This window comes from Rhinopithecus roxellana, chromosome 7 (assembly GCF_007565055.1).
Source record: "Rhinopithecus roxellana isolate Shanxi Qingling chromosome 7, ASM756505v1, whole genome shotgun sequence".
Taxonomy (NCBI): domain Eukaryota; kingdom Metazoa; phylum Chordata; class Mammalia; order Primates; family Cercopithecidae; genus Rhinopithecus; species Rhinopithecus roxellana.
The window spans coordinates 66,949,751-67,010,698 of NC_044555.1; the positions used below are offsets into that span (position 1 = coordinate 66,949,751).

A 60,948-nucleotide genomic window follows, 5' to 3' on the forward strand; every position below is an offset into this window, starting at 1 on the left:
CAGTGACATCTGATATGCCTCACTACCTGTGCTCGACAGACTCCCACCCGCCCTGTTTATCAAAGAGCCTTTCTTCCTCCACAGGCCACTCTATCAGATTGCCAATGGAGGCTGCAGTTTTATATAATTATAGCCTTCACTGAGTATTTTCTGTGTGCCAGGCACTGCACTAAGCATTTTGCACAGATAATCTCCTTATGCCTAATTAAAACCCTGTGAGGTAGGTACTATGTTCATCTCATTTCACAGATGAGGGAACAGAAGCTTCTAGAGTTTCTATCACTGGACAGTAGTTACCACAGTTTTCCAATTCGTGCCCAACAGCTAGACTGAATGACTCACCTGGCCCCACACAAAGTCATCATCCCCGAACAGGCCAGCTGTCAATCTGCCTCCCTGTATCCATAACATTCCATTCCTTGGACACTAGAGCTTCCATCTTTATTCCCCCTGTGCCCCATCATAATGCCAGCTGCCTGTTAATATCTAGCAAGACTTCTCCTTGCCCTAGTAGGACACAGCCCACTTCAGCTTTTTTTTTTTTCTTTCTTTTGAGATGGAGTCTCACTTTGTCACCCAGGCCGGAGTGCAGTGGCGCGATCTCAGCTCACTGCAACCTCCACCTCCTGGGTTCAAGCGATTCTCCTGCTTCAGCCTCCTGAGTAGGTGGGACAAGTGCATGCCACCACACCTGGCTAAGTTTTGTATTTTTAGTAGAGGTTTCACTACGTTGGCCAGGCTGGTCTCAAACTCCTGACCTCAGGTGTTCCACCCGTCTTGGCCTCCCAAAGTGCTGGGATTACAGGCGTGAGGCCACCATGCATGGCCTTTAACAGCCCACTTCAGCTTTAAGGGAGGCCTATGGGATACTCTACAATACAGCCGACAGACGTTAGGCCCCAAGGAACAGAGTCAGAGAAAAGAGCCCAAGGTTCTTTTCCCTTTGCCCCCAACTGCTTCAGCTCTCCCAGTTGAAAAACAAGTCTACTTCTCGGCCCATGCAAGGTCACAGGCTTAATCAGTGCATGAAATTACATTGTCATTGATCTCTGTCCCAACAACATCTACCATCCTTGCTCATCTCCAGCCAGCCCCATTTCCTGATGTCTGAGTTTCCTACTGCTGCTGTAACAAATTGCCACACATGGTTGGGCGCAGTGGCTCATGCCTATAATCCCATCACTTTGGGAGGCCGAGGCGGGTGAATCAGGAGGTCAGGAGTTCGAGACCAGCTTGGCCAACATGGTGAAACCCCTGTCTCTACTAAAAATACAAAAAATTAGCTGAGCGTGGTGGTGGGTGCCTGTAATCCCAGCTACTCAGGAGGCTGAGGCAGGAGAATCACTTGAACCCAGGAAGCGGAGGTTGCAGTGAGCCGAGATCGTGCAACTGCACTCCAGCCCAGGAAACAGTGTGAGACTCTACCTCAAAAACAAACAAACAAACAAATTACCGCACTTTTAGTGACTTAAAACAACAGGTTTGGTGCAGTGGCTCATGCCTGTGATCCCCACATTTTGGGAGGCTGAGGCAGGAAGATCATTTGAGGCCAGGAGTTCGAGACCAGCCTGGGTAACAGAGACCCTGTCACTACAAAAAAAAAAAAAAAAAAAAAAAAAGAAAAAAAAAAAAAAAAGAAAAGAGAAAGAAAAGAAAAGAAAAAAAAAGACAAGAAAGAAAAACCAAAAAAGATATCCATTTATTATCTTACAGTTTGGGAGGTTAGAAGTCCTAACAACAAGGTGTAGGCTGTGTTCCTCTTTCTGGAGGCTGTAGGGGAGAATCCATTTTCTTGCCTTTTCCAGTTAGAGACTACCTGCATTCTGCATTCTTTGGTTGATGGCCCCTCCCTCCATCTTCAAAGCCAGCAGCATAGTGCCTTCAAATCTCTTTCTATTTCTCTCTTGGACCTCTGTTTCCACTATGACATCACCTCTGACTCTGGCCCTCTTGCCTCCCTCTCAGAAAGACTGTAATTATGCTGGGCCTAGCAGGTAATCCAGGATGATCTCCTCATTGCAAGTTCCTTAACTTAATCACATCTGCAAAGTCCCTTTTGTCATGTAAGGTAATATAGTCACAGGTTCTGGGGATTACCATACCTCCCTACCACTGTAGCCCGACCACCAGAAATAGGAAGCAAGAGAACATGGGGAAGAAGGTACTCAGTTATGGCAGACGCCCTGGCTAGCTCTATCTAATGTGGGAAGATGAGATGGACCAGAAAAATCTTGAGGAAACCTGCCTTCCTTCTCAGGAAAAGGCAAAGATCTTCTCTTTGACAAATTCAGAGCAGCTCTGATTCTGCCTTGCCCTGTCCAGCTGCCTAGGTGGGAGCAGACAGAGTGGTGGGGGTTGCTTTTAAACCAAGGGTGGGAGTTGCTCTTAAACCACACTAAGGCCAGGCATGGTGGCTCATGCCTGTAATCCCAGCACTTCGGGAGGCCGAGGCGGGCAGATCACCTGAGGTTGGGAGTTCGAGACCAGCCTGACCAACATGGAGAAACCCTGTCTCTACTAAAAAATACAAAATTAGCTGGCATGGTGGCGCATGCCTGTAATCCCAGCTACTCAGGAGGCTGAGGCAGGAGAATCGCTTGAATCCGGGAGGTGGAGGTTGTGGTGAGCCAAGATTGCACCATTGCGCTTCAGCCTGGGCAACGAGAGCGAAACTCCTTCTCAAAAAACCAACCAAACAAACAAAAAAACACTCTTGACTGAGCGTGGTGGCTCATGCCGGTAATCCCAGCACTTTGGTAGGCCAAGGCAGGTGGATCACTTGGGGTCAGGAGTTCGAGACCAGCCTGGTCAACATGGTAAAACTCCGTCTCTACTGAAAACACACACACACACACACACACACACACACACACACACACACACAATTAGCTGAGTGTGGTGGCTCTCGCCTGTAATCCCAGCTACTCGGGAGGCTGAGGCAGGAGGATTGCTTGAACCCAGAAGGCGGAGATTGCAGTGAGCCGAGATCATGCCACTGAACTCCAGCCTGGGTGGCAGAGTGAGACCCCATCTCAAAAAAAAAAAAAAGAAAAAAAAAAAAAAAAAAAAAAGAAAGGAAGAAAGAAAGAAAGAAAGAAAAGAAAAGAAAGAAAAAACCACTCTTATTGGTGGCCAATAAGGAAAGTCACCACTGCCACACACATGCCCACTGCAGTCCCTTCCAGCTTCTGCCCCTTGGACTTGCCTTGCTTTTCTTTCTTTCTCTCTTTCTTTCTGTCTTTCTCTTTCTTTCTTTCCCTTTCTTTCTTTCTTTCTTTCTTTCTTTCTTTCTTTCTTTCTTTCTTTCTTTCTTTCTTTCTTTCTTTCTTTCTTTCTTTCTTTCTTTCTTTCTTTTCTTTCTTCTTTCTTTTTATTTCTTTCTTTCTTTCTTTCTTTCTTCTTTCTTTTCTTATTGACTTCCTTCCTTCCTTCCTTCCTACCTTCCTTCCTCTTCTTTCTTTTCTTTTTTCTTTCTTTCTCTTCTTTCCTTCTTTCTTTCTTTCTATTTTTTTTTTCAGACGGAGTCTTGTTCTATCGCCCAGGCTGGAGTGCAATGGCGTGATCTTGGCTCACTGCAACCTCCGCCTCCCAGGTTCAAGCAATTCTCCTGTCTCAGCCTCCTGAGTAGCTGGGACTACAGGTGCCTGCCACCATGCCCAGTTAATTTTTGTATTTTTAGTAGAGAAAATACCATATTCACCATATTGGTTAGGCTGGTCTTGAACTCCTGACCTCAGGTGATCTACCCGCTTCAGCCTCCCAAAGTGCTGGGATTACAGGTGTGAGCCACTGCACCCGGCCTATTTTATTTTTATTTTTTTCCATTTTTAAAAATTTTACTTTAAGTTCCAGGATACATGTGTAGAACGTGCAGGTTTGTTACATAGGTATACATATGCCATGGAGGTTTGCTGCCCCATCAACCCGTCATCTAGGTTTTAAGGCCCGCATGCATTAGGTATTTGTCCTAATGCCCTCCTCCCCTTGTCCCCCGCCCCCTTTTCTTTATTATTATTATTTTTTAATTTTTTGAAGCAAGAGTCTGGCTCTCTGTCACCCAGACTGGAGTGCAGTGGTGTGATCTCAGCTCACTGCAACCTCTGCCCCCTGGGTTCAGGCGACTCTCCTGTCTCAGCCTCCCAAGTAGCTGGGATTACAGGCGCCTGCCACCACATCAGGCTAATTTTTGTATTTTAGTAGAAACGGGGTTTCGCCGTGTTGGCCAGGCTGATCTCGAACTCCTAACCTCAGGTGATCCGCTTGCCTTGGCCTCCCAAAGTGCTGGGATTACAGGCGTGAGCCACCGCGTCTTGCTGCCTTTTAAGTTTTTATTTAAATGTCTTTTAAGTCACTTTTAACCTATTCCTCTCCAGTTCCCATCTCCTCTACAATTGAGTTGTCAAAGCGTCTGAGCCATTTTGTCCTGTAGGGTTTCCCGTAGTCTGGCTGTAACCGATTCATAGCCATGTGCGGTTCAGCCATGTTCCTCTGCCCTCCATTGCGGGAGGTTTTGGCTATGAAAAGGAGGGGCAGGCGCGGTGGCTCACGCCTGTAATCCCAGCACTTTGGGAGGCCGAGGCGGGCGGATCACTTGAGGTCAGGAGCTCGAGATCAGGCTGGCCAACATGGCAAAACCCTGTCTCTACTAAAAATACAATAAAAATTAGCCAGGCATGGTGGCATGCGCCTGTAGTCCCCAGCTACTCAGGAAGCTGAGGAGGGAGGATCTCTTGAATCGGGGAGGCAGAGGTTGCAGTGAGCTGAGATCATGCCACTGCACCCCAGCCTGGGCGACAGTGAGACTCTGTCTCAACAATAACAAAAAACAAAAAGAAAAGGAGGGCTGGCAAACTTGACTTGATCACCTTAACAGTTCATCCATGGCTTTTCCCCAGAAACCTTGTGGATGGGGCTGGTGCATATTTACCTCTCCATGGTTGTGGTGGCATCTGCTTCTTCAGCTTGGTCAATAGGCTCCCTGCATGCCCCACTTCTTTCCTAGAACTCCCTCCTGGTGGCCCTGCCCCATACTTGGCATGTCCAGTGATAACCTCAGGGCCCGGGGGGCCTTGCCCCGAGTCATGGTCTCCTAACCTCATTCCCACCTCTGGCTGGCTTCAGTAAGGTTGTAGAGGAAGAAACCAGACTCTCTCCGCAAAAGATGCTGAAGACCCCGTCTGGGGATGGGGCCTGGCTTCCCACGAAAGAACTATCTATGCCAGCAGTAGTACTGCCTCTGGCAAGTTGCTTCGAAAGTGAGCCTGGATCTCGGGAAGTGCGCGGTGACTGTCCAGAAGGTTCTTTATTGTAGTCTTTTCCTCCCCTGGCCTGGGTGGGCCTACAACATGGGCTTCCCCAGGCGGCAAAGGGAGCTCCAAATCCACTATTGCCCTTGGCCTAAGGCTGAAGGGCCCTGCCCTGGGCCCCATGCTTTGGAGGCTGCCACACACCACAAAAGCATGCGGAATGCGTGTAGTAGAGATTGCCTGGGCACTTCTGCTATTTTGGGATCCAGTGGTCAGTTTTCCCTATAACCCTGAGCTATGCCCTTCTCGGGATAGCCACTTCTATAACTAACATTGCCCAGACCCCAGGGAAATACTGCACAGCAGTTGCCTTATGTTCTTGAAACAAAAGGCAGCTATTTATGGATGCTGTGAAGGTTTGTGGGCTGTGCCTCTGCAGATCTTGGAGATGACCCATAATTCAGAGTGTGGGGGAGGATTTCAGCTGCAGAAGGCTTAGGTGAAAGGAAAGACAAATTAAGTTGTCAAACTCTTCCTTTCAGATAGCATGAATGTGAGAGATTCACACGTAACCAAATGCCATTTCCCACTGATGCTGTGTGTCCATATTTTTGCTTCTATTTGTGTTCCAATTCTGTGGTTCTGGAGGTACCACATAGTAGCTAAGCAACACTGTAAGACATTAAACATTTCTTTTTTTTTTTTTTTTTGAGAAGGAGTCTCGCTCTGTCACCCAGGCTGGAGTGCAGTGGCCAGATCTCAGCTCACTGCAAACTCCGCCTCCCGGGTTTACGCCATTCTCCTGCCTCAGCCTCCCGCGTAGCTGGGACTACAGGCGCCCGCCACCTCGCCCGGCTAGTTTTTTGTATTTTTTTAGTAGAGACGGGGTTTCACCGTGTTAGCCAGGATGGTCTCGATCTCCTGACCTCGTGATCCGCCCGCCTCGGCCTCCCAAAGTTCTGGGATTACAGGCTTGAGCCACCGCGCCCGGCCAAACATTTCATATTTCTTAGATGTATATATGTGCATGTTATACACACACACACGCTGCTAATATACAGGGAGCATGATATCAGTTCTTTACAATGGAATCTGAATGGACATTGAACACTGATAAATGCAAAAATTTCTATATTTATAAAAACATGTAACAAGATTTAATTACATTTTCAAATAGCTAAATAAAATTTCAGCTTGATTTAGGTCATTTTGACTTTAAATTCTGAGATATACATTTTCAGTAGTCAGATATTAAATGGGGCCTTGCAAATGTGGGGACTGGGTCAGACCTTGACCTTGTGCTCCAAGCTGTAAGACAGCCCTGGATAATTTCTCCCTCCTTCCTTCCTTCCTTCCTTCCTTCCTTCCTTCCTTCCTTCCTTCCTTCCTTCTTTCCTTCCTTCCTTCCTTCCTTCCTTCTTTCCTTCCTTCCTTCCTCCTTCCTCCTTCCTCCTTCCTTCCTTCCTTTCCTCCTTCCTCCTTCCTTCCTTCCTTCCTTCCTTTCCTCCTTCCTTCCTTCCTTCCTCCTTTCCTTCCTTCCTTCCTCCTTCCTCCTTCCTTCCTTCCTTCCTTCCTTCCTCTTTCCTTCCCTTCCTCCTTCCTTCCTTCTTCCTTCCTTTCCTCCTTCCCCTTCCTTCCTTTCCTCCTTCCTCCTTCCTTCTTCCTTCCTTCCTCCTTCCTCCTTCCTTCCTTCCTTCTTTCTTTCCTCCTTCCTCCTTCCTTCCTTCCTTTCCTCCTTCCTCCTTCCTTCCTTCCTCCTTCCTTCCTTCCTTTCCTCCTTCCTCCTTCCTCCTTCCTTCCTTTCCTCCTTCTTCCTTCCTCCTTCCTTCCTTCCCTCCTTCCTCCTTCCTCCTTCCTTCCTTCCTTCCTTTCCTCCTTCCTCCTTCCTTCCTTCCTTCCTTTCTTTCCTCCTTCCTCCTTCCTTCCTTCCTTTCCTCCTTCCTTTCCTTCCTTCCTTCCTTTCCTCCTTCCTCCTTCCTCCTTCCTTCCTTTCCTCCTTCCTCCTTCCTCCTTCCTTCCTTCGTGTCCTTCGTGTTTCACTCTTGTTGCCCAGGCTGGAGTGCAGTGGGGCACCCTAGGCTCACTGCAACCTCTGCCTCCCAGGTCCAAGTGATTCTCCTGCCTTGGCCTCCTGAGTAGCTGGGATTGATTACAGGCGCTCACCACCACGCCCGGCTAATGTTTTGTATTTTTAATAGAGAAAGGGTTTCATCATGTTGGCCAGCCTGGTCTCGAACTCCTGACCTCAGGTGATCTGTCCACCTCGGGCTCCCAAGGCGGGGATTACAGGTGTGAGCCACCGTGCCCAACCAGACCTGGATAATTTCAAATGCTTTCTTTAAAGCTCAAGGCTCAGTCTAGCCATTCTACTTTGAGAATGCCACTGTTTCCTCCTTTCTTCTTTTTTGCCGATATTGCTATTATGAACACAGATTACTTGATTAATTACAATCCTAAAAACTTTCTACTGTTTATAACTCTTCTTGGTTGGGAGTCTGATTCATATGAACCCCAATACATTTTAAGAGAATTGATCCAGTCGTTCAATGACTATTTACTGAGTGCCTACAAAGTGCCAGGCACATTTCTGGGAGCTGGGGTGACAGCAGCAAAGCTTTAATTCTCTGAAATAAAATATTTATAATTCTATCCGAAAAAAATCCAGAGAGGACTGTAGGATGAAACCAAAGGGAAGATGGTTGGGAATGAGGAGAAGCAGGAATAGGAGGTAGATTCAACTCTGAATTGATTTGGGATTAGTTTATTTTGTCTTATACCTAAGTCTCACTACCTATGAAACAATTTCAATATGTTGTACATAAGTTTATGCAACAAACCACATTTTAAATGGATAATTAGTAATATTACAATGAAATGGAATAATTTTTGAAATAGGTTTCTGGGACATAGTGTAACTGCCCAAGGGGTTCACTCTGCCTGCTGCCTAGACAGAGCCTATTTATCAAGGCAGGGGAATTGCAACAGAGAAAGAGTAATTCACGCAGAGTCAGCTGTGTGGGAGACCCCAGTTTTATTATTGTTCAAATCAGTCTCCCCAAGCGTTTGGGGAGCAGAGTTTTTTTGTTTTTGTTGGTTGGTTGGTTTGTTTGCTTTTGTTTTGTTTTTTTGTTTTTTTGTTTTTTTGTTTTTTGAGACAGAGTTTAGCTTTTGTTGCCCAGGCTGGAGTGCAATGGCACGATCTTGGCTCACCGCAACCTCTGCCTCCTGGGTTCAAGTGATTCTCCTGCCTCGGCCTCCCGAGTAGCTGGGATTACAGGCATGCGCCACCACGCCTGGCTAATTTTGTATTTTTAGTAGAGACGGAGTTTCTCTATGTTGGTCAGGCTGGTCTCGAACTCCTGACCTCAGGTGATCTGCCCGCCTCAGTCTCCCAAAGTGCTGGGATTACAGGCGTGGGCCACTGCACCTGGCCGGGCCGGGGAGCAGAGTTTTTAAGGCTAACTTGGTGGGTGGGTGGGGAGACAGTGAGCCAGGAGTGCTGATTGGTCGGGGATGAAATCATAGGGAGTTGAAGCTGTTTTCTTGCACTGAGTCAGTTCCTGGGTGGGGACCACACGATCTGACGAGCCAGTTTATAAACTACAAACTAAGTTTCTCCCAAAGTTAGTTCAGCCTATGCCTAGGAATGAACAAAGACAGCGTGGAGGTTAGAAGCAAGATGGAGTCGGTTAAGTTATATCTCTTTCACTATCTCAGTCATCATTTTGCGAAGGTGGTTTCAATAGGAATACTTGTGTTTAAAAATACATTTAAGAAAAGTTTTGGGCTAGGCGCAGTGGTTCACGCCTGTAATCCCAGCTCTTTGGGAGGCTGAGGCGGGTGGATAACCTGAGGTCAGGAATTCAAGATCAGCCTGGTCAACATGGTGAAACCCCATCTCTACTAAAACAAACAAACAAACAAAAATTAGCCTGGCATGGTAGTACACGACTGTAACCCCAACTACTAGGGAGGCTGAGGCAGGAGAATTGCTTGCATCCAGGAGGCAGAGGTTTCAGTGAGCGGAGATCATGCCACTGCACTCCAGCTTGGGTGACAGAGCAAGACTGCATCTAAAAAAGAAAGAAAAGAAAAAAAAAGAAAAGCTTCAAGAAGTTGGGTGCGGTGACTCACGCCTGTAATCCCAGCACTTTGGGAGGCCGAGGCCGGTGGATCATTTAAGGCCAGGAATTTGAGACCAGCCTGGCCAACATGGTGTAACCCCATCTCTATTAAAAATACAAAAATTAGCCGGGTGTCATGGCACGCACCTGTAATCCCAGCTACTTGGGAGGCTGAGGCACAAGAATCTCTTGAACCTGGGAAGTGGAGGTTACAGTGAGCCAAGATCGCACTACTGCACTTCAGCCTGGGCAGCAGATCAAGACACCGTCTCAAAAACAAAACAAAACAACTTCAAGAATAATCAAAATCAGCTTCATTCACAGGCTCTCAGGGTAGAAGACCAAGAGTCACCTTCCCTAAGTGAGAAGTCCTCTGCAGATTTTGCATTGGTAGGCAATCTCAGCTTCTTGCACAGAGAAGGTTCTAGAATCTCCCTAAGCATGGGGGTGGGGGCAGGTGATGTGATGGGGCACACCCTTATGAAGCAGAGAACTTGCCAGCTGCTGAAATAGAATAGAATTCAGAGCTGAAAAGGACAGGGAGGGTGGAGACACCTGGCTAGCAGGAAGAACAAAGTTCAGTCCAAGCCCAATGCCCTTTCCTGGCCAGCTGCCAAACCACTAGCCTTGGCATTCTAAACTTTAATATTTAGTAAAATGGTCTCAAATTGAAGAGAGAGCGTCTCTTCTGTTGGAGGAGTGGAAAATGATGTTATTCAGTCAGGCCGAGGTTAGCAACGCCCTCTCTGCCCCTACTTGGCAGGAAAGAGACAAGGAAGGTCTCAAAGATGGGTGCCTTGCTACCTTCCTGCAGGCTTTGGGTCAGGTTTGACTAAGCTATCATTAGCTGTTTCCTGGTTGACATTCAGCTGTAGCCATGGTGGCACTTCCCACACAAGCACTGATTTTTCCTCATGTTTGTAAAACCGGGGCAAAACTTGGTAAACTTACTCTTGACAAAGTTCTGGATGCTTACTTGCTTTTTGAATTCTTTTTTTTTTTTTTTTTTTCTGAGTCTCGCTCTGCGGCCCAGGCTGGAGTGTAATGGCACAATCTCGGCTTACTGCAACCTCCGCCTCCCAGGTTCAAGCAATTCTGCTGCCTCAGCCTCCCAAGTAACTGGGCGCCCACCACCACACCTGGCTAATTTTTTGTATTTTAATTTTAATTTAATTTTATTTTTTGAGACAGAGTCTCACTCTTGTTGCCCAGACTGGAGTGCAATGGCACGGTCTCGACTCACTGCACTCTCCACCTCCTGGGTTCAAGTGATCCTCCTGCCTCAGCCTCCCAAGTAGCTGGCATTACAGGCGCCCGCCACCAGGCCCAGTTAATTTGTTTTGTTTTGTTTTTGAGACGGAGTTTCACTCTTGTTGCCTGGGCTGGTGTGCAATGGTGTGATCTCGGCTCATCACAACTTCCGCCTCCTGGGTTCAAGCGATTCTCCTGCCTCAGCCTCCCGAGTAGCCAACTACAGGCATGCGCCATCACGCCCAGCTAATTTTTGTATTTTTAGTAGAGACAGGTTTCTCCATGTTGGTCAGGCTGGTCTCGAACTTCGAACCTCAGGTGATCCGCCCACCTTGGCCTCCCAAAGTGCTGGCATTACAGGCATGAGCCACCATGCCCGGCCTAGTTTTTTGTATTTTTAGTAGAGATGGAGTTTCTCCATGTTGGCCAGGCTGGCCTCGAGCTCCCGAGCTCAGGTGATCCACTGGCCTCGGCCTCCTAAAGTGTTAGGAGGACAGGCGTGAGCCACCACATCCGACCTTGAATTCATTTTGACATGATCAAGATCCCATAGCCAGTATCCGTCTTAGATCTAGGCAAGAGGCCAGGTCACGAATTTCAAAGAACCCCACATGTCACAAACATACACAAAAATGCATTTATAGACGAACACATGGGCATTCTAGTCTCAGCAGCAAGTAGTTTGTGTTGGCCCAGCCTGGCCCATGACTGTTTAGGCCCCAGGGAAACACTTCTCCACAGGTCTTGTTCTGTGTCCTTCAAGCAAAAGGTGACCATGGCCAGATAATGTGGAGATTTGTGAATTGCGCTGGTGAAGAGGTCAGAGGTAGACAACACTTTAGAGTGGGAGGAGGAGTTTCTGAGAAATGGAAGTGCTTGGTCAGAGAAAAGACAACATTGACCTTGTCAGCTCCTTCCTCTCAGATCCTTGGTTGGGGCTTCTCCCAGTGGTTCTGAGGGTCCATTTTCTCACTTCTTTTAGAATCTCAAAATTCATGGGCTGGGCGTGGTGGTTCATGCCTGTAATCCCAGCACTTTGGGAGGCCAAGGGAGGTGGATCACTTGAGGTCAGAAGTTCAAGACCAGCCTGGCCAACATTGTGAAACCCCATCTATACCAAAAATACAAAAATGAGCCGGACATGGTGGTGCACTCCTGTGGTCCCAGCTACTCAGGAGGCTGAGGCAGGAGAATCACTTGAACCTGGGAAGCGGAGGTTGCAGTGAGCTGAGATGGCATCACTGCACTCCAGCCTGGGCAACACAGTGAGACTCCATCTCAAAAAAAAAAAAAAAAAAAAAGAGAATCTCAATTCATGGTTCTGGAAGTACTCATAAATTAGAATGATTTTTCCAACATGGCCGCCCAGGAATATTTGGTAATACTAAACAATTTAAACAATTTATATTACTCTTGCTTTGGTATATATGTAGGTCTGGACCTAATGTGTGAAAGGTGAGACCAGCTTTTAATATTGTTTTGTTGTTACAAAATACTTAATAAGAATTACATTAAAAATAAATTTAAAATATGCTGGGCACAGTGACTCACGCCTGAAATCCCAGCTCTTTGGGAGGCCAAAGCAGCTGGATCACTAGAGGTCAGGAGTTCGAGACCAGCCTGACCAACATGGCAAAAAAAAATACAAAAATTCAAAAATTAGCCAGGCCTGGTGGCACATGCCTGTAATCCTAGCTACTTGGGAGGCTGAGGCAGGAGAATCGCCTGAACCTGGGAGACAGAGGTTGCAGTGAGCTGAGATCAGGCCACTGCACTCCAGCCTGGGCAACAGAGTGAGATTTTATCTCTAAATAAATAAATAAATAAATAATGTCAGCTTTATTTAAATAATTTAGATAAAAATTTGATGTTTTATGTTTGCTATTTAATTATAATTTTTTATTGTAATAAGATACATGTAAGATTTACCATCTTAATCATTTTAAGTGTACAGTTTAATGGTGTTAAGTACACTTGTGTGCAACCATCTGCACCATCAATCTCTAGAACTCTTTCCATCTGGCAACAGTGAAACTCTGTACCCATGAGACCAAGGGTCCGAACACCTGGGCCACAGCCCAGTACCAGTCTGTGGCCTGTTAGGAGCTGGGCAGCATAGGAGGAGGTGAACAGCTGGCGATTGATCATTACTGCTCTGATTCCTTTCAGATCAGCAGCAACACTAGGTTCTCATATGACTGCAAACCCTACTGTGAACTGCACACAAACCCTACTGTGAACTGCACATGTGAGGGATCTAGGTTGCACACTCCTTATGAGAATCTAATGCCTGATGATCTGTGGTGGAACAGTCTCATCCCTAAACCATCCCTCAACCCATCTGTGGGAAATTTGTCTTCCATGAAAACGGTCCCTGGTGCCAAAAATTTGGGGATTGCTGCATTAGACAATAACTCCTCATTTCCCCTACCCTCAGCCCCTGGAAACCACTACCATTTACTTTTAATACATAATTTTGAATATTTTCTCTTTTTTTTTTGAGATGGAGTTTCACTGTGTCACCCAGGCTGGAGTACAGTGGTGCAATCTCGGCTCATTGCAACCTCCGCCTCTTGGGTTCAAGCGATTCTTCTACCTCTGCCTCCCGAGTAGCTGGGACTATAGGAGTGTGCCACCACACCCAGCTAATTTTTGTATTTTTAGTAGAGATGGGGTTTCACCATATTGGCCAGGCTGGTCTGGAACTCCTGTCCTCTTGATCCACCCACCTTGGCCTCCCAAAGTGTTGGGATTACAGGCGTGAGCCACTGCACCCAGCCTATTTTGAATATTTTCAAAGGAAATTTTGTTTTTTGAGACAAGGTCTTGCTCTGTCACCCAGGCTGAGTGCAGTGGCATGGTCACAGCTCAGTGCAGCCGCCATCTCTCAGGCTCAAGTGATCCTCCCACCTCAGCCTCCCAAGTAGCTGGAACTACAGGCAGCACCACCATGCCAGGCTAATTTTTAAAGTTTCCTCTAGAGATAGGGTCTCGCTATGTTGCCCAGGCTGGTCTCAAACTCATGGCATCAAGTGATCCTCCCTTCTCAGTCTCCCAAAGTGCTAGAATTACAGGCATGAGTCACCACACTGAGCCAAAAATATTTTTGCAACATAAATAATTTAAATATTTTGATTTTTCCTACTTGTTTTATTATTACTATTATCTGGGCTTTTTTTTTTTTTTTTTTTTTTTTTTTTTTGAGACAGAGTCTTGCTCTGTTGCCCAGGCTGGAGTGCAGTAGCATGATCTCGGCTCACTGCAACCTTTGCCTCCCGGGTTCAAGCGATTCTCATGCCTTAGCCACCTGAATAGCTGGGACTACAGGCATGAGCCACCACGTCCAGCTTATTTTCGTATTTTTAGTAGAGATGGGGTTTCGCCATGTTGCCCAGGCTGGTCTCAAACTCCTGATCTCAGGCGACCCGCCCACCTCGGCCTCCCAAAGTGCTGGGATTACAGGCATGAGCCACCTCGTCTAACCCCTACCTGCTTTAGTTTAAATTTTTGATGTAAATATATTTAAAATGTGTCCAATTTTAATAAAATCTAAATTTTATTTTAAAATCCTTTAGATAATTACTATGACCAGATCAGAAATCACGTGAAATTTTTTACTGTAGTAGCATAATTTGTGATCGTGTAAAATAAAGACAATAAAATAAGCTTTATGGACTACATATGCTAATATATGAATTAGGTGTATCTTTATTTTATTACTCACCCAAACTTCTAGAATACACAGACATGCACGAACATAACTGATTCCAGTAGTATGATATTTTACTGACTTTCAGTCATTGTGGAGGTGTATTTATTTGTCAAGATATGAGAATAGAACACGTTTTATTTATTTAAAAGTTTGTTAGTTTGGTGTATAATCTTAAAATCTTTAAGGCGGGGCGTGATGGCTCATGCCTGCAATCTCAGCACTTTGAGAGGCTGAGGCGGGTAGATCACTTGAGACCAGGAGTTCGAGACCAGCCTGGCCAATGTGATGAAACCCCGTCTCTATTAAAAATACAATAATTAGCCGGGTGTGGTGGCAGGCACCTGTAATCCCAGCTACTTGGGATGCTGAGGCAGGAGAATCGCTTGAACCTGGGAGGCGAAGGTTGCAATGAGCCGAGATCGTGCCACTGCATTCCAGCCTGAGTCACAGAGTGAGACTCTGTCTCAAAAAATAAATTAATTTAAAAAAACTCATGGGGCGCGGTGGCTCATGCCTGTAATCCCAGCACTTTGAGAGCCTGAGGGGGGCAGATCCCTTGAGGTCAGGAGTTTAAGACCAGCCTGGCCAACACGGTGAAACCCCCGTCTCTACTAAAAACATAAAAATAAGCCAGGTGTTGTGGCGGGCGCCTGTAATCCCAGCTACTCAGGAGGCTGAGGCGGGAGAATCACTTGAACCTGGGAGGTGGAGTTTGCAGTGAGCCGAGATTGTGCCACTGCACTCCAGCCTGGACAACAAGAGCGAAACTCCGTCAAAAAAACAAAAAAACAAAACTTTAGATATATGGGTATAAGGGGCCTCCTTTTGTATTCCTGTCCCGGACAGTTTAAAGTTGCCAAATTGAGCAAATAAAAATATAGATGTCCAGTTAAATTTGAATTTCAAATAAACAAGGCATAACTTTTCTAGTGTTAGCATGTTTCATGCAATATTTGAAACACACTAAAAAGTTACTTATCTGAAGTTCATATTTACTGGGCATCCTCCAATTTATCTGGAAATCTTACCCAGATTCTTCAAATGTAAGGAGCAGACTTGCCTGCAGTCTGCCCTCATCGGCTGAGAATTCTTACTGTAATTCAACTTTGTGTAACCTGATAGAGTTTTCTTTTAGTCTTCTTCATTGCAAAGTATAAAACAGAGAAGTGTCTAAAACTTACATGTGTGGTTTAACAGATGTTTCTAGAGTGAGCACCCACATCAGCAACATCCAAACCAAGAAATACATCGCCCACACCTTGGAAATCCCCCAGGAGTCCCTCTTGATCACAGTTCCCATCTTTCCTCTAAAAATAATCCCTCTCTTGACTTTTTTTATTTTTATTTTTATTTTTGAAACAGAGTCTCACTCTTGTTGCCCAGGCTGGAGTGCAATGGTGTGATCTTGGCTCACCACAACCTCCGCATCCTGGGTTCAAGGGATTCTCCTGCCTCAGCCTCCCGAGTAGATGGGATTACAGGCACCTGCCACCATGCCATGCCCGACTAATTTTGTATTTTTTAGTAGAGACGGGGTTTCTCCATGTTGGTCAGGCTGATCTCGAACTCCTGACCTCAGGTGATCCACTCACCTTAGGATTACAGGCATGAGCCACCAGGCCCGGCATCTCTTGACTTTTATACTTTAACCACTCATGCGTGCATTCTTTGTGTTTGAGTTTTAGAAAAGTAAGTCATACTGTATGCATTTTTTGGCTTTTTGGGGAGGTCTAAACACTACATGTTGTGTCTTGCAGCTCTAATTTGTTCACTCTCATTGTAGTATAGCATTCCACGTTATGGATACTGCAAAGAGACAAGATCTTGCTTTATCACTCAGGCTGGAGTGCAATGTCGTGATTATAGCTCACTACAGCCTTGAAATCCTGGGCTCAAGCAATCCTCCTTCCTCAGCCTCCTGAGTAGCTTGGACTGCAGGTGCACACCACCTCATCCAGCAGATATTACATAATTTATTGATCTTTTCTTCTGTTGGACAGTTAAGGTATTTCCACTTTGGAGCACCTATAAATAATGCTACCACGACTCATGACTTTTTTTTTTTTTTTTTTTTTTTTTGAGATGGAGTCTCGCTCTGTCGCCCAGGCTGGAGTGCAGTGGCCAGATCTCAGCTCACTGCAAGCTCCGCCTCCCGGGTTCACGCCATTCTCCTGCCTCAACCTCCCAAGTAGCTGGGACTACAGGCGCCCGCCACCTCGCCCGGCTAGTTTTTTGTATTTTTTAGTAGAGACGGGGTTTCACCGTGTTAGCCAGGATGGTCTCGATCTCCTGACCTCGTGATCTGCCCACCTCGGCCTCCCAAAGTGCTGGGATTACAGGCTTGAGCCACCACGTCCGGCCTTTTTTTTTTTTTTTTTTTTTTTTTTTTTTTGAGATGGAGTCTCACTCTTGTCACCCAGACTGGAGTGCAGTGGTGCGACCTCAGCTCACACAACCTCTGCCTCCCGGGCTCAAGCAATTCTCCTGCCTCAGTCTCCCGAGTAGCTGAGATTACAGGCATGCCCCACTACTGCCAGGTTAATTTTTGTATTTTTAGTAGAGACGGGGTTTCACCTTGTTGGCTAGGCTGGTCTTGAACTCCTGATCTGAAATGATCCACCTGCCTCAGCCTCCTAAGGTGCTGGGATTACAGGGGTGACCATCGCACCCGGCCTTACCATGACTGTTTCTGAACATGTATCCTAGGGCACACATGTTAGCATTTTGTTAGGAGCACTCTAGATTTTAGATTACCTAACTCTGGAGATTAAATAAATATCCAAATAAAATGCATTGTACAAATCGAAAGTCTGTGCTTCAGAGGCGCATGAATGGAAACAAAAATGAAAAATTCTAGAAGATTTCATCTTACCTAATTCAATAAAGAAACTATTATCATAGTTTAAACCAGAAAAGTGTCACTTTTATGTATACATGAGAATATACATTTCCATCCCCTTTTGCTTCTTCTACTTAAGTTTAGATAGCCTATGTTTTAGTTTGTGGATTTCTGAAGTTCCCAGTCTTAGGAAAAGTGGAATACAAAGTAGTCATCTTCAATTTTCTTGGTCGTCCTTTTATCTTGCCAGTTTTGTGACATCCATTTGCTTGTTATGTCAACTCAGCTGAATTCGCCTATAATTATGGTGTCTGCGTGCAGGAAGCAAGGCTGGAAGACAAGGCAGAAACAACTCCTGCTGACCCAGATCAATTTTTTCCAAGTGAAATCTCTGCAATTAGGCCAGTAATGGTATTTTCCCGGAGAAAGAATTGAGTGAATTTAGGAAAAGAGTTTTAAAGCTCAACATGCATGTGTCTGGGGGCAATTCAGATGCAAGATCATTGAAGAGTTTGTTTCAGTATTTACCCATCCCTTTCTGTAAGAAACTTATTTTCAGTAACACCAACCCTGTCTTTTGGGAGGAGGAGCTCCCCTCAAGAGGGAGGAATAGAAAAGTTTTAGAAACACAGAGGATATATACGTGTGTGTGTGTATATATATATATACACATATATATATGGAAAGCCTTTTAAAACAAGTTCCAAAACTCAGAATCCACAAAGCAAAAAATTGGTAGTTTTGATTATATAAAATTTAAAATGTCTATATGACTAAAAGTACCCTAAAGACAAAAGATAAATACAGATCAGAAAGAAAACAAAACAACCTTTGAAATACACATGGTAGTATATAGATTAGTTTCCTGAATATACAAGGAGCTCTTTCTTTTCTTTTTTTTTTTTTTTTGAGATGGAGTCTCTCTCTGTCTCCCAGGCTGTAATGCAGTAGCCCAGTCTTGGCTCATTGCAACCTGTGCCTCCTGGGTTCAAGTGATTCTCCTGTCTTAGTCTCCTGAGTAGCTGGGATTACAGGCACCTGCCACCATGCCCGGCTAATTTTTGTCTTTTTGTGGAGACAGGGTTTTGCCATGTTGGCCAGGCTGGTCTTGAACTCCTGACCTCAAGTGATCTGCCCACCTCAACCTCCCAAAGTGTTGGGGATTACGGGCCTGAGTCAGCACACCCAGCAGAGCTCTCTTAATGAGAAAAAGGAACAATAATCCAGCAGAAAATGGGCAAAAGTCAGGGACCAGTAGTTTACAAAGTAATGAAATACAAGAGACTAATAAATATGTGATAAGATGCTAGATACAATTCCTAACTAAATAAATGCAAATTAAAACTCTCTTAGTTTGGCTGGGCACGGTGGCTCATGCCTGTAATCCCAGCACTTTGGGAGGTCAAGACGGGCAGATCATAAGGTCAGGAGATCGAGACCATCCTGGCTAACACAGTGAAACCTTGTCTCCACTAAAAATACAAAAAATTAGTCAGGCGTGGTGGCACGCACCTGTAGTCCCAGCTACTCGGGAGGCTGAGGTGGGAGAATCGCTTGAACCCTGGAGGTGGAAGTTGCAGTGAGCTGAGATCGCACCATTGCACTCCAGCCTGGGTGACAGAACGAGACTCTGTCTCAAAAAAACAAAAAATGAAAATAGCTCAAGTATCCATCTACAGGAGACTAGATAAACAAACTGTGGTCTATTCATACAGGGGAATCATACAATAGAATACTGTACGTGTGAATATGAATACCCTATCATGTGAATATGGATATATCATACAGAGGAATTCATACAATGGAATACTCGCTATTCAGCAATAAGAATGAACAAACTACATGCCAACAGCATGGATAATCACACAGATGTAACCCTGAGCAAAAGAAACCATCCACAAAAGAAGATGTACTTTTGTTGTTTTGTTTTGTTTTTTTGAGACGGAGTCTCACTCTGTCACCCAGGCTGGAGGGCAGTGGCACGATCTCGGCTCACTGCAAGTTCCGCCTCCCGGGTTCACCCCATTCTCCTGCCTCAGCCTCCCGAGTAGCTGGGACTACAGGCGCCCACCACCTCGCCTGGCTAGTTTTTTGTACTTTTTAGTAGAGACGGGGTTTCACCGTGTTAGCCAGATGGTCTCGATCTTCTGACCTTGTGATTCGCCCGCCTTGGCCTCCCAAAGTGCTGGGATGACAGGCGTGAGCCACCGCGCCCAGCCAAGATGTACAGTTTATTCTATTTATGTATAGAAACTGGGAAACTAATTTGTGGTGTTGGAAGTCAGGATTGTCATTATCTAAGGGACTGGGTGGGATTTGATGGGAATGGGGTCCACTGGTGGGGGGCACAGGGGCTTTTGGGGTTAGGGCCCCATGGGTCGTGCTTATTTTGCAAATTCATGGAGCTGTATCTTATGCTGTGTGCCCTTTTCCCTATCCAGATTGCACTTCAACAAAAAGTTCAAAACCAAATCCAGTTAATATAAAGAATAAACAAATAGACGGTGGCCATTGGCTAGGTTGTGCTGGTGGTACTGGGCAGAGCTGGGGCAGGTTGGTGGGTGCCTATGTTGTCCCAGCCTAATGGTGCCCTGTTGGCAGCAGCTTCCCAACCCCCACGCCCTGCAACCTCCAAGCAGGGCAGGCCTGGGCACATTATTTTTTGCACTGAAGCTCCAAAAGCTCAAAGCCCTGGTATGAGCTCCCAAATAAAACCCGAGCAGGGTACACTCCCCTCACATGCATGACCTTAGCGTCTGCTGCTTAGCATTGCGTTAAAAAAAAAAAACTGCATTGATATCTCCTGGAACCCGAAGTGGTGAGCAGGGCTTTCCAGTGGGGACAGGGCCTCCTTGGCAGCCAGGACAGCAGTGTCTTTCTATTGCAGGCAAGATGCAGAAGTGCAAGTTCGAACAGGAGCTGCTGGCTTCTTGACAGAGAGGCTTAATTAGCTTCCTGCAGAAGGTGGTTTCATTTTTAACATTCGAAAAAGTTATCTAAGCAATTTTCTGTAACAAAGAATCTAATGAAATACAATCTTGTTGTTTAATCCATTTCTATATAGCAGTGGCTCTAAAGTGTGGTTCATGAAGCTTTGGGGACTCCTGAGACCCTTTTGGGGGTCCCATGAGGTTAAAACTACTTTCATAATAATACTAAGATATTGTTTGCCTTTTTCACAGTCATTCTCCCTCCAGTATACCGTGGCATTTTTCAGGGGCAGTATGATGTTGCCTATCACAACAGACTGAAGGGAGATGCACAGAGAGAATCCAGCTGTCTTCTATTAAGCCAGATATGAGAGATTTGCAAAAATCAAAAGCAGTGCCACTCTTCTGGCTAATTACTTTTGGTTTGGAGAACATATTTTTCATAAAAATATATTTTTGTTAATATATAACAGATTTATTATTCTTATTTATTTTTTTGAGACTGGGTCTTGCTCTGTTGCCCAGGCTGGAGTGTGGTGGCACGATCATAGCTCACTGCAGCCTCCAACTCCTGGGCTCAAGTGATCCTACTGCCTCAGCCTCTCAAGGAGCTAGGACTACAGGCACACAACACCACACCTGGCTAATGTTGTTGTTGTAGAGACAGAGTCCTGCGATGTTGCCCAGGCTGGTTTCAAACTCCTGGCTGGGCTCAAGAGATCCTCCCTCTTTGGCCTCCCAAAGTGCTGGGATTAGAGGCATGAGCCACTGTACCTGGCATATTCTTACTTTAAATGAATTAATGAATACATTATTTTATTTTATTTTATTTTATTTTGACGGAGTCTTGCTCTGTCGCCCAGGCTGGAGTACAATGGCACAATCTTGGCTCACTGCAACCTCCACCTCCCAGATTCAAGCAATTCTCCTGCCTCAGCCTCCTGAGTGGCTGGGATTACAGCCGCACCCCAGCATGCCTGGCTAATTTTTGTATTTTTAGTAGAGGCGGGGGTTTCACCATGTTGGCCAGGCTGGTCTTGAATTCCTGACCTCAGGTGATCCTCCCGCCTCAGCCTCCCAAAGTGCTGGGATTACACCATGCCCAGCCTGGCACATTACTATTAACCAAACAATGGACTGGCCAGATTTTCCCAGTTTTTCCATTAATGTGATTTTTTTGGTCCAGGATACAGTGTGAGCTAGTATTTGCATTTAGAGTATGTAGCTTTTTCAAAATTTTCCACTTTCAGTCACTTTTTACACTTTTTATGAAGTATAACATAATACAGAAAAATATATCAGAGGCCCACCGCTTGGCTTTTGGGGTTTTTTGTTTGTTTCTTGAGACGGAGTCTCAGCCTACTCAATGCGAAGACAATGAGGATGAAGCCCTTTATGATGATCCACTTCCACTTGATGAGTAGTAAATATATTTTCTCTTCCTTATGACTTTCTTTTTTTTTTTTTTTGAGATGGAGTCTTGGTCTGTCACCCAGGCTGGAGTGCGGTGGCGCGATCTGGGCTCACTGCAAGCTCTGCCTCCCAGGTTCACGCCATTCTCCTGCCTCAGCCTCCCGAGCAGCTGGGACTACAGGCGCCCGCCACCTCGCCCGGCTAATTTTTTTGTACTTTTTAGTAGAGACGGGGTTTCACTGTGTTAGCCAGGATGGTCTCGATCTCCTCACCTCGTGATCTGCCTGTCTCGGCCTCCCAAAGTGCTGGGATTATAGGCTTGAGCCACCGCGCCCGGCCCTTATGATTTTCTTAATAACGTTTTCTTTTCTCTAGCTTACTTTATTATAAGAATATTGTATATAATAAGGGGCCGGGTGCGATGGTTCACGCCTGTAATCCTAGCACTTTGGGAGGCCGAGGTGGGTGAATCATGAGGTTAGGAGATCGAGACCATCCTGGCTAACATGGTGAAATCCCGTCTCCACTAAAAATACAAAAAATTAGCCGGGTGTGGTGGCGGGTGCCTATAGTCCCAGCTACTAGGGAGGCTGAGGCAGGCGAGTGGTGTGAACCTGGGAGGCAGAGGTTGCAGTGAGCCAAGATGTGCCACTGCACTCCAGCCTGGGCAACAGAGTGAGACTCCATATCTATCTATCTATCTATCTATCTATCTATCTATCTATCTATCTATTTATTTATTTATTTTGAGATGGAGTCTCGCTCTGTCGCCCAGGCAGGAGTGCAGTGGCCAGATCTCAGCTCACTGCAAGCTCCGCCTCCCGGGTTTACGCCATTCTCCTGCCTCAGCCTCCAGAGTAGCTGGGACTACAGGGGCCCGCCACCTCGCCCGGCTAGTTTTTTGTATTTTTAGTAGAGACGGGGTTTCACCGTGTTAGCCAGGATGGTCTCGATCTCCTGACCTCGTGATCCGCCCGTCTCAGCCTCCCAAAGTGCTGGGATTACAAGCTTGAGCCACCGCGCCCGGCTGAGACTCCATATCAAAAAAAAAAAAAAAAAAGGAGCAGTGACTGTAGGCTCGGTGCAGTGATCCCAATACTTCAGGAGGCTGAGGAGAGAGGATTGTTCGAGTTCAGGAGTTCGAGACCAGCGTGGGCAACATAGCAAGACCTTGTCTCTACAAATAACTAAAAAGAAAAAGAATAATGACTGTAATGAATTGAAATGCATCAAATAAATATATTTTTTAAGTCCATGAATTTATAATGATACCTTAAAAAGACAAACACTCATTGGTAGACTCTGAGGGTTACTAGGGCATTATTTTGAAAAGTGCTAACTAAAGGAAAATATTCACACACGTATCTTGCCTTTGCTTTATGGACTATATTTCAGGGTAACAAAATACAGTAGTTGATAAAGGAAAGCTTTTTTTTTTTTTTTTTTTGAGATGGAGTCTCTCTCTTTTGCCCAGGCTGGAGTACAGTGGCATGATCTCGCCTCACTGCAACCTCCACCTCCCAGGTTCAAGCAATTCTCCTGCTTCAGCCTCCCAAGTAGCTGGCACTACAGGCGCACACCACCACACCTGGCTAATTTTTGTATTTTTAGTATTTTTATTAGAGACAAGGTTTCACCATATTGGCCAGGTTGGTCTCGAACTCCTGACCTCGTGATCTGCCTGCCTCAGCCTCCCAAAGTGCTAGAATTACAGGCGTGAGCCACTGCACTCGGCTTGTTCTTTTTTTAAAACAGGGTCTCGGTTTGTCACTCAGGCTGGAGTGCAGTGGTTCAATCATAGCTCACTGTAGCCTCGACCTTCTGGGCTCAAGTGATCCTCTCGCCTCAGCCTCTTGAGTAGCTGGGACCACAGGCATGCACCACCATGCCTGGCTAACTTTTTGTTCTTTTGCAGAGATGGGAGTCTCCCTATGTTGCTTAGGCTGGTCTTGAACTTCTAGGCTCACGTGGTCCTCCCGCCTCAGCCTTCCAGAGTGCTGGGATTACAGGTGTGAACTACTGTGTCCAGCAGAAAGTTTTTCTTTCTTTTTTCTTTTCTTTGTTTTCTTTTTTTTGAGACACTCTCGCTCCATCACCCAGGCTGGAGTGCAATGGCATGACCTCAGCTCAGTGCAACCTCCACCTCCCAGGTTCAATGGATTCTCGTGACTCAGCCTCCCAAGTAGCTAGGATTACAGACATGCACCACCACATTCTGATTTTTGTATTTTTTGTAGAAACGGGGTTTCACCATGTTGGCCAGGCTGGTCTTGAACTCCTGACCTCAAGTGATCCGCCCACCTTGGCCTCCCAAAGTACTGGGATTACAGATGTGAGCCACCGTGCCCAGCCAAAAGTTTTTCTTTGTAAAAGAATCACAGCTAATAGATGCAGAGATGATAGAATGAGAAAATCAGTATGCTGCCATGACATCATGGATCCTATCAATTTACCTTTTAAAACATTGTATTTTATTTTTTAGAGATGAGGTCTCACTATGTTGCCCAGGCTATACTCCAACTTAAACGATCCTCCCATCTCAGCCTCCAAAGTAGCAGGGACTACAGGCAGGCACCACTGCAGCCGGCTGTACCAATTAATCTTAACATGGCCCCAAAATGGCACAACCAGACATCATGTGCTCCCTGTGGGATGGCAATCGATAGAAAGTACAGAGCACCACTACTGGAGAAGTATATATATATATATATATATATATATATTTTTTTTTTTTTTTTTTTTTGAGACGGAGTCTCACTTTGTCGCCCAGGCTGGAGTGCAGTGGCATGATCTCTGTTCACTGCAAGCTCTGCCTCCCGGGTTCACGCCATTCTCCTGCCTCAGCCTCCCGAGTAGCTGGGACTACAGGCATGTGCCGCCAGGCCCGGCTAATTTTTGAATTTTTAGTAGAGACGGGGTTTCATGGTGTTAGCCAGGATGGTCTGGATCTCCTGATCTCGTGATCCACCCGTCTTGGCCTCCCAAAGTGCTGGATTACAGGCGCGAGCCACCGCACCCCGCCAGAAGTATTCATATTTTAAAAAAAGCAAAACGGCCAGGCACGGTCGCTCACGCCTGTAATCCCAGCACTTTGGGAGGCCGGGGCGGGCAGATCACCTGAGGTCGGGAGTTCAAGACCAGCCTGACCAACATGGAGAAACCCTTTCTCTACTAAAAATACATAATTACCTGGGCGTGGTGGCACATGCCTGTAATCCCAGCTATTCGGGAGGCTGAGGTAGGATAATCGCTTGAACCCAGGAGACAGAGGTTGCGGTGAGCCGAGATTGCGGCATTGCACTCCAGCCTGGGCAACAAGAGTGAAACTCCGTCTCAAAAAAATAAAAAAACAAAGAAACAAAATTTTCAAAAAGCCAAACAGAGCCGGGCGTGGTGGCTCATGCCTGTAATCACAGTACTTTGGGAGGCCGAGGCAGGTGGATCACGAGATCAGGAGATCGAGACCATCCTGGCCAACATGGTGAAACCCCGTCTCTACTAAAACTACAAAAAAATTAGCTGGGCATGGTGGTGGGCGCCTGTAGTCCCAGCTACTCGGGAGGCTGAGGCAGGAGAATGGCGTGAACCCGGGAGGCAGAGCTTGCAGTGAGCTGAGATCGCACCACTGCACTCCAGCCTGGGCAACAGAGCAAAACTCCTTCTCAAAATTAAATAAATAAATAAATAGCAAAACAGAAAGACCCCAGGGCTAATCAAACCTCCAGACCTAACTACCATTTAAAGAAATATGAGGGGCCAGGAATGGTGCCCACACTTGTAATCCCAGCACTTTGGGAGGCCGAGGCGGGCAGATCACCTAAGGTCAGGAGTTCAAGACCAGCCTGGCTAACATGGTGAAATCCCATCTCTACTAAAAAAAAAAACACAAAAATTAGCTGGGTGTGGTGGCGGGAGCCTGTAATTCCAGCTTCCAGGGAGGCTGAGGCAAGAATCACTTGAACCCAGGAGGTGGAGGTCACAGTGAGCCAAGATCACGCCATTGCACTCTAGCCTAGGTGACAAGAGCAAAACTCCATCTCAAAAAAAAAAAAAAACAAAAACAAACAAACAAACAAACACCAAAGATACAATCAGCTAAATGTAGACTGGAAAGTTCTACAGGGTAAATGATCCAGTTTCTCCAACAAATTAATGGAATGGGGGAGAGGAGGAGGAAGGGGGACTTGTTAAGTAAAAAAGCCTTAAGAGACATCAATCAATGCCATTTTTGGACAATTTTGAAACAGTAGAAACAAAATATACACTGATTATAATCATTATAAGATAACATTAAAGAATCGATTTTCTGTTGGGCATGATCATGTTATTATGGTTCTGTTTTTAAAGTTCTTATCCATTAGGAAAAAACACAAAGTATTTATAGTGAAATGATGTCTGGAATTTACTTTAAAATGACCTGATGAAATGAGTGGCAGGGGAGAATTGAAACAAGAATAGCACGCAGTGGAAACTAGGTGATGAATACATGATGTCTCTCCACTTTTGTGTATGCTTGAAATTTTTCATAATAGCTTTTAAAGAGTATGCCCCTCAGACCGGGCTCAGTGGCTCACGCCTGTAATCCCAGCACTTTGGGAGGCCGAGGCAGGTGGATCATCTGAGGTTGAGAGTTCGAGACCACCCTGACCAACATGGAGAAACCCCATTTCTATTAAAAATACAAAATTAGCCGGGCGTGGTGGTGCATGCCTGTAATCCCAGCTACTTAGGGGACTGAGGCAGGACAATCGCTTGAATCCGGGAGGCGGAGGTTGCGGTGAGCCGAAATCGCACCATTGCACTCTAGCCTGGGCAACAAGAGCGAAACATGCCTCTCATTTGGTCCCTTTCAGATATATAACTAAATGTATTTGGTGCAAAGAAAATTTTCTGCTTTTCCCTGCATTTCTTCCCGTGCATTCCTATCAACTTTCCTGTATTTCCTTCATCTGAAAGTGAAAATGACCTATCAAAAGTGGAATTAGCAATTGTTTTTCTTGTTTGTTAAGATAATCTTAGGAGATGGCTCATCATAAGCAATTTCTTATGGACCCCAAAATGTGCTAGTTTTGGCTCAGATGTCTAAAGTGTCAAGGTGGGAACAAATTCGTGTTCTTTATTTAAAGCCTTTAAATGTCAGTTCTTGGTCGAAGGGAAGGAGAAACGTTCAGCTCACTGTTGAGCTGTGGGGAGGCAGCTTTATTCTCCCAAAAGCCTTTCCCCCAGGATCCTTCTCCTAGCATTTTATTTTCCTCTTTTGTAAAATGGGGCTATTTCACTTCCTAATTAAAGCCTGTGGAAGCACTTTTAAAGAAGATCCTAAGATGTACGATGCTAGAGAAGTGAAAACTATCATTAATATATTTTAATCATCACATTAAATACCCACATAGACACACCCACCTCTTTGCCATTCAAGCAGATTTTGCAAAGGCGTAATTAACAGTAATGATGTCATCACCATTGCTGCTTTCATCCTGAAAGCTGTAAAGTTTCCAAATACTTACTAACCCCTGATTAGGCTTTTAAAACATACCAAATAAGGACAAACTCCCCATATCTGAGTGAAAGCCTGGGGAGAGAGAAATCTTTTTGCTTTGTGAATGGAGTAAATGATCATTAAAAGTGGCCATACTTTTGGTAAGCCTACCAAAACCCAGAGGGCAGCAGTAATGAAATAAAATGCTGAGACTGCGTTTTTGGAAAACTCAATGTGACTTTCTCCAAAGACTCTCAGAGACCTGTACTTGTCTTTGAAGTCCTCACCAGGAGGTAAGGAGCTACAAGTTTCCTCTCCCCTGGCACCTGATGGGCAATTTTCCAGCCATTAAATGCCAAGCCTTCTGGAAAGTAGCTGACCAGCACGTTGACAATCCAGACTTCAGCTATAGGAATGAAGCTGTTTGAAATTTGAATACAATGAGCTCAAATCCCTTGCAGTGGGAAACCCTGTTCCCTTTTCCAGAATCTACAGAAATTCCGCTAGGATAGTGGGATGGGGCACGACTTACATTTCACCCAGTGACTTCCGGTTCTGATTTCCAGCTTGCTCAGAACTCTCTGTCATCCACATTTCACCTCTTGTTTTCTCTCCACTCCATGCCAACCCTGACATGAATAAAGCTCCCTTTCCTTGATTTCCCTAAACACCACTCAAAGCTGATGTGAGTGTCTAGCAGACTGTCAGTGAGGATTTGGAGGCAGCAATGGAGAGCTGCCTCAGAGAAGAGCACCAGGGAGAGTTTAAAACAGAAGAGTAGATCGCCATCAGCCATCCATCCATCTCCCCCCACCCTCCATTCCCACCAGGGACCCTTCACCGGGCATCTCTTCTACTCAGCTCTGCCTCTAGCCACATTGCGAAGCCATCTCCCTCTCCTTCACCCCAAATACCTCAATTTTTTTCTTTTAAATTTTTTTAATTTTTAATTTTATTATTTTTTTGAGACAGGGTCTCCCTCTCTATTTTTTTGAGACAGGGTGTCACCCAGGCTGGAATGCAGCGGTGTGATCACTGCTCAATGCAGCCTCTAACTCCTGGGCTCAAATGATCCTCCCACCTCAGCTTCTCAAGTAGCTGGGACTACAGGCGAGCTCCAGCATGCCCAGCTAACTTTTTATTTTTATTTTTTTAAGATGCAGGCCAGATGCAGTGGCTCACACTTGTAATCCCAGTACTTTGGGAGGCTGAGGCAGCGGGATCATTTGAGGCCAGGAGTTCGAGACCAGCCTGGACAACGTGGTGAAACCCCCATCTCTACTAAAAATACAAAAATTAGCAGGGCATGGTGGCGGGCGCCTGTAGTCCCAGATACTCGGGAGGCTGAGGCGCAAGAATCGCTTGAACCTGGGAGGCGGAGGTTGCTGTGAGCTGAGATCATGCCACTGCACTCCAGCCTGGGCAACAGAGCGAGACTCCATGTCAAATAAATAAATAAATAAATAAAGATGCAGTCTCACTGTGTTGCCCAGGCTGGTCTTGAGCTCCTGATCTCAAGTGATCCTCTCACCTTGGCCTCCCAAAGTGCTGGGATTGCAGGCAAGAGCTATCATGCCAGGCCTCAATTTTTCATTGTTTTCTTATGCTGAGCAGTCTAGCTCTCTCTCCGCCTCAGTCCCAGGTCCCCTCAGCTCTGCTACAACCACAATGGTCCAACAGTTTGCTTTTCTAACAAAGACAATTATCCCCCAAGAAGAATTATTTTTTGTCATTCAGCAATGCTTTGGGCAGTAATTGACAGAAAAACCTATCTAATGATGGCTTAAATTAGCAGCTTTGAAACTTTTTTGGTCTCGGGACTCCTTGACGGTCTTAATTATTGAGGATCTTTGGGTATCAACTCCAGAAAAAAAAAAAATTACTGAGGAGCCCAAAGAACTTTTGTTTGTGAGGGTTGTATCTATCAATATTTACTGTATTACCAATTTAAACTGAGAAAATTTAAAAATAAGTATTCATTAATTCATTTTAAGTGATTTTTTTTTTTGAGATCTTGTCTCGCTCTGCTACCCAGGTTGGAGTACAGTGGTGCCACCTGGGCTTACTGTAACCTCTGCTTTCCAGGTTCAAGCAATTCTTGTGTCTCAGCCTCCTCAGTAGCTGGGATTACAGGTGTGTGCCATTGTGCACCACCACGTTTAACTAATTTTTGTATTTTTAGTAGAGACAGGATTTCGTCATGTTGGCCAGGCTGGTCTTGAACTCCTGGTCTCAAGTGATTCACCTGCCTTGGCCTCTCACAGTGCTGGGATTACAGGCATGAGCCACTGCACCCAGCCCATTAATTCATTTAAAAATAACATTAATAAGCTCAATAATACATTTCTATGAAAAAATTTCCAAAACAAAAAAATTAGCGAAAAGAATGACATTGTTTTACCTTTTTGCAAATCTCTTTCATGTCTGACTTAATAGAAGACAGCTGGATTCTCTATCGGCTGCTGTCTATTGAAGAGCTATCAAACATGTAGCCTCTGGAAAACTCTACAGTATACTTGTGAGAGAATGAGGCTAAAAAAATAATGTCCTAATATTATGAAAATGAAGCCAGGCACAGTGGCTCACACCTGTAATCCCAGCACTTTCGGAGGCTGTGGCAGGCAGATCTCTTGAGCTCAGGAGTTCAAGACCAGCCTGGGCAACATAGTGAGACCCATTTCAAAAAATATATACACACACACATTATATATATATATATATGTTTGTATGTATATATATGTGTATATGTACACACATATATATACATATGTATATATGTAAAATCATGAAAATGTTTTGTCCTTGTAGGATCCCTTAAAGGGTTTTAGGGATCCCCAGAGATCTTCAGAATACCCTTTGAGAACTACTATCTTAAAACATAAAGACATTTATTGTGTATTGATAAGAGGTCTGAGGTAGGTGGCTCCGGGTTGGTTTGGGTTATAATCTCCGCAGGTGCTTTCCTACCTTCCATTTGCCCACCACTGCATGTTGGTGTTTCAGCTTCACGCTTGTTGCAAGATGGCAGCCACAGCTCCAGACATTCTGTCTTTGAAGCATATATTCAAAGGAAGGAGGAAGAAGCTGTATCCAGGGAGGCTGTAACTTTCTCTTCATCGTTCTGTTTCTTACCAGGAAGAGAAACTTTTTTCCAGAAGTACTCCAGCAGACTTCTCTCCTTGAACATTTTTGGCCCTGATGGGTCCATATGGCTACTCTCAACTGCAAAGGAAGACAGGGAGGCAAATCTCTGGCAAAAGCAAGGTGCCTATGGTAGGCTGAAACCCAGCCTCCTTCATCCACTGGAGCTGGGCACAGGTTTGCCCAAACAAAATCAGGATGCTGTTAGCCATGTAGATGGGAGATTGGCTCTGTGGTAAGCAACAAACAGTGCCACCTCCAGCTCTTAAACTAATAAAGATTTCTCCTCCTACACTTTTATCCACAATAAGGAAGCAGAATGCGCAATTGACCACTGGCAGAACCTCAGACATGAGGCTTGGGATTTCTAGTAAAAATGTTCTCGTAGAAATCCCTGGTCAACTTGATCCACCAAGTGGGGTGAAAGTGTAGAAAAGCATTGCCTTTTTTTTTTTTTGAGATGGAGTTTCACTCGTTGCCCAGGCTGGAGTGCAATGGCACTATCTTGGCTACTGCAACCTCTGCCTCCCGGGTTCAAGCGATTTTCCTGCCTCAGCCTCCCGAGTAGTTGGGATTACAGGCATGTGCCACCACGCCGGCTAATTTTGTATTTTTAATAAAGACAGGGTTTCTTCATGTTGGTTAGGCTGGTCTTGAACTCCTGACCTCAGGTGATCTGCCCGGCTTAGCCTCCCAAAGTGCTGGGATTACAGGTGTGAGCCACTGCTCCCAGCCGCAATTTTTCAAACATTAAAATGAACATTAAATTGAATGTGAAAATCCTTCATCATATAGATTCTCAAGGCCATGTCTAAGGTCATTTTATGAATATCTTACCAGAAAAGAGTTTTCTGTGGTTTCCTTGGATGTAAGATTTTTGTGGAGACAACAGAACTCCATGCTAAAGATTATCATAAAGATTAAAGAATATCATTTCACTTAAGTGGATTATCAAGCAAAGCTATGACTCCACATAATTGCAGTGCAATGAGTGTCCAAAGATGATGAGCCACAAATTTGAAAACGCTTACTCAATCTTTCAGGAAACATTCATTGAGCAGTCTTGGTACCTATAAATAAGAGTATTATTATTATTATTATTTTGAGACAGTTTCGCTCTTTCACAGGCTGGAGTGAAGTGGTACGATCTCGGTTCACTGCAACCTCCACCCACCCGGGTTCAAGTGATTCTCCTGCCTCAACCTCCCGAGTAGCTGGGAGTATAGGGACCCGCCACCATGCCCCGCTAAGTTTTGTATTTTTAGTAGAGACGGGGTTTCGCCATGTCGGCCAGTCTGGTCTCACACTCCTGACCTCAGGTGATCCACTTGCCTTGGCCTCCTAAAGTGCTAGGATTACAGGTGTGAGCCACCGTGGCCGGCCAAGTATTATTATTTGAAACTTATACCAAAAGGAAGTCTAGTCGCATACAACACAAAAATAAAACAAAATAAATTGGACATCTACAGTAAGATTTTTTAAAATCAACTTTTTTCTAACCAAGTGAAGAAATTGGACATGAAGGAAAAGAGGACAGGAAAAATAGAATGAAGCCTAGGTTAGTGTATAAAACTCATGACATAACATAGAGTGGGTTTTTTGGGTTTTTGTTGTTTCAGACAGGGTCTCATTCTGTCATCCAGGCTGGAGTGCCATGGCGCCATCCCAGCTCACTGCAACCTCTGCCTCCTGAACTCAAGCAATTCTCCCACCTCAGCCTCCCGAGTAGCTGGGACTCTAGGTGCAGGCCACCATGCCCAGCTAATTTTTGTATGTTTTGTAGAGACAGAGTTTTGCCATGTTGCCCAGGCTGGTCTCAAACGCCTTGCCTCAAGTGATCCACCCACCTCAGCCTCCCAAAGTGCTGGGATCACAGGCATGAGCCACAGCGCCTGGCTAACATGTATTGTTTGTTTGTTTTTTAATTTTTCATTGCTATGAAGTATGTTTCATTTGAGTTTGATTGTCATAAATATCTTGCTGGTTAAATCCCAAGTCAAAACTACAACTTTGGCTGGGTGCGGTAACTCACGCCTGTAATCCCAGCACTTTGGGAGGCCGAGGCCGGCAGAACACCTGAGGTCGGGAGTTCGAGACCAGTCTGACCAATATGAACAAACTCCATCTCTACTAAAAAAATACAAAATTAGCCAGGCATGGTGGAAGGCACCTGTAATCCCAGCTACTGGGGAGGCTGAGACAGGAGAATCGCTTGAACCCAGGAGGCGGAGGTTGCGGTGAGCCGAGATCGTGCCATTGCACTCCAGTCTGGGCAACAAGAGTGAAACTCCTTCTCAAACAAAACAAAACAAAACAAAACAAAAACTACAACCTTGGGATTTGACATTGTAAGAGAACATTTTTGTTTGTGTTTTTTTTTGGAGGGGGATGAGCTTTTTTTTTTATGTTTTCTAAAAAAAGAAAATGGGAACATGTACAGAACATGCAGGTTTGTTACATAGGTATACATGTGCTATGGTGGTTTTCTGCACCTAACCACCCATCCTGTAAGTTCCCTCCCCTCACCGCCTACCCCTCAACAGGCCCTGGTGTGTGTTGTTCCCTCTCTGTGTCCATGTGTTTTCAATGTTCAACTCCCACTGATGAGTGAGAACATGCGGTGTTTGGTTTTCTGTTCCTGTGTTAGTTTGCGGAGGATGGTGGACATGTACTGTTTTTAGAGGTGTCAAAGAACAAAGTTTCAAGAAACTGAGTTGTAAAGATCTAATTGGTTTTTATTCGCGATTCATGAATTGGGTAATATCCTGTATACAAAATAGAAGGAGCTTTGCTGGTCTTGGCAGACTGACCAGCTTTTGTAAGGCAGACCCAGCAGGAAAAAGGAAACAACATAATGCAAAATCGTATTGGTTAACATTGGGTTACTTCAGGTTACTTTACTTGTGCGGGTTAAAGCAGAAGGGATGCTTTCGTCCATTTTGTGCTGCTATAACAGAATACTTGTGCTATGATTTGAATACTTGTCCTCTCTGAAACTCATGGTGAATCTTAATTTCTAATGCAACAGTATTAAGAAGTGGGGACTTAGCCGGGCGCAGTGGCTCACGCCTGTAATCCCAGCACTTTGGGAGGCCGAGTCAGGTGGATCACTTGAGGCCAGGAGTTTGAAACAAGCCTGGTCAAAATGGTGAAACCCCATCTCTACTAAAAAATACAAAAATTAGCCAGGTGTGGTGGCATGCACCTATAGACCCAGTTACTAGGGAGGCTGAGGCACAAAAATTGCCTGAACCCAGGAAGCAGAGGTTGCAGTGAACTGAGATTGCGCCACTACACTCCAGCCTGGGCGGCAGAGTAAGACCATGTCTGAAAAAAAAAAAAAAAAGAGGTGGGGCCTTTAAGAGGTGGTTGGATTAATGGACTGATGGGTTATCACAAGAGTGGATCTGTTATAAAAGACAGTTGGGCTCTTAGAGCCCCTCTCACCCTATGATGTCTTCTGCCATGTTATGAACACAGCACATGGCCCTCACCAGAAGCTGACCAGATGGACTTCTCAGCCTTCAGGACTGTGAAGAAATTAATTTCTATTCTTTATAAATAATCTAGTCTCGGCTGGATGCAGTGGCTCACATCTGTAATCCCAGCACTTCGGGAGGCCAAGGCGGGTGGGTCACCTGAGCCCAGGAGCTGAGGCAGGAGAATCACTTGAACCTGGGAGGCAGAGGCTGCAGTGAGCTGAGATTGTGCCATTGCGCTCCAGCCTGGACCACAAGAGCGAAACTATATCTCAAATCATCATCATCATCATCATCATCATCATCATCATCATCATCATGTCTCAGATATTCTGTTATAGCAACAGAAAACAGACTAAGGCAGTTTCAGACCGGGTAATTAATAAAAAACAGAAATTTATTTCTCACAGTTCTAGAGGCTGGCAATTCCAAAATCAAAGCACCTTAGCAAGGGCTTTCCTGCTGCATCCTGGCATGGCAGAAGGCAGAAGGGCAAGAGAGGGATAACCTCTGTGTCTTCACATGGCAGAAGAGCAGGAGAGAGTGAACCTACTGCCACAAGCCCTTTTTATAATGGCATTACTCTATTCTTGAGGGTGGTACCCTCTCTGATTTCTTGAAAGGCCCTATCTGACAAGTGAACAGCTTAGGCTTTGGTTTGGTGACATGGAAACAGCATGAGTGACTCCATTTTGGGTTGGTCTGTTGGGGCTTTGTGCAGGAGCTCAGTCTAATCAGTGGCCTCCATAAATTGTATTTAACAGAGATGAATTTCAAATTTGATGCTTAACAGCCAGCAGCCAATTAAAAGACGGAAATGCAATTAATACACAATTCCACTGTTTCTAAGGAAAATTTTGTCTCCCAGGCCCACACACATACATACATAGAGGCATTGTGATATTTAAAAAACCAAAAACAAACTTTGAAACCTATCTCTATAATAAATAAGGAGCTAAATCGGACTACTTATTAACATCTTCAACATAGGTGGGGGGCATAATGCCAAGGCAAGTTTCCATAAATGTTATACTGCAAATGCTCACCCTGATCAGGCACAGGTACACAGCTCTTTGATGGTCCAGCTTCAGCCAAAAGTAAAATTTCAAGACAATAGAGGTTTGCAAACAGCAAGATGCAAATGAGAGATCAGTATATTCTAACATTAATAAAGGACAAGCTTGACAAGAAAAAGTAAAATAAATCAGTAACAATTTTTTAGAAATAATTGGTACAGGTTGAATTTCAGTGAGATTATCTAGTAATCATAGATGATGGGAGTGGGCAGAGAGCAAAGAAACAGAGGATAAAGTTTTAAAACTATATGTTTAACATCCCCACATGAGAATTCAAAGTATCCTAAGAACAGAAACACTGGAATAAAACAGTTGTGTAAAAACCTAATAAATAGAAAGTTTAAAAAAACAAAAATTAGGCCGGGTGTGGTAGCTCATGCCTGTAATCCCAGCACTTTGGGAGGGCAAGGCGGGTGGATCACCTGAGGTCAGGAATTCGAGACCAGCCTGGCCAACATGGTGAAACCCTGTCTCTACTAAAAATACAAAAATTAGCCAGGTGTGGTGGCTCATGCCTGTAATCCCAGCTACTTAAAAGGCTGAGGCACGAGAATTGCTTGAACTCAGGAGGTGGAGGTTGTAGTGGACTGAGATAGTACCACTGCACTCCAGCCTGGGGGACAGAGTGAGGCTGTCTCAAAAAAAAAAAAAAAAAAAGAAAAGAAAAGAAAAAAAAATTAGTTAAGGTTATCTTCTGATGTCATTTAAAAGGAAACAAAGGCCGGGCATGGTGGCTTACGCCTGTAATCCCAGCACTTTGGAAGGCCGAGGCGGGTGGATCACTTGAGGTCAGGAGTTTGAGACCAGCCTGGCTGACATGGCAAAACCTCATCTCCACTAAAAATACAAAAATTAGCCAGGTGTAGTGGCACATATCTGTAGCCCGAGCTACTCGGGAGGCTGAGACAGGAGAATCACTTGAACCTGGGAGGTGGAGTTTGCAGTGAGCTGAGATCGCACCACTGCACTCCAACCTGAGAAACAGAGTGAGACTCTATCTCAAAAGAAAAGAAAAGGAAACAAAAAGGTTTTTTTGTGTGTTTGTTTGTTTGTTTTTTGAGACGGAGTCTCACTCTGTTGTCCAGGCTGGAGTGCAGTGGCCCAGTCTTGGCTCACTGCAACCTCTACTTCCCGGGTTCAAAGGAGTCTCCTGTCTCAGCCTCCCAAGTAGCTGGGATTACAGGCATGCGCTACCATGCCCAGCTAATTTTTTTTTGTTTTATTTGTCTTTTTAGTAGAGACGGGGTTTCACCACGTTGGTCAGGCTGGTCTCGAACTCCTGACCTCAGGTGATCCACCTGCCTTAGCCTCCCAAAGTGCTTGGATTGTAGGCCTGAGCCATCAGGCCCAGCCGGAAACAAATAGTTTAGTAATCTACATAAACTCCATAAATTGAAAGGGAAATAATGAATAAAAATTAAACCTAAAAGGAAACAGGGTAAAATTTTACCAATTAAAGAATTAAATGTAAACCAACTGAACTATCCTATTAAAAAACGGCAGCCTACCGACTGCCTACAATGAAGTCTAACAACTTGTTGCAAACAAGAGACACACAAACCAAAATCATCATCAAGAGAGTAACAATGTTGGAGGATATTCCCGTGTGAACAGAAGAAAAGCTGGGATTACTATTTTAGTAGCAGATAAGGCAGATGTCATGTCAGCAAAAGGCAGTACAACAAATAAATCAGGTCATTACATAATGCTCAAATGTATATTACATTATGAAAATTGAAAATACCGAATGTATGTGTTAAAAACCATTGTAACAAATCCATAAAAGAAAATAGACAAAAAGGCAAGAAGAAGTAAACACAAATATGATTTCAACTGGAATCCTCAATATTCCATTTCTGGAAAAACCAGACAAAAACTAAATTGAAAAATACTGTATAATTGAATAATTCATTCAAAAAACTGTTTTCAGGGCTTACTAGGTTTTAAGTCTGTGCTACATGCTAGAAGACAAGTCCATGAACAATATGAATTTAACAGACCTATGGAGAGATTAGAGATGGGACAAGTTAATATTGTCACTTTTCAAGTGTACATAGACCATACCATCTGCAAACAAACAAAAAAACTAAGATCCTATATTGGACAATAAAGACTCATTATTTCATTAGGTTAGCACACATTAACCAGTTTATTCAATGTATTAGGTTGTTTTGATATTCACAGAAAGGTAGAAATACCATCCGCCAAATGGTCAAACCACATGGCAATAAAATTAAAAAAAAAAAAAAGCCAGTGGGGCTCAGTGGCTCACACCTGCCATCCCAGCACTTTGGGAGGCCGAGGTAGGCAGATCACCTGAGGTCAGGAGTTTGAGACCAGCCTGACCAACATGGTGAAACCCCATCTCTACTAAAAAGACAAAAATTAGCTGGGTGTGGTGATGCACGCCTGTAATCCCAGCCTCTGAGTGGGAGGCTGAGGCAAGAGAATTGCTTGAACCCGGGAGGTGGAAGTTGCAGTGAGCTGAGATCGCACCACTGCACTCCAGTCTGGGTGATCAGAGTGAGGCTCAAAAAAAAAAAAAAAAAAAAAAAGGATAATTTAGTGGCAGTAGGTACACTTACATTGTTGTGCAACCATCACCACTATCCTTCTCTAGAATGCTTCCCTCATCTCACACTGAAGCTCTATACCCATTAAAAAATAACTCCTGATTCTTCCCTCTCCCCAGGAAATTCACTTTTGAGCTTAAACTGTTTTGAGTTAGATACTTATACCTTGTAATTAAGAGTCAGCTAACACAACTTTGTAAGAGAATATATATATATATATTATATATATTCTCTATATATTTTGAATATTCTATATGTATATTCTATATATAGTTTATATATTCTATATATATTCTCTCTCTCTCTATATATATATAGAGAGAGAGAGAGACAGAGTCTTACTCTGTCATCCAGGCTGGAGTGCAGTGGCACGGTCTCGGCTCAACTTCCTGTGCACAACCGATCCTCCCACTTCAGCCTCCTGAGCTGTGGGACTACAGGCATGTACCACCATGCCTGGTTAAATTAAAAAAATTTTTTGTAGACACAGGGTCTCACTATGTTGCTCAGGCTGGTCTTGAACTCCTGAACTCAAACTATCTTCCTCCTTTAGCCTCCCAAAGTGCTGGGATTATAGGCATGAGCCACTGTACCCAGCAGAGAATATTTGTTTGCTTGTTTGTTTTGAGATGGAGTTTCACTTTTGTTGCCCAGGCTAGAGTGCCATGGTGCGATCTTGGTTTACTGCAACCTCCACCTCCTGGGTTCAAGTGATTCTCCTGCCTCAGCCTCCCAAGTAGCTGGGATTACAGGCATGTGCCACCATGCCTGGCTAATTTTGTACTTTTGGTAGAGATGGGGTTTCACCATGTTGGTCAGGAACTCCTGACCTCAGATGATACATCCACCTTGCCCTCTCAAAGTGCTGGGATTACAGGTATGAGCCACCTCGCCCAGCCTGTTTTTAAAACAATGAAAACAGAATACAGCATATACAATTATATATAACAAGAACTATAAAAGTATTCAAACTCTTTGTCACAATAATTTTATTCTGGAGAATATAACCCAAAGAAGAACCCTCCACCACCACCACATACACACACACATACAAACTATATTGAACAAAAGCATTCATAGCAGGCTACTGATAATAACAAATTATGAAAACAACATGATATACTACAATATGAATGACAACTAAGAAAAAAATTATAATGACATGTGTGTACCATGTACAAACATGAAAATGTTTGATATGTTTTGACTGTGCCCCCCACCCAAATCTCAACTTGAATTATATCTCCGAGAGTTCCCACATGTTATGGGAGGGATCCCGCGGGAGGTAATTGAATCATGAGGACCGGTCTTTCCCATGCTATTCTCATGATAGTGAATAAATGTCATGAGATCTGATGGGTTTATCAGGGGTTTCTGCTTCTGCTTCCTCCTCATTCTCTCTTGCTGTCACCATGTAAGAAGTGCCTTTTGCCCTCCGCCATGATTGTGAGACCTTCCTCGGCCACGTGGGATTGTAAGTCCAATTAAACCTCTTTCTTTTGTAAATTGCCTGGTCTCAGGTATGTCTTTATCAGCAGCTTGAAAACAGACTAATACAATGTTCATATAAAATAATATAAAGTAAAAGAAACAAGAAAAATTGCAGACACACACTGATTGTAAGTACAAAGGAATGAATGACCTGAATGCACACTTCACAAAAGAGGGTGTTTGAATGGCCATCAGGCTCATGTAAAGTTGCTCCATGTCATTAATCATCAGGGAGTTGCAAAGTAAAACCACAATGCAATACCACTTCACACCCACCAGAATGGCTCAAATTAAAAAAGACAATACGAAGTGTTGACAAGTATTTAGAATAACCAACACTCCTATACATGGTTGCTGGGAGCGTACATTGGTACAATCATGTTGGAAAGCTGTTTGGCAGTATCTATTCCACTCCTGGGCATACACCCAAGAGAAATTCATGTACTTGAATATTCATAGCAGCACTGTTCCTAATAGCCCCAAACTGAAAACGATTCCAATGCATGTCAGCAGTAGAATGGAGCAAGAAACTGTGGATAGTCACACAATAGAATATGCAGGGGTCAGCATTCTATGGCCTGCAGGCAAACTCCAGCCTGCTGCCTGTTTTTTGTAAATAAAGTTTTATTGGAACACAGCTGCATTCATTTGTTTATGTATTGTCTATGACTGCTATCACCCTACAATTGCAGGGTTAAGTAATTGCGCTAGAAATCACATGGCCCCCAAGCCTAAAATATTTACCATCTGGCCTTGAACAGAAAGTTTGCTGACCTGGGCTACGGAGCAATGAGAATGAACGAACTGCAACTATATGCAGTAACTGAATGAATCTCACAGATTGTTGAGGTGGAAAAAGAAAAGCCAGATCCACAATCGTACGTGTTGTATGATTCCATTTACATAAAGCACAAAACCAGGTGAAACTATTCCTTACTGTGAAAAGTCAGGATAGCGACTACCCTTGGGGAGGTAGTGTCTGAAATAGGGCGTGGCACAATGGTAATGTTCTGTTTCTTGTTCTGGGTATTGTGAACAATAACCAGGCCGGGCGAGGTGGCTCACACCTGTAATCCCAGCACTTTGGGAGGACATGGTGGGCGGATCACTTGAGGCTGGGAGTTCGAGCCTAGCCTGGACAACATGATGAAACCCCGTCTCTACTAACAATACAAAAATTAGCCGGGTGTGGTGGTGCATGCCTGTAGTCCCAGCTACTCGGGAGGTTGAGGCAGGAGAATCTCTTGAACCCGGAAGGCAGAGATTGCAGTGAGCTGAGATCAACACTGCACTCCAGCCTGGGTGACAGAGTGAGACTCTGTCTCAAAAAAAAAAAAAAAACCCAACACACACACACAAACAATAACTGGCCGGGCACCGTGGCTCACGCCCGTAATCCCAGCACTTTGGGAGGCTGAGGCAGGTGGATCACCAGGTCAGGAGTTCAAGACCAGCCTGGCCAAGATGGTGAAACCCCATCTCTAATAAAAATACCACGCCCGGCCCTTGTTGTAACTTCTATTGGAAAAAAAAAATCCAAGTAGAAGTGGATCCGCGAAGTTGAAACCCATATTGTTCAAGGGTCAACTGTATCGGGAATTGGAGAGACCTACTTTGTTTTTTGTTTGACATCTGCTGCAATGGGAGAGAAACCTACTTTGAATGCAATATAAAGAGCGATGATTTCAGAAGAGGCCCCAGGAAGGTGTATTTGTGGGCAGTGAGCAGAGCTTGTTGGTGAGCTAACCCTTCATTTACAGGTGACAAACAGGCCATCCGAGCTACGTGGCCTGGTCAGGAGGACACGGCACTGGGAGACCTTCTCCAGGGTGTGACCTTTGGCAGGTTAGGTCCCCACCCTGGCATCCCTTCCAGCCCGGGCATTCTGCCACTCCAGGAACGTTTCCAGCACCAGGCACGCCCTGGGACTTTTCCCAGCCCGGCTTCCGCCCCCATCGAGTGGGTGCGCGTGCCGCAGCGGGGAGCAGGCAGGGGCCCGGGGCCGCCCCACCCCGACTCCCGAACCGCGGCGCCCTCTGGCGGCCACGCTGGGCAGGACGGGGCTCATCGGGGGCGTGGCTCTCCCCAGAGGCTCCTCCCCTTCTCCCCAGGGTGGGGCCGGGGTGGTGATTACCGGCAGAGGCTGTAGAGGTTTCGCAAGGACGTGACCTTTATGGGAAAAAAACCACTGTGTCACGCATGGTTGCCAGCCGGGGCCAGCGAGCTGAACTAGTTTTCCGAAGCCCGCAGAGGGAGGAGCCAGAGCGGAAACGTCCAGCCCAGTGACTCGCTGCCTTCTGGCCCTCCAGGACCGCGGCGGCGCGCCCTGAGCCCGGGGCACCAGATGGGGCACGAGCCCGCACCCCGACTGCATCCGGGCCTGCCGTCGGGGCGACGTCACTGTCTACACTGGGAGTCAGCGGAATGAGGGCACTTCCGCCTCTCTTCCTTCAATTCCAGAAGTGAGGCCCGGCAGCCCAGGCTGGTCTAACCAGCCCCCAACCGAGCTGGGGTTTGGATTGGAAGGGCAGATGGGAAACGACAGAAGTAGGATACTTTGCGAATAAAGAACAAGGGAGTTGGGTGTTTTAGCCACAGAATAGGTTCAGCCAATGTCGTTTAGAGGTGCCCAGCAAGAGGGGAGTGGCTACCCCTCCCCCATCCTGATCTGAGGCATGCGTGGGGGGCGGGTGGCACAGGGGCTGTGTGTGTCCTTATTAGGGCCTGAGAAAAACCTAGGGACTGGGAGGCAGGAGGACTGGGTACCCACTGGGTCCCAGCTCCACCTTCACCTGTCACTCTGGGGAGCAGGTCACTTAACCTCTCTGGGCCTCAGTTTCCTTACTTGAAGAATGAGGGGTCTGGATAAGATTGTGGAATATGTTTGGAGTACTATCTGAGGCCTAGGAACTGAAAGTCCCTGTCCTGACACCATCCAGTAAGTCAGAAAAAGGAAGGGTCAGAGGCGCAGGCTGTCACTCACCCGGTTCTCTTTCTATAGCTCCCTTACAAATTCTCACATGGGCTTCAATTCCCTTCAGCAAACAATTGTGTACTTCCGCCTGTGTGCCAAACACAGGCTCAGGCCCAACGTTTCTGGGGCCTGGGGCAACAGTACACACAGAGGACCACACGCTGTATGTCTGAATATTTAAAAGCTACACATCAAGCTAACAAACTGTTAAATAAAACATGTTTTATCCTCCTATCTGAGCAGATACACCTTCATAACAGTCTGGAAGGTCAAGTTCAAGTTTGCAATTCTTGCATTCCTCAGCATTCTAGGTGTGATGGCACAGAGAGTGGCCCCAGCTTAAGGCCATGGCGTGGCTTCCTTCTATTCCCAGGCCGGATCCATCCCATGCTATGAGGGATCTTTCATGTCCTCATATCCAAGCTCTGTCCCCATCTCTGCAAAGTCTGCCCCCTAAAGGGTCACCTCTCGAGTGTGCACATTGGTGAGACCATCCACCTTCAGGAGACTGGACCTAGAGAAGTGGGTTCAGAACCTGTTGGCAGGGAATTCCCAGGTCGCAGGTATCGAGGACATGGTTCTGGGTGGGCAAGTGTCTTGGCCCCAATGACTCCTTGCCCTGTGTCTCCCTGCCTCTTGCCCGTCTGAGGATGACACCAGCCAGACATTGTGGGGTGCAGACTTGAATCAAGCACAGCCCCTCCAAGGAGGCCATCCATCCAAACACTATGAACTTTGGCTGGGTGCAGTGGCTCAGGCTGGACGCGATGGCCCATGCCTGTAATCTCAGCACTTTGGGAGGCTGAGGTGGGTGGATCACTTGAGGTCAGGAGTTTGAGACCAGCCTAGACAATGTGGTGAAACCCAGTCTCTACTAAAAATACAAAAATTAGCCAGGCATGGTGGCACATGCCTGTAATCCCAGCTACTCCGGAGGCTGAAGCAGGAGAATTGTTTGAACCCAGGAGGCAGAGGTTGCTGTGAGCCAAGAGCGCACCACTGTACTCCAGCCTGGGTGACAGAGCGAGACTCAGTCTCAAAACAAACAAACAAACAAACACCGAACTTCAAGGCAGATGCCTGCAAGTGAGAAGGGAGGGCACTGGGAGGGGATTCATTTCTTAGAGGTGGTAGCGCTTATGCTAAGCATAGCAGGTGGATTAAGATTTCAGCAGGTGGAGAAGTAGGGAAAGAAAGGAGCAAAGCAAATGCCCAGGGCTACCCAGGGTTGGGGTGTCTATGAATTGTCACTACAAGGCAGAAAAGCTGGAGGGCAAATCTGTATCCTCCAGATAGCAGGCAAAGCCTCCAGTAGTCACCGGCTCTCTTAATTAATCGGTAATTCTTACCAATTCCAAGGTGGGGAAGCCTGGCCAAAATGGCAAAACCCCATCTCTGCTAAAAATACAAAAATTAGCCAGGCATGGTGGTCGGCGGCGCCTGTAGTTCCAGCTACTTGGGAGGCTGAGGCAGGAGAATTGCTTGAACCCAGGAGGTGGAGGTTGGCAAAATCATGCATCTTGGGCCATCACTATTTCTCAAGGCCACTTACACACCTGTCCTCCCTCCTCCGGCTCCTTTTATGGGCTACCAACTGCATGATGAGTGAGAGCTAGCATGGGCACAAAACTACCCCAGGAGGGCTGGGTACAGTGGCTCACGCCTGTAATACCAACACTTTGGGAGGCCGAGGCGAGTGGATCATTTGATGTCAGGAGTTCGAGACCAACCTGGCTAGCATGGTGAAACCCCATCTTTACTAAAAATGAAAAAAAAAAAAAAAAAAAATTTGCCAGGTGTGGTGGTACTCACCTATAGTCCCAGCTACTCAGAAGGCTGAGGCAGGAGAATTGCTTGAACCCAGGAGGCAGAGGTTGTACTGCACTCTAGCCTGGGGGACAGAGTGAGGCTCCGTCTCAAAAACAAAAACAAAAAAATCCCTCTCCTAGCAGCCCACGAGTGGCTGGAGTAGGCTCTGAAAGGGCAGGTCTTTCTCCCATCTTGAGCTTAAAGTTTCTCTCCCAGGGGACGTCAGTCAATCACATTTCCTGTAATAACCCTGGGCCACCTGCTTTTCTCCCTGGAGCAAGGTTTTGATTAAGGGCTGTTTATTCTCCCAAGTCAGTGGTACCAGCTCACTTGGTGGATGGGCTCCTTCCTTTTTATGCCAAGAGTCTCTGATGCCTCCTTATTTTCCACTTGGGAGAAATGTTTCAGTTCACAGGTGGAGAAGAAGGTCTTCCTTAGTGGTATCCCAGTGCCAGAGCACCAGGCCCACTGTCCTGGAGAAGATTGAAGGCAAGGTGGACCCAATAAGCTGCGAACAAAGGTTGTGGGTGCAGACAGGTTGGCTCTTACGGTCGAGATTCAGCCTCTGGACTGCTGCTGGGGGAGTGGGGGCTTCGCTGGGCCAAGGCTTGGCGTGATGGCTACAGGGACACCTCCGACACTGGTGGTCACAATGAGAGGGCTGCCCATCGCTCTTATCTCATAAGTGGGGCGAGTCCAACCCTGGGGATAGAGATGTCATTTGAGAGGCCTCCCCCACCCACATCCCTACCCCATCCCTCGCATTCTCTTCTTTCCAGCAGGTTAGACAAGTTCAGCCACGTCTTGGCTTTCAAGGCTCAAATGGAAGAAAACAAAAATTCCCTAGGGCTGCCGGGCGTGGTGGCTCAAGCCTGTAATCCCAGCACTTTGGGAGGCTGAGACGGGTGGATCACGAGGTCAGGAGATCGAGACCATCCTGGCTAACACGGTGAAACCCCATCTCTACTAAAAATACAAAAAACTAGCCGGGCGAGGTGGCGGGCGCCTGTAGTCCCAGCTACTCTGGAGGCTGAGGCAGGAGAATGGTGTAAACCCGGGAGGCGGAGCTTGCAGTGAGCTGAGATCTGGCCACTGCACTCCAGCCCGGGCAACAGAGCGAGACTCCGTCTCAAAAAAAAAAAAAAAAAAAAAAAAAAAATTCCCTAGGGCACCGTGGCCTGAGATGCCTAGATTCACATCCAGAACCCTTTTTGTGGGCAGGGAACTCCTGGCTTCCAATCATCAGCCCTGGCTCACCAAGTCCTGTGTGGCCAGAACTTGGCAGGTTGCCATGGATACCTGGAAGTGCTGTCCCAGCAGACAGCAGAGGCTTGCTGGGGCCAGGAGAATGTGGGGGCACCTGAACTGCCGGCCAGAAGGGCTAAACAGGCCCCCCTCCCACCCTCATTTTGATCAGACCCCCTCCACCAGTCTCCTAAAAAAGGGCTTTCCAAACTTTACTGGGCACAGGAATCCCCCTCTCCGCCGACCTGGTTAAAATGCAAATACTGGCCGGGCGCGGTGGCTCACGCCTGTAATCCCAGCACTTTGGGAGGCCGAGGCGGGTGAATCACAAGGTCAAGAGATCAAGACCATCCTGGCCAACATAGTGAAACCCTGTCTCTACTAAAAATACAAAAAATTAGCTGGGCATAGTGTAGTCACAGCTACTCAGGAAGCTGAGGCAGGGGAATCGCTTAAATCCAGGAGGTGGAGGTTGCAGTGAGCCAAGATCGCACCACTGCACTCCAGCCTGGGCAACAGAGTGAGACTCCGTCTCAAATAAATAAATAAATAAATAAAAATGCAGATGCTGATTCAACAGGTCTGGGGCAGGGGCAGAAGGTGCTGAGATTGCGTTTTCCTAACCAGCTCTCAGGTACTGCTGCTGGCCCACCGGCCACACTGAGTAGCCAGGGCCTTAACTGAGTCCTGGTGGGTTTCAGAAACCTCAGTCAGATTCTGAAGGTCCTGATTCCTGGACCCACTGCCTTAGGCAACCACTACCAGCCTTAACTCCAGTGGGAACCTCTAGCCTGCCTGGAGTGGAAGGACTCTCTCTCCAGTCCGTTTTTGGATCATTCACCATCAGCCACTTCAAAGAAAGGAAATCAGCAGCCTGCATTTCGGGGAAACGTTTTAAGCTGTCCTGTCCCTTCTCCAGCTCTCCAAGTTATATAATGCGTCCTTGTTGAAAATGCTGATAATGCTATTTGGGTGGCAGGAAGCCAATTTTGGGCTACATATTGCTTGGGGCTGGGGCTGGGTTCAGGGAAGGGGGCAGGGTCTGGGGAGGGTTTAAGGAGAGAAAGGGGCCAGGCAGATGGAGAGAGGACGGGAGGGCCAGGGTGGTCAAGGCCCGGGGATAAAGCTGATTGGTATGTCAGCAAAATCTGTCACTGGCTTTAGTGATTCGAAAGGCAGACACATTCTTTCATCTCTGTTAATCCTCATCTGATACAGAGGATTTTCCTGCCATTAAATCTGGAGAAAGAAAAATAAGCACTCAAACCTGCACAAGCAACTATGCCTCTTCACCCCTTGCTCCCGCCCCCCGACCCCCACCTTCACTTCTCTCTCTGACCATTTTTAGCATTTGTGACTGCCTGACTTGGGAGATGGATGGGCTGGGGGAGTGGAGGGGCACCTCAGAGGAGCGGGACCAGACAGACTCCCAAGACGGTAAGCAACATTTGAGTACCATTCGTTAATGCTTCTCTGCAGGGGTTTCCTCTCCATCCATTTCCTTGCTGGGTTGTCAGTGATGCCATCTGAGTTGCTGTCAGGGCTGTAGCCTGACGAAGGGTTTCCTAATGCATCCAAACTGCCCATTTGCGGGGAGCTGCTGAGTGCCTGTTGTCACTGGTTTGTCTTAGCCCAACACCAGGGTCATTAGGAAGGAAGGAATGTAAGGAAGAAAGAAAGGCAGGGCATTCAGGAGGAAGTGTGGAGGTGTGGGAGGGTTCTCACAGGGCCCTCCTGGGCACTAGGTGACCTGTCCTTTCTCCCCTCAGGTAGGGATCCCACGGCTGGCTGGTCCTAAGCCACCGGGTGGATGAAAGGCCGAGGGATGTTGGTGTTGCTTCTGCATGGTGAGTTCTCCTGCTGGTGGGTGCAGGGGTTGGGAAGAGGCGTGGAAGCCACAGAGTTTCTGCCCAAAGAGTCTTTAAAGTGGCTTCTGGGACAGCTGTATCTGGACACTTCTGATCAGGTTTCACTGACCCTGTGATTGTGGGGGAGGGGATAGAGAAAGCAAGAAAACAGCAAGTGGTGGGGCTTTTTCTTTGCTTAAAACAAAACTCCTGAGCCGAACACATAAAACAGTCCTCTTGGTGATTTTCTTATTCTAATTTCAGATATGAATTCATTGGTGTAATAACCAAAAGCTACAGTTCTACAGTGGTTTTTTTCTTTTCTTTTCTTTTCTTTTCTTTTTTTGAGATGGAGTCTCGCTCTGTCACCCAGGCTGGGGTGCAGTGACATGGCTCTTGGCTCACTGCAACCTCCGCCTCCCAGGTTCGAGTGATTCTTGTGCCTCAGCCTCCTGAGTAGCTGGAACGACAGGCACCTGCCACCACGCCCAGCTAATTTTTTGTATTGTTAGTAAAGACGGGGTTTCGCCATGTTGCCCAGGCTGGTCTTGAACTCTTGACCTCAGGTGATCCGCCTACCTCGGCCTCCCAAAGTGCTGGGATTACAGGCGTGAACCACCATGCCCGGCCTACAGTGGTTTCTAATCACATTATTTTAAACTCATTTAGTTAAAAACAAAAGTCCCTTAAAAAAACCATCTTCCTAAAGGAAAAAGAAAAAATGAAAAATGTCTTAGAATTGTGGGATTATGGATATTGAAGTTATTTGTCAAAGTTTCTCGCTCTGTTATGTGCACTTTAATATACCAAGAAGACTTGTTATGAAATATTTTGCCCGGCTCTAGCTGTTCCAATCTGACTGAGAGAGCCTGAGGAAAAATCCTTTAAATTCTTCAGTAAATGATTCTACACAAAGAATCTGTTTTTTTCTGACCCTCAAGTGAATTTAATTATTTGAGATATGATCTATGTAATAGACTTCTGTATGGGATGCTGGTAGAGAACATTTTACCGGATCATTCTAAAACGGGAGTAATGGAGTTTTCTTCTTCTTTATTCCACCTTTTCAAAAACCAGAACTTGCTCTGTTCAGTCACCCAACAGGCATACCCTGTGTGCCTTCAATACGCTCAAGGGATATTTATGAGGGATATAATAGCATGGTCTTTGTCCTTGAGAAAATTCTTTTATAAGAGATTCAATAAATAAGCAATAAAAAAAAATTGGAGCAAGGCACATGGAACACTGTGATAAATAGGACATGGCTTCCTACCTCGAGGAGGCTCTAAAGAACGGAGGTTGATATTTATATCATTACTAACAGCCAACTTCTTGCCATTCCTCCTACCTCGAAAAAATATGAAATTTGATTGACTCATTGGGACAGACTGTTTGCTTCCAACAGCCAGTATCATTTTAAACGTGCACCGAAAGCTCTACCGTTCCTCACAGAAAGCAGACAGTATTCATAGCCCGCACACTGCGAAACAGGAACTGTCCCTGCTACAGAAACCCGAAATATATCCAGACTTCTTGTGACAAGTTGGAGAGCTCAGCGGTGACATCATTTGCTAACAATAGATGCACTTAAAATTAATGACCATCTCCACATCCCCTGGCATTTTAATTTAAAACACACTCTAGCAAGCACAGAGAATATTTCTCTGACTGCGAGTCACAAGCAATACGGACAATATGTTCCCGAGAAGCAGGCAGGGATAGTGCTCTACCTCCTTGGCCAGAAAAAAAATGACTAAGTGAGCTTCACAAAACAAGACCTTGGGAAAATCAGAAGTGGCTCACAACAGGGAAATTTGGGGCAAGAGAAATTCTCCTCTGGACACACAGGGCTCCTGGAAGTGCCCCACTTCTCAGATGCATAAGTGCAAATACCTCCACCTCCTCCCCCCATGTTAACCCTTGGGGTCTTCCCGCTGTTCACAGCATAATATCTGAACCCCTTAACTTCCTTACAGGGTCTTTCACATGTGACTTCCTCTACACTGAGTCTTCAAAGAGGGTCAGGGGTTGTGTGTTTGTGTTTTTGTGTGTGTGTTTCTTTTGAGACAGGGTCTTGCTCTGTTGCCCAGGCTGGAGTGGAGTGGCACAATCTCGGCTCACTGCAATCTCTGCCTCCCGGGTTCAAGTGATTCTCGTGCCTCAGTCTCCGGAGTAGCTGGGATTATAGGCATGCGCCACCACTACACCCGGCTAATTTTTGTATTTTTAGTAGAGATGGGGTTTCACCATGCTGGCCAGGCTGGTCTTGAACTCATGGCCTCAAGTGATCTGCCTGCCTTGGCGTTCCAAAGTGCTGGGATTACAGGTGTGAGCCACCGTGCCCCACCAAGATTTGCATTTTAAAGGAAGTCTATAGGAAATAGAATCACAATGAGATGCCACTCATACAACTAGAATGCCTACATGTTTTGTTTTGTTTTTTGTTTTTTGTTTTTTTTGAGATAGGGTCTCACTCTGTTGACGAGGCTGAAGTGTAGTGGTACTATCTCGGCTCACTGCAACCTCCGCCTCCCGGGTTCACGTGATTCTCGTGCCTCAGCCTCCCGAGTAGCTGGGATTACAGGTGCTCCCCAACATGCTTTGCTAATTTTTGTATTTTTAATAGATACGGGGTTTTGCCATGTTGGCCAGGCTGTTTTTGAACTCCTGACCTCAGGTGATCCACCTGTCTCGGCCTCCCAAAGTGCTGGGATTGCAGGTGTGGGCCACTGCACCCGGCCTTGATTTCATTTCTGTGAAGTTCTAAAACAGGCAAAACTAATCTGTAGTTCAGAAAGCAGATCAGTGGTTGCCTGGAGCCAGAGGTGGAGAAAGGACTGAAGTCAAAGGAGCCTGAGGAAACTTTCTGGGTGGTAGAAATGTTTTAAGTCTTTTTGCTGTTGCTGTTGTTGTTGTTGTTCTGAGACAGGGTCTTGCTCTGTTGCCCAGGCTGGAGTGCAGCGGTGCGATTATGGCTCACTGCAGCCTCAACCTCCTGGGCTCAAAGGATCCTCCCACCTCAGCTTCCCGAGTAGCTGGGACTAAACGTGCACCACCATGCCTGGCTAATTTTTGTTTTTTATTGTAGAGATGGGGTTTCGCCATGTTGCCCTGGCTGGTTTTGAACTCCTGACCTCAAGCAATTTTCCTCCCTCGGCCTCCCAAAGTGCTGGGTGCCCATCCAGACATGTTCTAAGTCTTGATTGGGGTGGTGGTTACACAGGCATGTATACATTTATTATACTTACTGAACTGCACACTTAAAATGGGTACACTTTATTGTAAGTAAAGTATACCTTAATCAACTTGATTTAAAAGAAAAAAAGAAGGCTGGAAGGAGAGAGTGGCTGTACCAGAAGCAGAAAAAGTCCTTCACTGTCCACAGTCAGGCACTGTGGTGTATCAGGCAATATGTATGTGAGATTCATCAATGTTATTATGTGGATTAGAGTAGTTTTTTCCTTTTGATTGCCTAGTAATATTCATTTGTACAGACTGACTGGTTAGTTTATCCATTCCCCTATTGTTGGGCATTTGTTTCCAGTTTGAGGTGATTGTTAATACTTAGGCCCGGAGGACTTTCTGGGGCCTTGCGTTCTTCTCCTTAGATGGGACAGATGTTCATCTCCACGTTTCACCAGACCTGCGAGGCCAACAGCAGACTACCCCTCTGGAAACATTGATTTCTCCATCCCTTACGACTTATGTTAACCAGCAAAACTGCAGCTCAAATCCTTTCTTTCCTGTCACAAAAGGTACCTGCATGGGGTGCAAACCAAGTTCTGGGGTCACAGGAGGCCAGAGGCCACGGCATGGTCTCCACTACTGCACTTCTGTTTCCTCCAGCCAGTCTTGTTTTGAAGATCCAGCATTGGGTTTTGGTCCGAGGAGCTACTTGGTAGCATTTGCCAAGAATGGAAGGAGAATGATTTCTAGAGCCAAGGTAGCTAAATAGGTTTTGCTGAAACCAGAAATTTGACCATATTTTCCCTTGCTATTTTTGGTTTCATGAGGAACAAGTTCTTTTAAAACAATGAGAATAAAGAAACATTCCAACCTCAGTCTGTGGTTGGAAACACCAAGTAGCTATTCTGCTAGCAAACCTCAAGGTGGGAAAGCACATATTTGAAAAGCCGAGGGCTTAGGAAGGAGAAACTGCTCAGCTGGTCTGCATTAGACCTCATTATGCGGTGCCTGAGGCTGGCCATCCCTGCCTCCTTGCAGCTCAGGGGCTGGCCAGGACACCCGAAAAGGACACACAAGCAGGGAGCCATTTCTGGTGTTTATTTTCCCAGATTCAGGGACACCTTGTAACATTTTTAAAAAACTGAAGTAAAATTCACACAAGATAAAATTAACTGTTAACTATCTCTCCTTCCCCTTCCCCTTCCCCTTCCCCTTCCCCTTCCACTTCCCCTTCTCCTTCTCCTTCTCCTTCTTCTTCTTCTTTTTTGAGATGGAGTCTTGCTCTGTCGCCCAGGCTGGAGTGCAGTGGCACATTCTCTGCTCACTGCAACCTCCACCTCCCAGGTTCAAGCTATTCTCCTGCCTCAACCTCCCAAGTAGCTGGAACTACAGGCACGCACCACCACGCCCAGCTAATTTTTTTATTTTTAGTAGAGACAGGGTTTCACCATGTTGACCAGGGTGGTCTCAAACTCCTGACCTCAGGTGATCCACCCGCCTTGGCCTCCCAAAGTGCTGGGATTATAGGCATGGGCCACTGCACCCAGCCCATTAACCATCTTAAAGTGTACAATTTGGTGACATCTAGCACATTCTCAATGTTGCGCAACCATCGCCTCTACCTAGTTCCAAGACATTTTAGTCTCCCCAAAAGGAAACCCCATGTCTATTAAGCAGTCACTCCCCATTCTTCCCTCTCCTCAGCCCCTGACAACCATTAATCTACTTTGTGTCTTTATGGATTGGCATATTCTGGACATTTCCTATAAAGGGAATCATAAAGTATGTGGCCTTGTATGACTGGCTTCTGTCACTCAGCATATTTTGGAGGTCCATCCATGTTGTAGCATGTGTCAGTCCTTCATTCCTTTATTTTGTTTGTTTTTGAGACAGGGTCTTGCTTTGTCACCCAAGCTGGAGTGCGGTGCCATGATCACAGCTCACTGCAGCCTGGACCTCCCAGGCTGAAGAGATTCTCCTGCCTCAACCCCCCCCAAGTGGCTGGCACTACAGGCACGCTTCTCCACCAAGCCCAGCTAATTTTTATATTTTTAGTAGAGATGGAGTTTCACCATGTTGCCCAGGCTGGTCTTGAACTCCTGGACTCAAGCAATCTGCCTGCCTTGGCCTCTCAAAGTGTTGGGATTATAGGCATGAGCCACCGTGCCAGGCCTTCATTCCTTTTTAAGGCCAAATAATACTCCGTTGTATAGCTATGTCACATTTGCTTATCCATCCATTGACTGATGGACATTTGCTGTTTCTACCTTGGGCTGTTGTGAATAATGCTGCTGTGAACATGCATGTGCAACTGTCTCTTTGAGACCTTGCTGTCAAGTCCTCTAGGTATATGCCTAGGCATGGAACTGCTAGGTCATATAGTAACTCTACATTACACTTTGTGATTCTTTATATCACACAGATGAATCCCATTTTTATAAAACTGGTGCATCTAGACCCTTGATTTTTGACTTTGGCTGCATATTGTAATCACCTGTGGAGCTTTAAACATACCAATGCCTGATCCCACCCCTGAAGATTCTGATGTAATTGGTCTGATGTATGGCATGGGTGCTGTGAGTTTTCAAAGCTCCACAAGGCGAATCTAATGTTCAGCCTTAGAAATGAACCATCCTAGACTCCAGACTCCTCTTTGCAGCCTACCCCGAGTAATAACTTCAGTATTCTGACAACTGGTGTCATGCTTTCCATTCTAGGGCAGATTTCCACAGTCCTTTTTTTTTATTTTGAGATGGAATCTCTGTCGCCCAGGCTGGAGTGCAGTGGTGCGATCTCAGCTCACTGCAACCTCCGCCTCCCAGGTTCAAGTGATTCTTCTCCCTCAGCCTCCCGAGTAGCTGGGACTACAGGTGCACGCCACCATGCCTGAATAATTTTTGTATTTTCAGTAGAGACAGGGTTCACCATATTGGCCAGGCTGGTCTTGAACTCCTTACCTTGTGATCCGCCCACCTTGGCCTCCCAAAGTGCTGGGATTACAGGTGTGAGCCACCACGCCCAGCTGATCCTTTTTTTTAAGACGGGATCTCACTCCGTTGCCTAGGTTGAAGTGCAGTGTCACAGGCACAGCTCACTGCAGCCTCCACCTCCCCAGCTCAAGCAATCTTCCCACCTCAGCCTCCCAAGTAGCTAGGAGTACAGGTGTGCATCACCATACCTGGCTAATTTTCGTATTTTTTTGTAGAGATGAGGTCTTGCCATGTTGCCCAGGCTCATCCTGAACTTCTGGGCTCAAGTGATCCTCCCACCTTGGCTTCCCAAAGTGCTGGGATCACAGGCATGAGCCACTGCACCTGGCCTCCGCATGGTCTTTGAAGGATTTGTGCCTTGACGAGGTTTAATCCTGTGACAAGAATGGTTCATAGAGCCCACACCTAGCTTGGGCCAGTGTTTTCACAGCTATGTCAAGCAACGAGACACATCTGTCCCCCATAACTGTCTACACATTACAGATGAGGAAACTGAGAGAGGTTGTCTGAGTTTTGTTTGTTTGTTTGTTTTTTGTTTTTTTGAGACGGAGTCTCACTCTGTCGCCCAGGCTGGAGTGCAGTGGTGCGATCTCGGCTCACTACAACCTCTACCTCCTGGATTCAAGTGATTCTCCTGCCTCAGCCTCCTGAGTAGCTGGGATTACAGGCGACCACCACCACACCCGGCTAATTTTTTGTATTTTTAGTGGAGACAGGGTTTCACCATGTTGGTCAGGCTGGTCTCGAACTCCTGACCTCAGGTGATCCGCCTGCCTTGGCCTCCCAAAGTGCTGGGATTACAGGCGTGAGTCACTGCGCCCAGCCTGAGGATTTTTTTTTTTTTTTTTTTAAAGCAGTATGAGAGAACAGGGATGAGAGTTAGTGTCCTCAGAGTTTATGAGAGAACTAGGTCAAGAGGCTGTGCCCTCGGGGTATTTTAATACTGAATGTTCTGGAAAGCCTTGCATGTGAATCTCGGAGTGATGACAGAGGCTGGCTGAGTAGGGACCTGTCATGAGCCCAGGGCAGTCCTGCTACATTTATTTCTCATCTTCCCCTCCCTACCTCACACTGGGATAAAAAGCACTGAAGCCTTTTTCCAATTTCCAGATGGATCCTTACCCAAAATACCGGTGCAAGAAGAGAAATTGCTAAGCAACTGCCAAATGAGTTTCACCTTCTCTTTTCACAAACTGTAATCTTTATTTTTAATTTGGTAAATGTTTTTCTGGCCAAGGTATTCCCATGGAACTCAGCTCTGAATAGCCAAGGAGACTTGTTTTTGGAATGCTCACTGCTGATTCTGGGAGAGGCTATTTTTTCATTTGGATTCAGCAAAACCAGGGATGTCCTAAACAGTGTTTGATTTGATGTTATATATTTCCTGTCAGTGAATGGGGAGCAGTTTCCTTTTGGTTGAGGGGTGCTGCATCGTCCTGAATTTGAGTTGTTTTCTCTGCTAAGGTGAAGAGGTCATTGGCCGGGTGCAGTGGCTCATGCCTGTAATCCCAGCACTTTGGGAAGCTGAGGAGAGCGGATCACTTGACCAGATGGTTCAAGACCAGCCTGGTCAACATGGTGGAACCCCGTCTCTACTAAAGATACAAAAATTAGTTGGGCATGGTGGTGCATGCCAGTAGTCCCAGCTACTTGGGAGACTAGGCAGGAGAATCGCTTGAACCCGGGAGGTGGAGGTTGCAGTGAGCCAAGATCCTGCCATTACATCACGTGGTTCTTCAGGAAAAGAGGAGAGGCCAGGAAGAGGGAGATGGTTCTAGAGAGATTAAGGGAGCCTGTCTGATTCAGGATATTGCTCAGGACTCTTGTTGCAAAGCATCTACTCTAGGTCGTCGAAGTCAAGGAGTTTACTTAGGGACATTAGGTATTCTCAGGCTTCCTACTAGAGGCCACACTGCCCAGAGCAATGTCCAAACCAGGAAGTGCCCAGCTCCAGCAAAAACCCTGTGGTCACTGCCATTGGTGGCCATACCTGGCAGCTCCAGGGAATCATGTTGGGTACTGGGTGCCAGAAATGCAAGCCTAAAAGCCTCTGCCACCATTCTGGCCAGACATTGGTTTCTGCCTGGTACCTACTTCTGAATCCAAGTCTCACTGGGTGTCTGATTGACAAGGCTATGTCACATGCCTGAGCCCTAACTGCAAAGGGAGTTGAGAAAGAAAGTTTCTGGCTTCCGTCGTGAGGAGGCAGGACTTACGATGTTGGAAATTCCCTAAATGTAGAAAGAGTGCTTAAATGGTGCTGGGGAGCCAGAACACATGCTATGGTCTGAATGTTTGTGACCCCCATTCCCCACCCAATTCATATATTGAATCCAACTCCCCAAGATGATGGTATTAGGAGGTGGGGCCTTTAGGAGGGGATTAGGTCCTGAGAGTGTAACCCTCACGAATGGAATTAGTGCCCTCATAAAAGAGGCCTCAGAGGCCGGGCTCGGTGGCTCATGCCTGTAATCCCAGCACTTTGGGAGGCTTTGTGGGCAGATCACCTGAGCTCAGGAGTTCACACCAGCCTGGGCAACATGGTGAAACCCCACCTCTATTGAAAATACAAAATTAGCTGGGCATGGTAGCGCATGCCTGTAATCCCAGCTACTCAAGAGGCTGAGGCAGGAGAATCGCTTGAACCTGGGAGGCGGAGGTTGCAGTGAGGTGAGATTGCACCACTCCAACCTGGGTGACAGAGTGATACTCCATCTTTGAAAAAAAAAAAGAAAAAAAAAGAAAAAAAAAAGTCATTGTATAGTATGTTTCTTTTGTGTCAAATTTCTTTTAACATGTTTTTATTGCTTGTAGTTTGTTCCTTTTATTGCTGAGTAGTAATCTACTCTACAAGTAAATTATAATTTATTTCTCCATTCTACTGTTGGGCAATTTCTACTTTTTATCAATTATAAATTAGCCTTTCTGAACATTCTTCTATAGTCTTTTTGTGGACTTTTTTTTTTTTTTCATTTTTCTTGGGCAAATACCTAGGAGTGGAATTGCTGAGTCACATGATAGGCATATGTTTAGCTTTAAGAGATATTGCCAAAGTTTTACAAAGCTATGGAACTATTTTACACTCCCATCAACTATGCGAAAGAATCTAGTTGTTCTCCATCCTCATCAACATCTGGGGTTATCAGTCTTTTGAATTTTAGCATTCTAGTGAATGTGTAGGGAAATCTCACTGTAGTTTTAATTTGCATTTCTCTGATGGCTAATGACACTGAGCACCTTTTCATGTGCTTAATGGCCATGTAATATATTCTTTTTTTTTTTTTTTTCGAGACAAGGTTTCACTCTCACCCAGGATGGAGTGTGGTGGTGCCATCTCAGCTCACTGTGGCCTCTGCCTCCTGGGTTCAAGTGATTCTCCTGCCTCAGTCTCCTGAGTAGCTGGGATTACAGGCACCCTCTACCACGTCTGGCTAAGTTTTGTATTTTTAGCAGAGATGGGGTTTTGCCATGTTGGCCGGGCTGTTCTCGAACCCCTGACCTCAGGTGATCTGCCCATCTCGGCCTCCCAAAGTGCTGGGATTACAGGCGTGAGCCACCGCACCCGGCCTATTCTTTTGTTAAGCATTCAAGTCTTTTATCCATTTTTTAAAATAAATTTTTAAAAATTTTATTCTTGGCCGGGCGCGGTGGCTCAAGCCTGTAATTCCAGCACTTTGGGAGGCCGAGACGGGCGGATCGCGAGGTCAGGAGATCGAGACCATCCTGGCTAACACGGTGAAACCCCGTCTCTACTAAAAATACAAAAAACTAGCCGGGCGAGGTGGTGGGCGCCTGTAGTCCCACCTACTCGGGAGGCTGAGGCAGGAGAATGGCGTGAACCCGGGAGGCGGAGCTTGCAGTGAGCTGAGATCCGGCCACTGCACTCCAGCTTGGGCGACAGAGCGAGACTCCGTCTCAAAAAAAAAAAAAAAAAGAAAAAAAGAAAAAAAGAAATAATGTCACTACATCAGAGCAGCGCCTCTGCTTGCATACCTATGGGAGTCTGTAGCTGTGACACGTAGAAGTTGGCCACATCCAGGTCAGTGGCTCCAAAGTGGGTGGCCACACGCACATCCTCGTGCAATGTGAAGCTCACCTTACGATTCACCATGGCCAACAGGCTGCGGAGGTAACGCTCCAGAAGGGCGGCTCAGGCCCGCTGCTCCTGGGATTCCAGGGATTCTTCAGCTTCAGGACACTCCTGGATTTCAGGAACCTCTGGCTTCAGGGGGGCTTTGCATCCATCAGGGGCAAAGCCACGGCTGAGGCCATCAGGGCCTTAGGGCAGCTGGAGCACAGGCACGGGAAAGGTCACTGGAGCCTGCATTGTCTTGGTGAGGTCCGTGACTACTGGTGCCCCCACTTCTGCCGGCGCCCCACAGTAGAGACCCGGGCAGGCCCTGAGCCGCGGAGCCTGGGTTCTGCCAGCGCCACCGCCACCAACACACATGGTCGCGGGCAATATTATTTATTTATTTAGTTTTGATACGGAGTCTCACTCTGTCGCCCGGGCTAGAGTGCAGTGGCGTGATCTCAGCTCACTGGAACCTCCGCCTCCCTGGTTCAAGGGATTCTAGTGCTTCAGCCTCCCGAGTAGGTGGGATTACAGGCGCCCATCACCACGCCCGGCTAATTTTTGTATTTTTAGTAGAGACGGAGTTTCACCATGTTGCTCAGGCTGGTGTGAACTCCTGAGCTCAGGTGATCCACCCGCCTCGGACTCCCAAAGTGCTGGGATTACAGGCGTGAACCACTGCGACCGGCCAGCTTTTAATACTTAACCATTCAGTCAGTGCTGAAACAGTTGTTATGGAGGCCTGCGTTAGTGAAACCTGGCCTGCCACACTGGGAGCACACGAGTGGTGGTACAGGCAGGAGGGAGTTTAGATTGGGGTCAGCTGCAGGGATTGCAGCTGGGTTTTGCTGATTAAGGTAACTGGAAAGCAAAGGAGCGGGTGTCTTAGGTGGATAAACCCGTGTGAGGCCGCGGAGGTGGGAAGAGGCCATGCGCCGGACACAGGATAACTCGGTGGAGGGCTTGCATCCAGCTGCCCGGGCAGGCAGGATTTTTCCTGGGGTGACCTTTGGCTGACTGTTGCTCCTTTTTTCTCTTTTCTCCTCTTTCCCGACCCCCCACCACCCTGTCCCTGCAGTGGTGGTCCTCGGCCTGCCCAGAGCCCGGGCCGTGGGGGCCTGCGCTCGCGCTTGTCCCACTGCCTGCGCCTGCAGCACTGTGGAGCGCGGCTGCTCAGTGCGCTGCGACCGCGCGGGCCTCCTGCGGGTGCCGGCCGACTTCCCGTGCGAGGCGGTCTCCATCGACCTGGACCGGAACGGCCTGCGCTTCCTGGGCGAGCGGGCCTTTGGCACGCTGCCGTCCCTGCGCCGCCTGTCGCTGCGCCACAACAACCTGTCCTTCATCACGCCCGGCGCCTTCAAGGGCCTGCCGCGCCTGGCTGAGCTGCGCCTGGCGCACAACGGCGATCTACGCTACCTGCACGCGCGCACCTTCGCGGCGCTCGGCCGCCTGCGCCGCCTGGACCTAGCAGCCTGCCGCCTCTTCAGCGTGCCCGAGCGCCTCCTGGCCGAACTGCCGGCCCTGCGCGAACTCGCCGCCTTCGACAACCTGTTCCGCCGCGTGCCGGGCGCGCTACGGGGCCTGGCCAACCTGACGCACGCGCACCTGGAGCGCGGCCGCATCGAGGCGGTGGCCTCCAGCTCGCTGCAGGGCCTGCGCCGCCTGCGCTCGCTCAGCCTGCAGGCCAACCGCGTCCGTGCCGTGCACGCTGGCGCCTTCGGTGACTGTGGCGTCCTGGAGCATCTGCTGCTCAACGACAACCTGCTGGCCGAGCTCCCGGCCGACGCCTTCCGCGGCCTGCGGCGCCTGCGCACGCTCAACCTGGGTGGCAACGCACTGGACCGCGTGGCGCGCGCCTGGTTCGTTGACCTGGCCGAGCTCGAGCTGCTCTACCTGGACCGCAACAGCATCGCCTTCGTGGAGGAGGGCGCCTTCCAGAACCTCTCGGGCCTCCTCGCCCTGCACCTCAATGGCAACCGCCTCACTGTGCTCGCCTGGGCCGCCTTCCAGCCCGGCTTCTTCCTGGGCCGCCTCTTCCTCTTCCGCAACCCGTGGTGCTGCGACTGCCGCCTGGAGTGGCTGCGGGACTGGATGGAGGGCTCCGGGCGTGTCACCGACGTGCCGTGCGCCTCCCCGGGCTCCGTGGCCGGCCTGGACCTCAGCCGGGTGACCTTCGGGCGCTCCTCCAATGGCCTCTGTGTGGACCCCGAGGAGCTGAACCTCACCACGTCCAGTCCAGACCTATCCCCAGAACCAGAGGCCACCACCGTGAGCAGGTTCAGCAGCCTCCTCTCCAAGCTTCTGGCCCCGAGGGTCCTGGTGGAGGAGGAGGCCAACACTACTGGGGGGCTGGCCAACGCCTCCCTGTCCTACAGCCTCTCCTCCCGTGGGGTGGGAGACGCTGGCCGGCAGCCCTGGTTTCTCCTCACCTCTTGTCTCCTGCCCAGCGTGGCCCAGCACGTGGTGTTTGGCCTGCAGATGGACTGACCTGGCCAGAGGGGCAAAGTTTGCTTAACTGGGCTTGAGGGTGTTTGTGGAAAGGGGAGAGAAGACCGGATGGGGGGCAGAGGTGAAAATCCCAGTGGAGGGTGAAATGAACCGTTTGCCTCCAGAGATGGCCCCAGGGAGAACACAGGGACATGCCACTCGAGGGGGAGGATGGTATGCATTTCTGCTTTTGTCACACGGGCATCTATTGGAAAAGAGAAGCAAGAATGAACGTGGGCCCTTGGGTGGGAAGACTAGGAATGGGAAGCTTCTAGGGCTTCACATCCCCTCCCCTCCCCGCCCCTCCCCTCTCCTCCCCCCCATCCCACCCCACCCCAGCATCTTCCAGGCAACAGTGCCTGCAAGGCCTGAATTAGAGAGACTTCCATTGGCTAAGTAGTTAAGAGCCGTCCCAGTTCTCCTGGCGGGGTAACCCGTTATACCCAAGTCCTTTGTTTTCTACCACAATCCCCCTCCTCCTCTCCAGGGACCTGGAAACACTAGGATTCAGGAAGGACGTGAGAGAAGGGAGATGGGAGAGAGACTTAAGACAAAGGGTGGCGGTGGTTCCTGGGGTTTGAGATGTTTTAGGAGGCGTTTAAAACAAAGATCCAGTTCATTTACTCCACAGTTATTCCCAGGGCTGGCCCTAGCCACAAAGGAACTTTAGAGCAGGGTAGGGAAAAAAGGGGCAGCAGGGGGTGTGTTTGTGGACAAATAAATTTGTAAAGTCCGAGGATTAAAAAAAAAAAAGGTTAAACCGGTTTCTGTACTGCTGGACTTTTCAGAGTCTTTCATATGCTAACATTCATTGTGAATCTCCCAGGAGGCCACACAATCCTTTTTTCTTAGCGTTTTGTGGGAAGAATGTCCAGAAGACACAGAGCGGGGCAGGGAGGCTCCAGCTTGGATGATTCCATTAGGTGTGGAAATTATTATGGGCTGCACACTTCGGGGCTGACTAATGGCCAAGAGGGAGGAGGGCAGCCAGTAGCTGGGAAAGGGGATTTAGAGATTTCTCAGGTTGGGAGTTGGCCAACTACATTCCCCCAGGCTTGACTGCAAGGGCAAAGGCCAGCCAGGCCTGCAGCAAGCATGCATGGCTCGGGTATGCTGTGTCTGAGGGTGGGGCTACCAAATCCCACCTAGGGGCCCTACCAAACCCAGCTTTTCTCAGGGTTGGAGTGGGAACAAATGGTGTTCGACTGTTCTGTCTGCCTCAGCATCAGCAGCTTGTTTAGCATAGGCTGCAAGAATAAGGCTTTGCGGCCGGGCGCGGTGGCTCACGCCTGTAATCCCAGCACTTTGGGAGGCCGAGACGGGCGGATCACGAGGTCAGGAGATCGAGACCATCCTGGCTAACACGGTGAAACCCCGTCTCTACTAAAAAAAAAAAAATTACAAAAAAACTAGCCGGGCGAGGTGGCGGGCGCTTGTAGTCCCAGCTACTCGGGAGGCTGAGGCAGGAGAATGGCGTAAACCCGGGAGGCGGAGCTTGCAGTGAGCTGAGATCCGGCCACTGCACTCCAGCCCGGGCTACAGAGCGAGACTCCGTCTCAAAAAAAAAAAAAAAAAAAAAAA

At 46.9% G+C, this 60,948-nt stretch overlaps 1 protein-coding gene and 1 pseudogene across 1 annotated transcript; one reads left to right on the top strand and one right to left on the bottom strand.

Moving 5' to 3' along the window:
- Nucleotides 1-46,548: 46,548 nt before the first annotated feature.
- Nucleotides 46,549-59,440, top strand: NYX (nyctalopin). Its single transcript, XM_030934762.1, has 2 exons — nucleotides 46,549-46,629; nucleotides 57,959-59,440. The coding sequence occupies exons 1-2, from the start codon at nucleotides 46,593-46,595 to the stop codon at nucleotides 59,365-59,367; spliced, it is 1,446 nt and encodes a 481-aa protein (XP_030790622.1). The 5' UTR covers nucleotides 46,549-46,592; the 3' UTR covers nucleotides 59,368-59,440.
- Nucleotides 56,758-57,132, bottom strand: LOC104666832 (annotated as a pseudogene).
- Nucleotides 59,441-60,948: the final 1,508 nt, after the last annotated feature.

Bases quoted from the DNA above. Each gene is read 5' to 3' on its own strand.
- NYX (XM_030934762.1), top strand. From the start codon at position 46,593: ATGAAAGGCCGAGGGATGTTGGTGTTGCTTCTGCATG. The intron at 46,630-57,958 runs GTGAGTTCTCCT...CTGTCCCTGCAG, and splicing joins GTTGGTGTTGCTTCTGCATG to TGGTGGTCCTCGGCCTGCCC.